Raw genomic sequence first — 67,653 nt, 5'->3', positions numbered from 1 at the left:
TTGTTGTATAGTTTAGACAGATAATAGGTTCTACTGTTGTATAGTTTAGGCCCAAAATACCATCGGTCTAGAGAGCAATCGTATTTCAGAGCGACGTCTAAGCTTTCACTGATATTTAAGGAGGATCCCTTTTTATCGACTCCGACCACACGACAAGTGTATGTACCTGCATATCTTGTACTTGAACGTTACAGACAAGTTCAAACAGTTCTGGTGTTTCCAGTAGGTCACGTCAAGGTCAGAATTCGTGAATGTCTGAACGAATGACATATCGGTGACATCTGGATGTTTCAAAGTGGCGACATCTTTCAAATCCTAGGTTCGTCATTTTCGTTATCTATGTACGATTTTGAAAGATTGTGATACAGCCCAATAACATCTCAAAGAAAAATCGGTTCTTTCATTTAAATTTTTAAAAAAACTCGGTGTAGCCTGGAATCGTAATTCTCCATCTGCAAAGAAAAAGTTTTATGCATAAAAAATAGCACCAGTGATAATACTTGCTCGTTACCTATATAATTACGTAAACATAAAATTAGTTTCTTTGATAACAATAGTCTAAAATCTATCTGTCAATAGCTATAGTTTTTACATGACTAATAATGGTTGCCCTGTCCCTTCTTCCAATCATTAGCGAACAAAAAAAAAATATATAACAAAATCACTGCTATAAATTTCGCAAGTATTAATTTATTCTTAAAATATCAAAGTAAGCCAATTTTTTTTACCTTGATTATTTGAAAGGACGTAATCCTGAGTAATGAGGCGCGGTGGCTGACCGGTAAAGCGCTTGGTTTCCAAACCGGGACCGGGGGTTCGAATCCTGGTGAAGACTGGGATTTTTAATTTCGGGATCTTTGGGCGCCTCTGAGTCAACCCAGCTCTAATTTGGGGAAAAGTAAAGGCGGTTGTTCGTTGTGCTGGCCACACGGCACCCTCTTTAACCGTAGGCCATGTAAACAGCTTAACTTTGCACCGTGTACCCTGGAGACCACAAGGTCTGAAAGGGGAACTTTACTTTTTTTTTTACTTCTAATTTCGAGTAAAGCCTTTATGCATAAATTCTGAGCACGTTGATATTTGTGACAGTACATTACAACATATGAGATTTTTTTAAGGACTGTTGTTCCAATTTTCAGCTCGTCCACCGAAATGAAAAACTAAGTTAAATAGAAATTGGAGGACAAATAGAGAAAAGATACACATTTTGATCTCACATAATCATGCCTCAATAGAGGAGCTATAGAGAAGTTAAAACACATTTACAGTGAAAAAAAAAGCCCAGACTTGATGGAACAATTAATAGCAGTAACAAGAACCAGGTTTGATGAAAAAACTAAGACTAGTAAAAACAGCAAGGTTTGGTGAAAAAACTTAGAGAAGTAAAAACAGCAAGGCTTGGTGAAAAAAACAAAACAACAACTTTGTCCTTAATATAAACCCAAAGGCCAAAGCACTGAGTAACAACACGTACCATGTGAGGAGAGTGGACATGTAAAATACAGTCGCATTAAGAGATTTAAACAAATCAAGATAATTTGATTTAAGATAGTCTAAAGCTAACATTTAATTAAAGAAATAATAGAGGCGAATAAAATAACAAAGTAGCAAAATAATACAATAGTTCGTATTAGCTCATGTATGCAAAATGTGTAGTGTCATTTTACTGATAAAATTCGTCCTTAGTTTGATTCCCCTCACCAACTGATGCGGCCCCGCACAAACCGCGCATTGGTAGCTACACCTCTGCCTCTCAGCTACACATCCCATGAGTTAAAACTTGTGTAGGCTACATTTGATTTCATAAACCACAGACGTTTGAGGCTGAAGACGGGCGCCCCCCTTATCTTAATCATTATTTTTTTTATTTTAACTTACAAGTCAAGAACCTCTTAGCTCTAGGAATGATAAAGTTTAGATCTTAATTCCATGTTACCACCTTAACTCTTAACTCCACATCCAGCGTCAACATTAGAAAAGCCTCTTAAATAGCATGGGGGGGCATCATGAGGCCTTGACCTTTCCCTCATCGCTTGCGTCTTTGTGGCCTTGACCTTTTCCTCATAGCTTTGCGTCTTAGTGGCCTTGACCTTTTCCTCATCTCTTGCGTCTTAGTGGCCTTGACCTTTTCCTCATCGCTTGCGTCTTAGTGGCCTTGACCTTTTCCTCATCGCTTGCGTCTTAGTGGGTATAAACCTGGACGTCATGGCAAACTCACTTTTGGATTTAAAACGCAAACTTAAACTTTTAGACCACATCATAAGGTCATCAGGGCTCGCAAAGACCTTCCTTCAGGGAATAGAACCAGGAAAAAGAAGAAGAGGCTGAGAAAGCGATGGGAAGACAGGATAAAAGAATGGACAGGCCTGTCTTACAAGGAAATTATATCCAAGGCAGACAGGAATGAAGAGTGATGGTGGAAAATTTGTTTGACGGTAGCCTTACAAGACAGAGTCTTGACACTCTAGAGCGACCTTTCTTAATGGTAGCCTTACAAGACAGAGTCTTGACACTCTAGAGCGACCTTTCTTAATGGTAGCCTTACAAGACACACAGTTTAGAATTTTAGAGCGACCTTGTTTAAAATTAACCCAAGAAGAGACAAAGTCTAGAGCTTCTGGCCAGTATTGCCAAAAATATCTATTAAAGAATTATTTTAATCTATTCTTTTTATCTTTTAAACACCTTATATCTAAAATTAGCTCTTGGGTGTATTTGAGCAGTTTCAAAATAAGACTGACATTGTATCAAAAGATTGCTTATATTATTACAATACTAGCTTTAGGCTTTAGTTCTAATAACTATATCTTACCTGTATGTAGTATAGGCCTACAGATGATGTTTAAAAGTAGACTTGTTACAAATGTTCTGTGCATTGAGAAATAAAATGATGGCTTCTGGTTAAATAAAGCAAGAAGGTCTTTAGGAGTTATCTGTTTCAAAATGTAACAGAAGTGTTTTTTGTTTTAATTTTCATTTAACCATATTCATTACAATTTATGTTATTTTAAAATACCTAAAAAAAACCAACTTTTCCGACTTTATAAAGCTTGAGATAGTGTCCCATTTAATATGACATTCATAAAACCGTAAATTAAAAATAATGAACGAAAGCAGAAAATGACACATACAGTGACGCTAGACATTCCGTACAGCATGGTAGGATGTGGCCTGTTGAGCTATATGCTTTTAGTTGACTACTTCTCAAAGTTTATTGATGTCAAAGAACTGTCAAATGAAACTACATCAGATATCATGGATAGAATGAATAGTATATTCACAGACCATGAAATACCTAGAAGATTAAGGTCACAGTTCACTTCAAAAGAATTCTTGAATTTCTGTAAATCATATAGAACAGAGCATGAGATGTCCGAGTCCGCTCAAAAGGCGAGGCTGAAAGAGCTATGCAGTGGAAGAAAAGCGAAGACAGATTTCTGTCGCTATTAGACTATTGAACTACTCTACTGAGTATTATTTATTTGTCGCCAGCACAATTACTCTAGGGACGCCGACCCAGAAATTTGTTTCCATCGAGCAAGAAAATACTCACACCTAAGACACCTGATCTCAAGATGGTGAAGAAAATCTTGGAATCAGAGAAACAGTATCAGAAACATTATTATGACAAGAGGAAAGGAGTTAAGAGTCATAATCCACTAAAATTACAGTCAGAATGCAACTTATTTCTAAGAGGAAACCAGGAACAGCATTTTCGAAACATTCTAAGCCAAGGTCGTATAATATCAAATGAAGGTCAAAAGAAGAATCAGGAAACACATCACAAGGTCTTCTGAGAAAGCAAACAGATTTGGCAATACTTACAGCTTTTTAGATGACATCTCAGAACAGCCAGAACCACAAGAGTCCAAGATTACATACTACACTAGATGTAGAACCACCACTATACTACTTCTTAAAACACCTCAAGACCACATTTACCTTACGTAACACGCTCAGGCAGAATAGTTAACAAACCCAAGAGATTTGATTAGTGATGAACTTAATTGACTTTTTAGTTGACTAGTTTGTTAGTTATTCTGGTAAATAGATTTTCTGAATTTAAGAAGAGAGATGTAACATATTGGTATTATATGTACGTAGCGCGTCTGTGCAACACCGCTTGTGTTTACGTAATACGTGGCGTGCCTAATGTCTTCCTTCATAAACACTTTGTTCTGTTTATTGTTCTACACAATGGACCTCATTCACCAATCGTAAACAAACAACATTTAGCCATTTGATAACATTGATAAAGCAATGGAAAAAAAACTGTCACGCGACATCATGTGTGTATTACGTAATTTGTATAGAAGAAATTAAAATCAAGTGGCTAAATGTTATTTGTTTATGATCTTATCTTATCTTATATAATACAGACGTTACTTCATAAAAGAAGATGATTACGTCCTACGCGTCATGCATTCAGTCATGCATGTTAACCAATGACCTAAATTTCTGCCAAGTCACTGGTTTTCCTGGCTAGCTCAGGCAACCCATTTCATGCTTTAATAGCACTAGGGAAGAAGGAACATTTGTACAAATTTGTCCTAGCATATGGAACGAGGAATGTGCCTTTATCTTTGTGTCTTTCAGAGTATTTTATTAAATTTTGTTTTTGTATTTGAAGATTATGGTTCAGTGTTTTATGTATAATGGCTACTTTACTTTTGAGTCTTCTGTCCTGAAGGCTTTCTAAATTTAGTGATTTTACTAAAGGTGTTACTCTAGTCAAATGTGAATATTCGTTTGTTATGAATCTCAATGCTCTTTTTTTGTGTCTGTTCCAGCTTCTTAATGTTTTCTTGAGTTGAGGGGTCCCAAACACAGGATGCATATTCTATTATTGGCCTAACCAAGGTTAAATAACATTTTAGTTTTATGTTCTTATTTGATTTTTAGAAATTTCTTTTAATAAACCCTAATGCTTTGTTTGATTTTTTTTATAGCTTTATCAATATGGGGATTCCATGACAGATTTTCATTTATTATAACACCTAGGTATTTTGCGTTTTTTGTCTGTGTTACGATTGGTGAATGAGGTCCATTATCTTACAAGTTATTGTCTTCGTCGTTGCAATGTGAAATGTTTGTTAAATGTTGTAAATGTTTCGGATGTTCCTTCAAAGTTGAAGATAGTTTACTTCCTAGTCCAAACCTCCCGCAGGATGACGGGGGATGGCAGCGAGAAGGGTATGAGCCCGCGAACGATTATCGAGAAGTCCGAACGTTAGTCCGGCGGGCATACGGCACGACCAGGCCACCTTCCAAGATTAACTCTTTACCTCCGTAATTATTTTTCCACGTTCAGACAATTCGAATTGTTCATTTTTGCACATTTGTACATTCTACCCTGTTATGATTAAAATTCAACAACATTTTTGTTTGTAATCAGAAAACGTTATGTTTGTTATAAATTTATAATTTAATTTAATTTAATTTACTGAGGTCAAATCAATGGTGATATCGTTAATTAGAAGAGAAAGAGTTAAAAACAACGCCAGATGAGTCTTTGAAATAAATCACAACAGCACACAATTTCACACAAGATTTGGTTATTGTTAACTGTTAGTCAATTCTAGCTCAGAATACTCTGCATATGATCAATAAACATTAAATTAACTGTCCAGGTATTTCCCTTGTGTAATGCTTTTTCCACTGTCGACTGTTGATAATTTTGCCCAGAACAGTTTATTTCAAAATAAGGGCACAGTCTTCGTCGTATCTATACTACAAGCCGGTCTCCTTTGTGCTAGTTTGTCCGTTCATTGTTTCTTATCTATTTCCGTTCTAAGTTATAAATGTACTGTCGCGCCACTAAGGAAATACCCAATTAAACCCAGCTTCTACGCGTCTTGCCATTGTGTCATTACCACTAGCCAAAAGGGAGTCCGTTATTTTGTCTTCCTCTTTGATTTATTTCCTTTCTTGCTACAACGCACCGGATCACTCTGGGATGTCTGATACAGCGGTTCTCAACCTGTTAAGCTCGGCGACCCCTTTTTACAATCCCCCACTCTGCCGCGACCCTCACCCACCCTCACACATACAGCAATAGAAGACTAGACAATAACTTTCCACCATTTTGATGGTCTTAGGCGACCCCTGGTAAATCGTCAATCTACCTCCCCTGAGAGCGGTTCTCAACCTTTTAAGCGCGGCGACCCCTTTTTACAATCCCCCACTCTGCCGCGACCCCCACCCACCCTCACACATACAGCAATAGAAGACTAGACAATAACTTTCCACCATTTTGATGGTCTTAGGCGACCCCTGGTAAATGGTCACTCTACCCCCATAGGGGCCGCGACCCACAGGTTGGTTGAGAACCCCCGAGAGCGGTTCTCAACCTTTTAACCTCGGCGACCCCTTTTTACAATCCCCCACTCTGCCGCGACCCCCACCCACCCTCACACATACAGCAATAGAAGACTAGACAATAACTTTCCACCATTTTGATGGTCTTAGGCGACCCCTGGTAAATCGTCAATCGACCCCCAAAGGGGCCGCGATCCGCAGGTTGAGAACCCCTGGGCCTGATACAACGCAAACACTGCAAAGACAATCAGGCTACTGCATAGAAATTCTATTTTTTTGTTAAAGTGCCATGTCTAGTGCAAGGACACGATTCTCATTAAAGAATACGTAGACTACTTTCAAGTGTTTAAGATGTGATAAGGAAGTTGTACACCAGTGCTTGTCAAACTGAAGGGCACGCCCCACGTGCTGACAACTGGAGGCTGGGGAAGCACGCGACAGCCGCCCTTTCTTTTTAAAGAAAAAGAAAATTATTTGTTAACAGGAAGAGTAGTGTAAACGTGATCTTTGAGTAAAAGCAACATTATCATCAATGTTTGATGACGTCATTTCATCCTCGAAGTAAGTATTAACGGTAGTTTATTTGAGTCCAACAACCCTTCAATATTCAGAGATTGGGCTAAATTTGTTGGGTTTTGTTCCTTAGATAATTGTGCATGTTATTTTTTCCTCGCCCATTCTTTGATCCATTTGAAACTATTTGAAATTATTTTTTTTTACCTAACAAAAGATGAATCAGTCTAAAAATTAACAGATTAGTTAATCAATTATTGGTAATAAATTATTTTATTTCATATCAAAAAAATGTCAATAACTTCTACATTATTGAGAAAAATAATTGTCATAACGGAGTGTTTCCCCGTTTTGTTTTTGTATGTTAATGCCTAAGACAAAAAAAATACATTTTTGAAAAATACATTTTTTAAAAGACAAGGCACCAGTTATACAAACTAAAGTAAAATAAAATGTATATATCATAAAAAGAAATTATAAATTAAAAAACATATAAATATTACGTCGGCTAACCAACTCGTATTTTGGCACTGCTAGACTAAGGGATAGGTCAAGGTATTTGGAGCTAACTCTGAGTTTCTGTGTGGACACGTACTCTCTTTGTAATTTTGCATTTTGTTTTTCCCCGGTGATCTTTCAACAATGAAGACATTGTTTAGAATCGAAAATATATCGTGAAATTTCGCAATGTATTTTTTTGTGTCACTTACAAAAGTCCAGCCTTAAAGAAATACAGACAACGTCCTCGATTACGAAGATTAAAGATGGGTGCAGTGAATCACGTGACTACGCCAACCCTGTAGCGACCTGCATATCTTTCTGCGTTTTCTTCCAGGCACAGCCGTTGTCATAGGCGGTCTATTGACTTCCGTCATCTGCACCTGTCCTCAATTAGGGATTTCCTTTATTATTATTTTTTATAGCTTTTATATAGCGCTACTTTCATGCTTATAGCATCTCAGAGCGCCCAGTAAACACAACTCTGCCCGAGTCGGGTGTCGAACCTCGAGCCCCCTTCTAGGTAGCCAAGTTCAAGTTCAAGCGCACTTAGCCTCTCGACCACGCTTCCCTTTACATCTCACAGCCTTTGTGAGAGCTCTCCAACTGACAGCTACTTTCCTCTATGTCAGTGAGGGCTAAATGGCACTTGAGTTGAGGTTTATAGCACTTACGGGGGGAACACCTCTGTTAGGCCGCTCTCCTTTAAGTTCGCCAAAAAAGTTCGCCTTTTGGCATGCGGTCGTGTCCCATGAAGTCCTATGCATATTTCCCTTATTTCATATCAAGCAAAATACCCATGACTCAATTGCCAATAATTAATTGACTTATAGGTTGATTTTTTAATTGATTCGTGTATCGGTTAGGTACAATAAATAATTGCTTACACGTTAAGTTTAAACCTGATCTGAGAATGGGTGTGGGAGAAATAACGTTTAAATGTTTCTAAGGAGAATGAAAAATAAAAATTAAATATTTAGCGTGAGAACATTTGTTAATACTGAATGATTAATGTCCTTTGTTGGTATCAAGCAAAAATTAAAATTACCAGTAATTTATTGACTAAATGGTTATTTTTAGTATTGATTCATGTGTTGTCTACGCCAATAAATAATTATGTAAAGATTACAACTTGATCCAAGAATGAGTGTGGAAGAAATAGCGTATCCAAATTTATTTTACCAGACAGACAGTAAAAGTAATTTGATATAAGCTTTGGTAAAATATATAGACAAAATAGAAATAATAATCATTGTAGCAAATATATTCATATTTCCGATACCTTTTTGTGTCTTAAAAACTTTTTAGCATGATATTTAAATAAAAAAAGAACATTGCAGCCACATACGGTATTATATGAAAATTTATATCATATTTGGCATATTTTAATGTCTAAACATATACAAATTGGCTAATACACATGATCGGTTCATTACACAGCTTCTTGAACTCACAGTGGGATTCTATTTAGCATAATTTCCTACCCCCCCCCCCACACTAAAAAAAAAAGATATATTTTCCATTAAATTGCGGTGCAAATTTTTTAATTATTCTTTTTTTACAGCTTTAGTAATTTCTTTTTAATTAATTCGATGTCGTTAATTGTAAAATGTTTGTTTGTTTGTAAAATGTTTGACATGTTTCGGATGTTCCTTCAGAGTTGAAGATAGTTACTTCCTAGTCCAAATAAAGTAATTAAAAGAAGTAGGTTTTTTTTTCAACCCTAACCTATGTAACATATAATTTAATTTTTAGATCTAGATCTAGTAATTGAACATCAAAAATAAGAGTACTCTCCTCTCATAATTATTATTTTGCACTTTTTAGATACATAATCTAGAAAGATCTAGGTAATCAATCTATTTAAATGTACATAAGATGCTTTAAATCAACATGAATTATCTCGATCTAGGATTTTTTAAACAATATCTCAATGGAAACAAACAGGAAATGGCTTTGTTTCAAATATTTGCGTCAATATCCGAGAAATGATTTTTTATTATTTCTAAACTTTGAAAACCAAAGATCATGACTTTACTAAAACAGAAAAGATTGATTGGGGCGACTTCCCTTAGAGCTTAAAAAAGAGTTTACGTACATAAAAATCTATATATATATTTATTTATTTCCGGTTTCCAGTCTAGTATACTAAATAAGTCTATGGTGTAGACTCTATCTCACAAAAGAATGCATTATCGAATGAACATTGAATGTCATTATTATCTTTTTCGTTCTCTTTAAATCCTATCTCCAGACAATGTTCCATGTCCAGATTGTCAGGTTGGCCTAACCTCCACTTTAGAAACGTCATGGCCTGTCCAGTTCGAGGATAGATCCATTTGTTTTCAACTTTGGCGTGCCACCCAGCAATGAAAGCCCTTTCTACTTTAGTATTCGCTGCTAGATCATTCGCAATTCTGAACTCTGATGTATCATCCACTTCCATCAAGTAGCCACCTAGAGACACACAGCTAGAAATAGCATCGTCAATGTCAAGGGCAGCAAACTTAGACAAGTAATACTTTCGGTTGTTGTAAGTCTTCGGTCCAAAATACCATTGGTCTACAGAGCAGTCCTCTTTTGATGTGACATTTAAACTTGCATTGACATTGAATGAAGATCCTATTGCATCAGCCTCCACTGCAAGACAGGTATATTTCCCAGCATCCCTTAAACTTGGTTTTGTGAACAGCACAGACAAAGTAAAACAGTTTTGGTGTCTCCAGTATGTTACTTCGATGTCATATTTGGGATGTGTCTGAACTGATGTCATATTGGTGTCATCTGGATGTTTTAAAGTAGCGATCTCCTCAAAACCTTGCTCCGTCTCTTTCATTATCTGTATGCTCTTCACTTGTACAAGCCCCAATGATTCCTTGCCCTTCCAAGTACATTTCAACGATAATTCATTTGCTGCATTCATTAAAAAGACATTTGGAGCTGCCTTAAATTGCAGATGTTCATCTGTTTAAGAAAAGAACGTAACAAGCTGATTAACACATGAACACCAATGGTTCGACACATTAATAAACAGCATGTTTTAAATGACTATCCATACCTTTAATAATACTCATTTACGGAGGTTTGCGATGTTTTATAGGCCGCTTTGGCGCGGCCGTATTTGGTGCAGCCGTTTTGGCGCTGTCTTTTTGGAGCAGACGTTTTTGAGTGATAGGTTTTGACGAAAAAATTTTTAAAATCTTTTTATAATAGACATTTTTTGTTGACTATACTATACTATAGTATGAATAATATACATTCGCCCCTCCCTAATTTTCTAAATAATATTGACTTTTCATGAACGCATATTGGGTGTCTACGTATGGCTGTCAGGTATTCTGGTATGAGCTCAGGACATGTCGTTTCAATGATCTCGTGTTCGAATCCTGCTGGCTGAAATCCATCGCCACAAATACATTATAAAGTATTGTTATTTGTTAAGTTTAAAAGTTCCCCTTTTAGACCTTTGCGATCTATAGGGCACGTGATGTCAAGTTCATAATTTCTGCGGCCAACGGTTAACTTAGAGGTGCCCAAACATCCTCGAAATTAAGAATCCCAGTGTTCACCAGGATTCGAACCCTGGACACCCAGTTGGAAGCCAAGCGCTTTACCGCAAAGCCACCGCGCCTCCTTCCTGCCCTCTTGCCAATACCAAAATATTAAAATATGTTGCTTTTTCAGCGAAACCCCCCCCCCCAGGTTAACTTCGCTACAGCGTCCTAGGCGACTGTCCCATCCCCGACCCTCCATTCGATAAGTCACTACCAACCTGCTGTTCATTTTTTTTTTACACACACGTAGCTTACGATGCCAATACATTAGGATGCATTTATTAGAACGATACTCCAGAGACGCGCAGGCGGATTGGTTCAGTGCTTGGATTCCGAGCCTAACACTGAGTTGTTGATTACATTTAGATTTGCGGGAAAGCTCATTGATAGATTATCTAAGCTTAGCTTATATTTCTACGTAAATTTAATATAGATTACATCTAAATTATAGATCTAGAAGAAGATCTAGATCTAAACTAGATCTTAACAGTTCTAAATCAGAAGTCTAGATCTAGTTTTAGTTTTAATGGGTAGCAACGTTCGTACATTTTTTAACTTTTTTGTTAAAGAATTTTTTTTATTTAATTTTATAATGGTTGGGGGGGGGGATTGTCTTTTTAAAACTACATATTTTTAAAATGGTTTTCTTGTTTTAGATATAGGCCTAAATATTGTTATTAGTTACTATATTTTTCATTAAATCTTTGATGAAGTGTAGGGGCCTACACAGAAATAACTGCACAGAGGGCCTCCACTTACATAAATCCGGCCCTGCAAATACATAACAGATCTAGCAGCATAGCTCCCATTGAAGGAGATATCATATTTACGTTTTCTGAAAAATAAAATCCGCAAAATCTTGGCCAGGCAAAGACGACGTCATGGAGATGGAGGAAGAGTAAAGAAACGTGAGTCTTTAATTTTTTTTTTGACGTCGTAACTGGAGGATTCCTATAATTTCAGTCGTTGCCAACTTTAATTCTAGCTGTTATGTCAAGACAAAACTTTCTTACCTGCATATGTCGTGGAGATTAGGTAAAGTAGCAGACACGTCAAATGTATTCTTTGCATTGTAATATGAGATGATGATTTCAAGCCAAATTTAGAAGGTCACTGCTGAAATAATTGTATATATTATAACATTTATGAACACAATGATGTTTCATATTATAAAACGTTAATATAGTATTTTGTTTTTAATTTAATTAAATTCGACATATGTAGAATATTTACAATATTAGTAAATTAATTTTTGTTTACATTTTCGAAACAAGAAAATCGACTTGAGGTTCAATTGTGATATTATATCATAAGAAACGTAGGTTTCGTGCTGGAAGACTTCAGTTCGTCAATCTAAGGCTTAGAATAATCCTTCATTTCAGAATAAAGAGGAAAATATTTGTATTTTCTTGGAAAGGATTGTTATCATTATAAAAATGATTTCTAGGGTTATTTCTCTTGCCTTAAGTAACTCGGACGTCAATGGACTTCAGTTTAAAAACCTTTGTTTTAGGGTTTTATCCGTTTAGGCAACTATATCTTTTTTTTTTTTTTTACAGAAAAGCAATCTTTCTTTTCAATTCCACACATTACTTAATTATTTAATTCTAAAGTTCATCCTAGGTAAATGAAACTTATATAAAAATTCTAGCAATAAATTAAAATCTATAACAATTCCGTGAACTGCCAAGTTATAGTTATTGAACGCCTTGGGCAGAACGCTCAAGAAGTCCCCAATCTTCTTCAATATAATTGCACTTGTTAATATTAATTAATCTTAATTCTATCTCTGCGTAACTATTTTCTTCGTTTCGATAGTATTATTTGTTTTTACTCATTTGTATTTATCTATCCTGTTATGATTAAACCTTAATGTGTTGTTTTTTTTGGTTTGTTTGTAGGAGAATGCATGCTCTTTTTACAACATAAATAAAAGTTTATAAATCCAAAAATTCATTTAGTTCAAATCAACGTTGGCATCGTCAATTAGGACAGAAAGAGTTAAAGCCTGTCACAAGTCTGAGAATTTTTAAAACTGAACATTTTATTTTCTTATTTTTAATATGCATATTTTGTTATTCAATATAGTAAAGTTAAAAAGTAAGGTTCCCCTTTCAGACCTTGCGATCTATAGGTCAGATGTTAAGGTCATCTGTTTCTTTGGCCTGTGGTTAACAAGCACGATGTCATGTGGCCAGCACAACGACCAATCGCATTAAATTTCCCCAACTAAATTTAAGTACCCATTAAAGTTGGGTGGACTTAGGGGCACCCTGAAAATCCCGAAAATAAAAAATCCCAGTGTTCACTGAGATTTGAACTCTGGACAAGCCGAGCGCTTAACCACTCAGCCACAGCATTCCCATTAAAACTAGATACCTCCCTTTAAGTCTTGCACGACCGTAAATCATTTCCCTCACTGTAGCATAGCTTAGGCTTTTATAAAAAGCAAAAAAAGAAGAAGATACCTACAAAAATTATGGTCCTATTTTTTCTGTATTGAATTGAAATTTTTAAGTTTTCTTCGTTTGTATAAATTATCACTGGCTCAAAAATATTTTGATATTAAAAATAAATTTCACAGCAAAAGCAATAATTACTTACATTCTTTTAAAAAAATTTGTCAAAACAGAAAACTAAAATATTCACTTGAACTGAGCAAGATTCTTCAGCTATTTAACAACTCAAGTGTGACACTCTTAATAATTCCCCATGTCTGTGTAAGTTTTATTTATATATATATATATATATATATCTGACCTATTCATTAAATGGCCTGGTGTACTTCTGATGTAGTGGTTTCATCCAGGGTACAGGATATTGCTCTGAAGCCACCGCAACAACAATATACTGGTTTTTTTTTTTTCTCTACTGTACTACGGTCCAATTAAAGGGGTAATATTACAATAGCTGTCCCTGTTTACTCTCAGTCCCAATATCTTTTACACCCGCCCCATCTATCTGCTAATTGTCGCTTTTATGCTGTACAATTAATTAGAAATATTTATCAAAAACTATTTGTTTAAATATTTCTAATTACACAGATTTTTTATGTCTAGGTCGATCATAACTATAATTTCATGACTGATCCAAACTAATTGATACAACTACACTTAGTAAAGGCTGTTTTTTTTTTAAGTTTTTTTTTTTTCTAATTTATTTCGCAACAGTGATTTTGTAATACAGCGTACATTGTTTAGAAAAAAAAAATTCTTGTGTACTCTTTTTGTAGAGGGGGGTTTGAGGGCTGAACCGTAAAGCGCTTGGCTTCCGCACCGAGGGTCCGTGGTTCCAATCCTGGTGAAGACTAGGATTTCTTAATTTCAGGATCTTTGGGCACCTGAGTCCAGCCAGCCCTGTTGGGTACCTGACATTAGTTGGGGAAAAGTAAAGACGATTGGTCGTTGTGTTGGCCACATGACCCCCTCGAAAACAGTAGACCACAGAAACAGATGAACTTAACATCATCAGCCCTATAGACCAAAAGGTCTGAAAGGGCAACTTTTTGTTTTCTTTTCTTGTCAGTCTATCATTTAGCCTAAAAGAAATGATAATGAGGGGAAAATGTGTAATGGAAATAACTCCACACTTACTTCTATATTTATCGGTAAAGATTATCAATAATTAAGTGACTAATACGTTATTTTTTTATCAGCCCCCGAAAGGGGAATAGACGCTATTAGTTTTGTGTGGTCTATCCGTCCGTCCCGTTTACATCTCTTAAACTAGAATGGCTCCTCCTTCGTGTTTAAAGATAAGCACATGTCTCATATCCTGTAAACTTGAAGATGACTGTAAAGTCCAATCCTTGCTTTAAAAAGTCGGCCGCATACGTGGCATTGGTGGGTTAGGTCAGTTGCAGATAGGCTTGCTTCTTCTCTCAGCTTACTGTTGGTTCGGCGCTCTTTCAACCTGGCCACTCTTCTTGCTTCAAATCTCGACACTCCGAGACTCACAGCAACACGCCATGAGAAGCGATCAAGAGAAAGTGCTTTCCAGCTGTGAATGTCAATATCGCATTCCTTGAAGGAGCTCTTGAAAATGTCTTTGTAACGCTTGCATCGATCTCCTCGGGAGCCCTTTCCTGCACACAACTCCCCGTACAGAAGTCGTTTGGGAAGACGATTGTCCTGCATGCGGACTACATGTCTGTCCTGTATTAAATCGCTCTGTCTGTCTGGTTAAAATATTGTACACGTTATTTCTCCCACACCCAATCTCGGAAAACCCGACATTTATGCCAGTGTGGGCGTCGCTTGTCGTCTCAGAAATATATATATATATATATATATTACAGTCTTCAGTGTCATCGTCAGAGTGTCGATCATCGACGGCGTTGAGTGTCAGAGCAGTTACACATCAGTTGGTATCAGCTGAGATCTAACTTTCTTATTGCCGAGGTTGGAAGTTTTTGTGACGCCAGTCGGTCAGCGTCTAGTGGACTATGAAACCAGTGTGACAAGTTGATAGCAGTAGCAAGGTGTTTATGTCTTTTTATATATGTTACATATATATATATATATATATATATATATATATATATATATATATATATATATATATATATATATATATATATGTTATATATATTATCTTATTCATCATTCTATCATCCTCATTGTACATATACATCTATCAGTATCATACAATTAAATAATTTTTTTTGTTATTAAAACTATCCACATAGTTGGTTACTCTATGTACGACTGTGTGTGAATGATGTTCTTGTCAGGTGGAACCTCGGGACCTCAATTGTGTAAAACTATTTAACAACACAAATAATTCCTAAACCTGACAATGATATTTTAGAGTATTCAAAGTTCTGATACAACGACTGAAAACGAAAAATTTAATTTTTAAAATCATAAAAATACAGCATTTTTACAACTATTCACAATTAATAGTAACAAACACGGGAGGCTATTTAGTAAGGGAGATGACTATTTACCATATTTTCAACACATATATGCTAAAGGTTTTAGATTTTTTGTCAGAATATTTTTTTCTTTACAGTTGTATTGCTAAATTAAGTAAATTCGGTAATACAATCTACTACAATTACAAAAAAAAAAAAATATTTACTTTTGATAAAGATAAAAAATCTATTTAGCATACATATAAGTGAAATAATTTAAAACAACAATTGGAAAGTATTTTCTTTATATCATTATTTTAACCGCAGTGACATGCGTACTAAGCTAGACAACTGTAGTCAAAGCTAAAAAGCTGAGGTTTCCTAAAAAAAAAAAAAAAAAAAAAAAAGTCATCATTTCTATTAATTATTAATTTAGAATGATGTTTTTGTGTTTTTTCTTTGAAAAAAAAAAAAAAAAACCAATAAAGAGGCCTATAGCCCAAAAAAAGAGGCAACGCCCAAAAAAGAGGCAAAAGCCCAAGGATTCCTAGGATGTACTAAGCTAGACAACTGAAGTCAAAAGCTAAAAAGCTGAGGTTTCCTAAAAAAAAAAAAAGTCATCATTTCTTAATTCTTTTCGTCATTTGCATTTGATTGGATTTTCATTCTGATGTTCTTTCTGAAAACATTGAAGCCTGCCTTTTTACCTGCCTTGGTGAACCACTTCGAGGGGCCGATTTTGAGTTTGTAATTTCACACAAACTGTCTTTGTAATTTTGTTATTGTTTCATTTTTTTGTTAGGTATAATAAATAATTATTTAAAGTTTCAAATTAATCTGAGAAAAGGTGTGATTTGTACAATTATCTAAGGGGACATAATCCTACATATTTGGCCATATCTGTGAATATCATGGGAGGATACCTTTGTTAGTATCAAACAAAACAATTAACTAGTTAACTAAAAGTAACTATATTATAGTTGTCTACTAGGTTAATTTATTGATTTCCAATTGATTCATGTCTTTTCTACACCAATTATTTGTGCCAAATTTCAGCTTGATCCGAGATTAGGTGTGGGAGAAATAACGTGTACAAACATTTTACCAGAAAGACAGACAGACAGAGTGAGTTTATATAGGCTATGCCTTGTAAAAATATAAAAATAGTAATTGTTATCATTATAAAAAAACATATTTATGTTTTAGTTACATTTTACAATGTAAAATTTGTTTTGCTCATAATTTAAAAATTTAAAAAAATGTTGATACAACAATTATTATATATAATGAATATATTAAATTTTTAAAATATTATAACGATCAAATGCATGCTAACTAGCTAGTTGCATAATACAAATTTCTTTTAATGAAAATTTATTCTATTTAGCTTAAATTTGTCAAAAACAAATATATATATATTAAATTGCAGTAGAATTTTTTAAAGTATATATTTAAAGCTTTGGACATTTTTTTTCTCTTTGGAATTTAATTTGATGTCGTTAAATGGAACGAGTGAACTCTATCTCACAGAAGAATGCATTATTAAAGGAACATAAAATGTCATTAATATATTGGCTCTCTTTAAACCCTATTTCAAGACAATCTTCATTATCCAGATTATCAGGTTGGCCTGACCTCCATTTCAAAAACGTCATGGGCTGTCCTGTTCGAGGATAGATCCAATGGTTTTCAACTTTAGCGTCTGATCCAGCAATGAAAGCTCTGTATACTTTAGTATTCGCTGCCAGATCATTCGCAATATTGAACTCTGATTTGTCATCCACTTCCATCAAGTAGCCACCTAGAGACACACACCTAGAAATAGCATCGCCAATGTCAAGGGCAGCAAACTTAGACAAGTAATACTTTCGGTTGTTGTAAGTCTTCGGTCCAAAATACCATTGGTCTACAGAGCAATCCTCTTTTAATGTGACATTTAAACTTGCATTGACATTGAATGAAGATCCTATTGCATCAGCCTCCACTGCAAGACAGGTATATTTCCCAGCATCCCTTAAACTTGGTTTTGTGAACAGCACAGACAAAGTAAAACAGTTTTGGTGTTTCCAATATGTTACTTCAATGTCATATTTGGGATGTGTCTGAACTGATGTCATATTGGTGTCATCTGGATGTTTTAAAGTAGCGATCTCCTCAAAACCTTGCTCCGTCTCTTTCATGATCTGTATGCTCTTCACTTTTTCAAGACTCAGTGATTCCCTGCCCCTCCAAGTACATTTTAAGGATAATTCATTTGCTGCATTCATTAAAAAGACATTTGGAGCTGCCTTAAATTGTAGATGTTCATCTGTTAAAAAAAAAAAGCAACAAGCTGATTAGCACATGATCACTAATGGTTTAAGACATTTATTAACCGCATGTTTTTTAATAATTACCCATACTTTGAAAAATTCCCATTTACAGGGTGTGCCAAAAGAATACGCGTTATTTTATCAGCCGCCTCGGCTGAGTGGTTAAGCGCTTGGCTTCCAAACCTGGGGTCCTGGGTTTGGATCTCGGTGAAAACTGGAATTCTGAATTTCTGATTTTTATGGTGCCCCTGAGTCCACCCAACTCTAATGGGTACCTGACTTTAGTTGGGGGAAAGTAAAGGCGATTGGTTGTTGTGCTGGCCACATAACACCCTCGTAAACCGTTGGCCAAAGAAACAGATGGCCTTAATATTAACTGTCCTATAGACTCCATGGTCTAAAAGGGAACATTTTTTTTGGCGCGATAGGTTTTGATAAAAATGTTTAAGTCAAAATTCTTTTTATAATATATATATATATATATATATATATATATATTTTTCTCAACCTATTGTATATATATATTATTCATTCACCACTCCCTACATTTTTTAAAACTTTTGACTATTTCTTAAAAGTTTAAGGCATAATACACGTCTACATATTGGTGCCCTTGTCGTATTGTATGAGACAATTAACTAAATATTACTGCAAATACTGATTATATCATCAAAATATAAGAGGCAGCAAAGATTACTATCACTAAGAAAACTGTCCTCATTTAAAGCTAGTGCAAAGTCTTTGGCTATGTTTTATCACGCTCACATCTGCAGTATTTTAATTTTTAATATCACTGCCTGGTATGGCAATCTAAACATTAAAAATAAAAATAAACTTTATAGAATCCTAAATGCTGCTGGTAATGTCATTGGCAAAAAAGCAAACCCCCTTTGGGCAGCTGTTTGAGAGAAACGTCCATAAAAAAGCTAAAAAGATTCTAGAAATAAAAAATCACCCTTTGGGTCAGGATTTTGTGATTTTACCATCGCAAAAGAGCTACAAGACACTGAGAGCAAAGAAATCCTTAAATAGAAACAATCTGAAATAAACTTTTCACATGTAAATTATGAGTGAGTCTGGTGTGAATGTACATTTTTTTTTTAATAGCTTTAATGATTTGTTTGGTGTAATGCACAAATTGTAAGTCAAATTTCCTTATGAACAATAAAGATTATTATTATTGTTATGTTATTATTATCTGCGTCAGTATCTTTATATTTATTTTTATTATATTTGTTAATAGTGAGTGTTTGTCTGGATGACTCCAATTGACCTCTATTGTGAATGACTCCTCAATGTTTGGATTTGCCAGTATGACCAGTGTGTAATGTGTATAGAGAAGAGACGTAGCCCTGTAACGCGTAAGATGAGTTAATGTTATTGACTTCAGAATTGTTTGTTCTGATGTTGTTGTTGTTAAAAAAATGTATATATCCATTTTTAGTTGGACCAGTGTAAGTGTAACTTGAATCCCTGTATGTAAACTATGACTGTATCGTCAAGAAGATAGAGGGAGATGGTATGATTCAAAAATGATTGTAAATGTTTGACATGTTTCGGATGTTCCTTCAGAGTTGTGGATAATTTACTTCCTAGTCCAAACCTCTCACAGAACGACGGGGGATGGGAGCGTGCAGCAATTGAACCCAGAACAATAGACGAGTCCGAACGCAAGCCGAACGACCAAGCAGCCATCCGACTCAAGACGTGAGGAACTAGAGGTTGTAGTGTGAGAAGCATTTGATGAGTTGATACAATCGGAACATGTCATCTAGATGGTCCAGTGTTCGAAACTTGTGGGCCGAAATTCCCCGCCACAAATTACAAAATATTATTCTAACATAATTACAAAACAAACTTCCATCCCAATTCAAATGGACACACAAAAAATGTGTTGTTTTTTTTAATTCTAAAAAATTATGTTTAAACACAGATACGAAATATAGATATGTAACATTCTCTTTAAGGACATAATATAATGAACATATTTAAAGTGTCATTGACCATTTTTTCACCAAAAGGTTATGCACATGGGTTATGCACATAGGTTATGCACATACGTTATGCACATAGGTTATGCACATACGTTATGCACATAGGTTATGCACATACATTATGCACATAGGTTATGCACATAGGTTATGCACATAGGTTATGCACATAGGTTATGCACATACATTATGCACATAGGTTATGATGCCAATAGATAAGGATACATTTTTATAAGACGGTGCTCTAGGGAAGGCGGTGGCTGAGTGATTAAGAGCTTGGTTTGTTAAAATGTTTTACATGTTTCGGATGTTCCTTCAGAGTTGAAGATAGTTTACTTCCTAGTCCAAACCTCCCGCAGGACGACGGGGGATGGGAGCGGGCAGGGTTTGAACCCTCGACCGTCGATAAATCTGAACGACAGCCATGCAACGTCTGAAATAGAAACTTTAACTACTCTGTCAATCACTTCTTCCTCATTCTCATTTATATGTTGGAGCATTCAGATGACTAGACCAATATATAAGATGAACTGCGCAGCGGTTTCCGAATCAGGGAGCTCTCCATACAGTTTTCTTTCTATTGGGGTGTTTTAGGGGCCAGTGTCTTGTACGTATCTCTTGGTAAAGAATGCAGTTTTGTTGGACATGTCATTCACTAACAAAAAAAAAATTCTAATGACACTTCCTTAAATGTTGCGCACACATTACTGACGCTAAATAAACAAACCTAGTCAGGTGTTACGACTTAAGACAAGGAAAAAAAGATTTTAGGAGAGGTCCGCAAACCACACGTTGAGAATTCCAACTCATAAAAGTTTTCTATATCATTAACTTGAAGACAGCGCCCTATTAAATAGATGACTAAACTTTACCAAAGAATTATTTTAGAATGAATGGAGCTTTGAAAACATTGAAATTCGTAATGGGGGTGTAATTCTTTTAAAAATTCAGTGTAACATTGGAGCTATAAAAGAGATAAATTATTTAAATGCTTTTTGTATCACAACAAAGTGCTAAATCTTATGACTGAGTTGAACTTGAATATTAGAACTATTGGAACTACTACTAGTCTTACTTCAACTCTGTAACACTTACCGATTCTTTCCATGCAAGTACCACCATTCATACATGGTCTATTCAAACTCTCATCAATTGTGTCCCTTTCACAGTGGACACCAACAGAGCCTCTTGGACACAAGCAGGAGTAACCACTGGCAGTCACTGTGCAGGTTCCTTGGTTGCGGCAAGGGTTAGGATCACAAGCAGACATCTGGACTTGACAGAACTGACCAGTATAGCCCTGGAGAATTTAATAGCAATCACAAAGAGAGCAAAAAATTTACAAAATAATTCTTTTACTCAGATAAACAGGATTAACAAGGGTATAAGAGAGAAATGAAAAGAAATCAATTTTGAAGTTATTTAAATGTTTATATAGATATCTTTATGTTTTTACAATCATAGACTTTTAAAAAATATATATTTAATGAAGGCTTTGATGAATACATAAAAAATGTGAATGCTGTCTTACACTTGCACAGGTACAAGTCGCTCCATTCTTGGTGTCTTTGCAGGTACCACCATGTTCACAAGGACTCTGGGCACAGGTAACCCACATGTTACAAATTTTACCTATAGATAAAGAACATAGATGAGCATTTAGACTGATCTCAGCACAAGAACATCTCCAAGCACAAGAAGCTTATTCAATTAAGAGTCAACATTGTTTCAACAAAAATAAGTCTTTCCGCACCTGTCCATCCTGGCTTACAGTCACATCGGTAGTTGTTAATGAGCTGGACACAGTCCCGAGTACCATGTGGGTCACATGGATTGGACAAGCACTCATTGACATCTCCCTCACATCTCTTTCCTACAAATCCAAGAGGACAGTTGCATTCAAAACCATTCACCTGTAAGAAAATGTCACTTTGTTAATCAAGCCACTGAAGAATTCTTCATTCCCTGACATATTAAGAATATTTTAAAAAAAAACACATTCAGAATAACCTGCTAGTTTTTTAGATGTGGATTTATTCAAAAGTAACAACTTATTTAAAACATGCCAGCTTGCAGTTATTTTAATTATCAGATAGTCCATGACTGTTTTACACGTAAAAATGAGGCGCAGTGGCGGAGTGATAAAGCGATTGGTTTCCTAACCGGGGATCCCAGGTTCAAATATTGGTTAAGACTGGGATTTTCAATTTTAGGATCTTTGGGCGCCTCTGAGTCCACTAATGGGTACCTGGCATTGGTTGGGGAAAAGTAAAGGCCATTGCTTGTTATCCTAGCCACATGACACCATGCTCGTTAACCGTTGACCAAAGAAACAGATGAAGTTAACATCATCTGCCCTATAGATAGCAAAGTCTGAAAGGGGAACTACTTACTTACAAGTAAAATATTTTAAATCTTATAACCATATAGACAGGACAAACCTTATCAACGCAGGTGCCCCCATTGTGGCAAGTGTTGAGTAGACATTCATTTACTTTCACTTCACAAAGTAGCCCGGCAGTGCCCGGTGGACAGGAGCAGTGGAAGTCATCTATCAGGTCATGGCAGATGCCTCCGTTGGCACAAGGATGGTTGGCACAATCATCTATATTCATCTCACAGCTTACGCCCTGAGAGATAAACAAAATATGTCATCAAAATTACACATTTCCACAAACTCTATAATAAAAAATGTCCCCAATTACTCTAGATTCTAAATTCTGGAAACAAATGCTAGCATTGGCAACAGAATTTTGGTATGAATTTCAGCTAAAAATTAAATTATTTTTTTTTTCTTAGTTTGATGAGACCAAAGGTGGATTTAGAGAGCATGTTAGAAAACTTGTTGATAAAAATCTTTCTTTGGTCATTATTTTGTCAGGTGTCTAACAATTGGTAGAGTAGATAAATGCCTAGTCATAAGGTATGCACTTAACATTGCAATCACAATGTCTATTTCCATTTCCTGTCATCCAGCAGATGATGTAAAAAAAAAAGTAAAAGTTTCCCCTTTCAAACCTTGCTATCTATTGGGCAGATGATGTTAAGTTTATCTGTTTCTTTGGCCAACGGTTCACGAGCAGGGTGTCATGTGGCCAGCACAACGACCGACTGCCTTTACTTTCCCCAACTTAAGTCAGGTACCCGTTAGAGTTGGGTAGACTCAGGAGCGCCCTGAAAATACAGAAATTCAAAATCCCAGTTTTCACAGAGATTCGAACCCAGGACCCGAGGTTCTGAAGCCAATGCTTAACCACTCAGCCACCGCTTCCTCAGCAGATGATGTGGGAAATAATAATCCTAAATGTTGACATTTTATTTACAAAAAAAACAAAACAATGAAATTAGTTGAACAAGTTTAACCATTAGAAACTGCGCTATCTATAAAATTATACTTGTAACAAACATGTCTTTTCCCCTGAAATAAAAAGTCACCAGAAATCCTTTGGCACACTGACAAGAATATCTGCCAACTAAATCTGTACAAGTGGCACCATTCATACATGCTGCTGAGAGGCATTCATTGATCTTTGACTCGCAGTAGGAACCTTGGAAACCTTTAGCACAATGACACTCATGGGATTTATTCTTGTTTTTACAAGTTCCACCATTTTTACACAATTTCTTCACTGAAACACCTGTACAATAAAAAACATTCAAATCATGCAATATAGTTATCAATAATTCTAAAGATGTAGATAAACTGTATACAGCCCAAAGCTAAAATTGTATATTTAACACATCTATAGTGTTATGTTACAGTTATTTATCTTCAAACAATATACTTTTAAGTCATATTTGTAAAACAAATAGTTTTAAGCAACTAAGGGGAAACTACTGTTACCGGAGAATGAACATGCTACCAAAAGTATAAATGTTGGCTTTTTAACTCTTTCTCTACGAAATAATTTTCCACATTCGATGGAATTTATTTTCTCATTAGTATTTTATCCTGTTATAGCTTTTTTAAATAACTTTTACGTTGGTTACCACAAAGAGTTTTTTATTTGGTTTAAGGTTAAAGGGGAATGCTTTCTCTTTCTAAATAACACAGAGTAAAGTTTATAAAAATCAAACATTAATTTAATGAGGTCAAATCAACAATAGTATCGTCAAATAAAAGAGGACGAGTTAAACTAATTTTTTTTTTTTCAGATGGTCTAATTTGTATTTACCTTTAAGTGCTGCAGCTCTGTGGCAGAATACTGAGCGGACATCACACAACCTGCCTGTCCAGCCATCAGGACATGAACATTTGAAGTTGTTGGCTATCTGTTTACAGGTGGCCTGATTCTGGCATGGCTTCTGGGTACACCAGTCAACAAAGCTCTGGAAATATTTGTTTTAGTTTCCAAGGAATGGTAACATAATTAGCTCAGAAAATCTTAATATTTCATTGAGACTTGCACTCCGCAGTTTGACAGAAATGTTTCTACTTTTAAGTTCTTTAAGACAGGTGAGGCATCCCCCAGTAAGCTTGTCGTAATTTGTTTTAAATATTTATACATAAAAAATGTTAAGGACAGATCCTTTGTTTTTCACTTTAAAAATGAAGACCACTTCTTCATGATCCAACTTATGGCATGCATTCCATTCAGACCTCAAGGGGCATAACTCAACAAAATACAATTCATAATAAAACAAAACTTTTTTTTTTCAGCATGCTATGGCTTAGCTTCACTGACACCAAAATAGATCATACAAATGTTTAGGTTGCATTGAAAAGAATTTCTTATTCCAAGTGAAAAAATGTTACAATGTTACAACAGACTGTCATTTTAAATAGCGAATACTAAAAGCAATTACCTCACATCTGGGGCCAGTGTATCCATAGGGACAATTGCAGACATAGGTGCTACCTTGGTTGTAACAGAAGCTACCATTCATGCAGGGGTTGGAGTCGCAAGGGTTGATCCTCTGCTGACAGTGTTTACCTGTGTAGCCCTTGGCACACTTACAGGTGAAACCATTCACTTGGTCTATGCACTTGCCTTTGTTTAGGCACAAACTGCGAAGAAGAGAAAGAGAATGTCTGAATAGTAAGTAAGTAATGTGAAGTCCCCCTTTCAGACCTTGCGATCTATGGGGCCAGATGATGTTAAGGTCATCTGTTTCTTTTGGCAGGGTGTCATGTGGCCAGCACAACGACTAACCGTCTTTGTTTTCCCTAACTAAAGTAAGGTACCCATTAGAGCTGGGTGGACTCAGGGGTACCCTAAAAATCCAGAATTTCAAAATCCCAGTCTTCAACAAGATTCGAACTAAGGACCCCAGGTTCAGAAGCCAAGTGATTAACCACTCAGCCACCGTGCCTCCTAATGTCTAAATAGATGTGCAATCAAATTAGCGGTGGACTCATATTATTTATTTTCTAGACTGGCACCTTAAAGCACTGATTTTCAAACTTTCAAGACTTTTAAAAATGTGCATGATCACAAAACTCCTATATTGTGACATTTAAAACTTAAATGCATATATCTTCAACCACAGAAGCCAACATCTAGATTATTAATTGTAGGTTTTATGGAAAATTGGGTGGATAACCACAATATTATTCTGTCTTCCATAGAGGGAACATTAGTACTCTTTGTGATGTGTTTAGAAAACATTATGTTTTAAACAAAAATATGTAAAATAAAATAAATAGATGATAGCTTTTGTGTAGCGCTACTTTCACGCTGATAGCATGTTCAGAGCGCTCTGGTCCAATCTCATTTTTGGACCAGTGGGGGAGGGGTATCTGGGAGAAGGTTTTCCGTGCTGCCTTTAAGCGCTCAGTAAATAGAACTGTGCTTGAGTCGAACCTCGAGCCTTTTCATAGATAGGTAGCCAAACCAAGACAAATTTTAAGCGTACTTAGCCTTTCGACCATGCTAAAAAGCATTGAATGAGATATACCTCTGGGAGCAGTCGTTATCGTTGATGTAACAGAAAGTGCCGCTGAAGCCAGGCTTACAAGTGCAGGTGAAAGAGTCCACGTAATCAGTGCAAGTTCCGTTGTTGATACAAGGATTGGACGCGCATTCATCTATGTCATTCTCACAGTGATTGCCACCAAATCCACTAACACAGCTGCAAGTGTAGTTGGCTATGCCATCCACACAGGTGCCACCATTCAAACAAGGACCTGTAGTAGTGTAAGCATACCAAATTACCAAACACAGGAAATGTACAAAGTAAACAAATATTGCTTTTTTAAAAATTTATCTTCATTACAATTTAAGTTTAAATAAAAAATAAAAAAATTGCTATGTCTAGTAAAAATCTTCATTTAATACAAATTGTGACAATCTTAGTTTCTAGAATGTGAGAGTTCCTCCGATCTGTAATGATAAGTGCTTTGTAGCTTACTTGATTCACAGTCATCATGGTTACGCTCACATTGTCTCCCCTCATAACCACTGACACAGCTACAAATGTAGGAGCCTATCCTATAGTGTTGCTGCATGTGCCGCCATTTCTACAAAGATTGGTGCCAGCACATTCGTTAATGTCTTGTTCACATAGGGGGCCTGTAGAAATGAGCATGGAAAATGAATAGTCTCTAGTTAAAAAAACAAAACGCACCAAATATACACCCCAAAAAATTCATTTTAAGCTTAGAATTTGTATATGATGTAAATATCACGACATAATAACTGATGCATTAAATATGATTAAACTGCAATGCTAAATCCTGGTGTGTGTGTGTCTGTTGAATGTATATGCATTAATTATTTTGTAGGATATTTGTAGTAAATATTGTGGGTGTGTCTTGGACTAGCGTAGTCATGACGATGTTTTTTTTTACATCGTAAAAAAAGTAAAAATAAATGTCTAAAGCCAAAACTGGCAAAAGCTTCTAATTTCTATGTAAATAAATGATGAAGAACTCTTTTATAAAGTAAAAATAGTTCCACTGTTGCTAGTTAAAAAGTTTAATTTAAAAATGCAACGAAACAAAACGTCTATTGGATAGACGTTCCGTGCGTTTAGGGCAGACAGACCGTCTATGGGATAGACGCTCCGCACTCAATGAGTTAAGGCACTAGGTGCAGTGGTGTCACAAGACAAGTGCGGTCCTCATCGGGTGACACCCACCCTAGTGACACCACTGACTGGCTGAATATTTGGCTGTTACCTTTTCTGTTGTATTCAAATTTATTTGAGAGAAAAAAACATTGAGATCATTCTGGTTTGATAGTGTCAAAAAGATTCTATTTGTAAATTTTACATTTATCAAAAAACAAAAAGAAGACTTGTGACAAGCATTAATTTATTTCAATAACATTTCTTATCAGTTAAAAAAAAAGGCTATATCCTGGTCTTAGTAATACGTATCTTAATTATCTTATATAATACAGACGTTACTTCATAAAAGAAGATGATTACGTCCTACGCGTCATGCATTTAGCCATGCATATTAACCAATGACTTAAATTCTGCCAAGTCACTGGTTTCCCTGGCTAGCTCAGGCAACCCATTCCATGCTCTAATAGCACTAGGGAAGAAGGAGTATTTGTACAAATTTATCCTAGCATATGGGACGAGGAAAGTGCCTTTATCTTTGTGTCTTTCAGAGTATTTTATTAAATTTTGTATTTGAAGATTATGGTTCAGTGTTTTATGTATAATTCTACTTTACTTTTGAGCCTTCTGTCCTGAAGGCTTTCTAAATTTAGTGATTTTACTAAAGGTGTTACTCTAGTCAAATGTGACTTTTCGTTTGTTATGAATCTCACTGCTCTATTTTGTGTCTGTTCCAGTTTCTTAATGTTTTCTTGAGTTGAGGGGTCCCAAACGGAGGATGCATATTCTATTATTGGCCTAACCAAGGTTAAATAACATTTTAGTTTTATGTTCTTATTTGATTTATAGAAATTTCTTTTAATAAATCCTAATGCTTTGTTTGATTTTTTTTGTAGTTTCATCAATATGTGGATTCCATGACAGTTTTTCATTTATTATAACACCTAGGTATTTTGCGTTTTTAGTCTGTGTTACTGGTTTGCCATGAATAAGATAAGATACTTGGTAGTTTTAACAGTGTTGTCACTGCAACAAAGTTTTTGAGGACATACCTGTGTAACCCAACGGACAGGAACACCTGAAGAGCAGCTGAGATCTGGCCTGGGGCTCACATTGGGCATTAGTTTGGCATGGGTTGGGGTTGCAGGGATTCATGAGGACATCACAGTTCTTGCCAGTGTACGCCCCTTCACAGTGGCACTGGTAGTCGTCAGCCAAGTCGCTACAGTTGCCATGCTGACAAGGATTGCTGGCGCATTTATTGATATCTGTCTCACAATTTTTACCTGAGTTGCAGAGTGAAAGGTCAAAATGAATCGCACCAAGAAAAGTATTAAAAAATATATATTGTGCGACCTGTCAGCAGGAACAGGTGTAATAATTCAGGTAATCTCGGCAGAATCATAAACGTTTGCAGGGTCATTCTCTTTGGTCTTAGAGTGGTCAGCCAAATTTCGTATGGCACGCTTTTCTTCCAGAGCCGAGGCCACGTTTTAAACAGTCCACAGCTTTCTTGGTCACCATCTCTCTCCACGCAGTGCGGTCTAGGGCTATGTCTTCCTGATTGGGAGTGTCTAAATTCATCGCTTTGTGGTCCCGCTTGATAACATCCACGTAACAGAGATGGGAACCACCAGGATTTACCTTCTGTTAAAATCAAAGAAAATGTTTACCTGTGAACCCTGTCTTACAGGTGCATGTATATTGATTGATGCCATCTGTGCAAGTGGCTCCATTTCTACAAGGATTGATAATACAGTCATCAAAGTTTTTCTCACAGTTGATACCTACAAAAATAAAGTAATAAACATGAATGCATCATAACATTTGGCCAACAAAAATGTGTATGTTATGTTTATTGAACAATGGTTTTAAGATGTGTACATTTTGTCTTTGTTGAATGTTGGGGAATTCTGTTCAGTGATCCTAGTTCTAACATAGTTTGAGAGAAATGTACATAAGAGAAATGTACATAATAATAATAAGGCTTGTCTTGAAGTCCAAGATTAGTGAGGAACGCAGTATTTCCCGTGGCAGCGCAGCCCCAGCTGTGACCTACATATTTTGCCACGTCCAGGGCAAGCATAAACATTGTCCGCAGGTGGCCGATTAAGATTTTCTTTTCGTCGTCTGCGTCTTCCTCGGCAGCGGGTTTTCTTTTGGTCTCAAATGTGTATCCCGCGGCCTTTGTGAGTGACCTCCAGCTGTCTCGTTCCGATGCCACATGCAAACAGGTGCTCTCTTCTATGTCAGCTAAGGCAAGTTGGCCCCTAAGCTGGTCTTTGAATCGTTTCCTTGGGGCGCCTCTGTTACGTCGATCAACTTTTATCTCACCAAAAAATAAAAGACTGCCTTTTGGCATACGTTCGTCTCCCATACGAGATACGTTCGGTGCCCAGCGTAACTGTCGGATCATAAGAATTCCCTCTATACTGTCCATACCAGCGTTCGCAAGGACATCGCTGTTTGTTCTCACATAATTTGGGAGAAAATGCACATAGCGGAAGAGATATCTTGAAATGGTCAATTTATCACTTTAAAAAAGCATTTCATATTTTGCTTATCCCGTTCTTTTTTCTTGTCTACATTCTACATGGAGGATTTCTCACCTGTTGTTCCGATTGGGCATTTGCATTCATAGCTGTTCTCCAGGTCCTGGCAAGTGCCGCCATACATGCAAGGGTTAGAGACACATTCATTCACAGGTGCGTCGCAAAACTTTCCGGTGTAGCCAGCCTGGCAGCTGCACTGATAAGAGTCCAGGCCATCGATGCAGTAGCCATGTTTGCAGTCGATTCCTTCGCAGTCGTTCTTGTTGATCTCACAGTTGGCACCACTGAAACCTATATAAGATAAGATAAGATAACTTTTATTGATCCAATCAAATGGAAATTCGGTTTGACTACAATACAATTGACAACCTCAGTGTAACTACTGTACAATAACAATATAGATGCACAATATATATATGTACATACGAACGACATTCACACACGAAAAACACATACACTCTCATGACCAGCGTTTTATAAATAGACTTCTATGTACTTATCGATGACGACAGAATGTTAATTTTTAATGTTAGACATGCAAGGTCTATTATTACTGAATGTTTTAATTTTCTTCTTTGGTACAATCATGTTTTCACAGAACTGGATGTACGAATTAACAGTTGTGGTAGGTTCATCTGTCTGGGCAGTTGTTTACAAACATGTCCCAATCTGTTTGCTCCAGACAACTTTGTAGCTGTGAAATAGCGTCGTCAGACCATGACTGGATGGACTGTACTTCGGGTTTTGTTGTTTTTAAAACCGGTTTGCATGTGGGTGTAAGATGGATCATTGTGTGGTCCGACTCTCCGATGGGGAAATAACGATTGAGATGTGTAGGCCATTTTTATGTTGCTGAGAATATGTAGGTGAAAACCAAATTGTGTAGGCACGGAGTAGTTTAACTCTTTCTCTCCCAACTGACGATACCAGCGTTGATTCCTCCAGAATATGGTAAATAATTACGGAGAGAAAGAGTTAAAATGCAATCCACATGACTATTTTTATAGGAAGAACAAACTAATAAACAAACCTATTGTATACCTTAGGCCATTACCTTATAAATTCAGTTGGCTAGTAGATCTATGTGACTAGCACAATGACAATTACTTCCCACTTGGTGCTTAGAGTCTATCATAAACAGAATATTTTAGTGAATATATTGTTATCTGGTGGCTGAGTGGTAAAGCCCTTCATTTGAGTCTGGAAGACGGGTATTTTTAATTTCTTTTTTTTTAGGATATCCCTGAGTCCACCCAACTCTAATAGGTACCGTTTGATGAGTTGAGTCAAAGCTCTTCGAGCTCTAGGCGTGTAAGCCTGATTGAACAAACCGTTCTGTCTGGAAGAGGTTGTAGTAACCTAATAAAACACAACAAGAAGACATGGTATGATCCTAGACTGTATTGAACAAGAATGACAAAACAGTTCAGGATAACACAGTACACACACAAGCTGACCTGGACACCAAGACATTTTGAACACAAGAACAGATCAGTTCACAACACACAACAAGAACATAAATACACAACAGAGGTCCAAGTCATTTCCTATATAAGACATTGCTATCTCCCTGCGCATGGACTAGAATACATGGCCGAAGGTCGAGCGCACTGGGAACCCCCGCCATTTTCCTATGTTGTACCAAGCTAACCGTGCAGGACTCGCCATGATTGTAACCTTTCCTATGAGGAACGGCGCATGGATTATCGACAGGGACGTGGAAGCTCTCTTTCAATCCGCACCGTGCGATGGGAAAGCTCCTCACATTCCCTTGGACACTAAATTGAGAAAGCCTTCAGGACAGAAGACTTAAAAGTAAAGTAGCAATTATACATAAAACACTGAACCATAATCTTCAAATACAAAATTTAATAAAATACTCAGAGAGACACAAAAATAAAGGCACATTCCTCGTCCCATATGCTAGGACAAATTTGTACAAATACTCCTTCTTCCCTAGCGCTATTAGAGCATGGAATGGGTTGCCTGAGCTAGCCAGGAAAACCAGTGACTTGGCAGAATTTAAGTCATTGGTTAATATCCATGACTGAATGCATGACGCGTAGGACGTAATCATCGTCTTTTTTGAAATAACGTCTGTATTATATAAGATAAGATAACAACTTCCTCTAGTGATCGTTTCCACCCGAGTGCCACGTTGAGGCAGAATAGCGTACTCGGGCTACTAGGTACCTGACATTAGTATAGGGTGTTGGTCATCGTGATGAACAGAAACAGGTGGCTTTACATCATCAATCCTATACTTTACTTTTTTAGCGGCTCCCGAAAGGGGAAAAGACGCTATTAGTTTTGTGTGAGATGTCTGTCCGTCCATCCGTCCATCCATCCGTCCGTCTCTTTTAGATCTCGTAAACTAGAAAAGATAGTGAAAATCCGACATCATGATATTTTAGACCATTCAAAGTTCTGATGCAACGGCTAATTTTTTTCTTTTCTGAAAGCGAAAAACTATTTTTTTTTAAATCATGCAAGCAGTTTTTCATAAAAGTACACCAATTTTACAACTATTTGCTATTAATAGTAACAAACACGGAGGCTTTTTAGTAGAGGAGATAGATAGATAGATACGTACCATATTCTCAACACATTTATGCAAATGGCTTTAGATTTTTGTCAAAATTGTTTTTTACATTAGTATTGCTAAGTTAAACAAGTTCTATCATACTATTTACTACAATTACACAAAAAAAGTTTACTTTTTTAAAAGAGAATAAATCTATTTAGTATACATATAAGTTGGAAATAATTTCAAACAAAATTTATAAGTAGTTTTTCATATTATCGCATGAACTGAAGCGCTGCACTATACCTATAGAACACTTAACTACAGGAAATATTTGTAATTCTTTTTTACGGAAATGTTTTTTTTCTTGAATATTGGAATAAGAGATTAACCCTTTACAAAACAATTAGATCAATTAGATATTCATTATAAGACAACATTTAGGCCAGGTTCACATTTAGGCCAGGTTCACATTTAACTTCACATTCACTTTTACGTATTCCTTGGTCTGCTGGGGCACCACACACGATCTGTCAACCTTCTTTCTCCATTCTTCTCTATCATTTGTCTTTGATAGAATTTTATTCCGATATTCTTTCTGAAAATATTGAAACCTGCCTTTTTACCTGCCTGGGTGGACCACTTCGGGGGCCGAGGCTTGAGTTTGTATTTCCACACAAACTGTCTTTGTAACCTTGTTTAATTTTTGTATCATCGTGAAGCCTATGACTGCTATCAGAGACTTTAACAATACTTCACAGCTTTTTCTTTATATTGAGTGATACCTATAGAGAGTGCTAAAGGGAAAAAAGAGGTTACCTTTTTCACATTGACATGTGTACTTGTTGATGCTGTCAATACATTTGGCAGCGTTTTTGCAGGGAGAGCTTTCACATTCGTTGATGTCAATTTGGCAGGTTGTACCTTCAAAACCTAATTTGAAACAAATAAAATCTTGTTAAATTATCCAACGCAAAGCTGTTTAAGTAGGGGTCGGGAACTGCTCACCCACAATATCTGAGCACCAATTTCCTTCATATATCAATATTAATTTTTGCATGGCTGAAAAGTAACCAATAAGGGATAGAACCGACACTGACCTTCAAATTTAATATAGTCAGCCAGCAACCAAGTGCCGAAGCGATGGTGGGGATTGGGGGAAGATGTTGAAAATCCCTCCGGGACCCCATTTGAGGAGGGCCTCCATTAGATTTTTTGACATTTTTTTTTTGCATTAAATATTACGCCCTTATCTTGTGACATGATGTCTAATGTCAAAATGCTGAGGCCCATAAAAAGGTCAATCCCCCCCCGGGCTCCCAAATGATGGCATATTCCTAGCTACGCCACTGCAGCAACAAACCCACCCTTCAAGAAAGTTATACCAAAGAGTCATGTTTTCTAAACTGATTTTCTTTTTGGAAAATTATGGAAATTCCCGTTTTCAATCAACCTGCAACTCAAATGATGTAGCAATAAGCCCTTACCAGCAGGACATGAACAACTGAATCTGTTGATGTGGTCTTGACAAACTCCTCCATTGAAACAAGGACTTCTCCCAGTGGAGGTAATACACTCATCAATTTCACTTTCACAGTTAGTTCCCGTGTAACCTGGGAAACAAAAGCTCTTGATAATATCCCATAGAAAAGAAAATTTAAACCGCTCGTACGTGTAACCTAAAAACACCGTGAGTAGCAAGAGTCCATGAGACACAGTAACTATTCGAGTGTATTTTCAAAAATGTAAATACAGAGGGAACTGTCAGACATATACAGGACCTATGCAAAGTGAATGTCGATACCAACAGCATCGAGACAAACTGCAGATGTGCCTATTTGTGAGACACTAGTAACCTATCCATGGCCAGTGGTGATTGAGATGATTAATACCCACAAGAATGGTTATTTTACGCTCCTCTCTTTCACACACACATTCACACACGCACACAAGCAAACCCACCCATGTAGATTTTAAAAAAAAACTCAATTACATATAACAAAGTAATCATCTTACTAACTTATTCGCATCTCACAGAAAATAATAATGCAAAAAAAGTAATGTTCCCCCTTCAGGCCTAGGGGTCTATACGGCAGATGATGTAAAGGTCATCTGTTTCTGTGGCCTACGGTTAACGAGGGTGTCATGTGGCCAGCACAACGACCAACTACCTTTACTTTTCCTCAACTAATCTCAGGTGCCCACTAGAGTTGGGTGGACTAAGAGGTGGACTAAGAGGTGCCGAAGGATCCCGAAATTGAAAATCCCAGTCTTCACCAGGATTCGAACCCGGGACCCCCGGTTCAGAAATATAGCGCTTTACCGCTGAGCCACCGCGCCTCCACATATAAATGGCACTCACTAATCCTCAGTGATTACAGTTGTCCCCTCATTTCTGCTGCCCCCCCCTTATTTTGTTCCTGCTTCCTCCCTGAGCTCCTGGTTAACGTTACCCTCCACAGTTACCTCACACAAGATTCCCGACATAGCCACACATAGCAAAAAGTTCAGGTATTTGGGGGGGGGGGGACACTGTTTTAGCATCTGACGTCAAAGATAGTCTGAGACCAACAATTGCATTAACAAATGCATTCTGCTGATTAAAAAATGTGTATTTGCGGATTGACCATTATCGGTGAAAGTTGTATAGCCTATATACGTAATACGAATGTAACAAGATCGTAGGACAAAAAGTCTATAGAATATAAGCAGTGATTCCCAAACATTTTCCAGTAGTTCGTGGAACATCTATTCATGCCTCGTGTCCTCGTGGAACACAAGAGTTCAACGGAACACAGTTTGGGAAACACCGTTCTACCTGAAGGGAACACGTGAAATACTCTCCATGATGGTAAAAGGGGCAAAACTCGCACAAAAAGAAAAAAAGGGCATTGAAATACTGAAGCAAAAAGGGACAATACCCTCATTATGAAGTAATAGGGACATCCTCTCAAGAGTTATAATCTTGAGGGAAGTTCGTTCAAAGGGGCAATACTCTAGCAGAGAAGGTAGAGGGCACTGTTCTGCTGAGTGGAATGGGGCAGATAATTCCCACAAATGAGGAATGAAGCTCTTACCAGGCATACAGAGGCAGCTGTACTTCCCAGTCTCGTCCAGGCAAGTGCCGTCGTTCTGGCATGGGTCACTGTTGCACTCGTTAATGTTCTTCTCGCAGAAGTTGCCCGAGAATCCGACGGGACACTGGCAGAAGAAGGAGCCATTAGTGTTGACGCAAGTTCCTTCATGCTCGCAAGGACTGTCCTCAGCTAAATGGTGATCAGTGAAACACATCTTATAGCATCAACAACAAACAGGCGGACAACACGCAGACAATAATAAGTCACCAGTTGAAACTTGTACTAAAGAGCATGCAGTGGTGATCATGTTTAAAGGGAAACTCCGATGGTTTTGCCAATTTTTGATATAACATGTGTTTTGATTTACAGATAATGAATATATTATTATTTTGTTTTTATTTGCAATAATAACTTAGTAATTGGTATTTTTCTGACGTAATTTTCATGCGCATCCAAAACGGTCAGACTTTCACCGGGTTTTTTTATATGACGTCACACATTCCTATTCATTTAATCTATTCACTTACTGTATAACGGAAAACCATACAGTTACGTTTACATTCTCGTCAAAGAAATATATCTTCCTCAAAGCAGTTAGATCTAGATCTTGTAAGCAAATAAAAAAAATGCGTGTTAAAGGAGATTTACATGCTTGACTAACCACAGCAGTCTGTATCTTCTCGCCTGACCACTCAACACACAACAATCACTATCGCTTGGTTGTCTTGTCATGACCGACTACACGTAGTCTCGACTAGCCTTACACTGACCAGTTTGTTCGAATCAGTCAGACCTGCGATCTATTTACTTCTTGGGACAGGGAGGGGCTTAGATGAAAATGTACTTTTCTTGAGTTGGTTGTCCTAATGCTTTTAAATATATCTATCTATATATAACTGTACCAAAACTCTGGACTAGGCCGTCACTAAGCCTAACAGCATAACAGTTACTGTAAGAATGAAGCGATACGATTGGTCAAATCTAGTTTCCCTTTCAGTATTGTTGACGGAAGTGACGTATGCCTAACCTAAAAACAAAATCTCAAAGAACCCCGTTTTTTTTTTGGAGATGTCAAGAATTTACTGACTAATTTATTAAATATAAATGTTTCTAAGCATTTAAATACAAAATGGTAAAATGTTTACTATTACAACTTTTTACGCAGAATTTAAATATATGTCAATAACTCAAATTTGAAAAACCATCGGAGTTTCCCTTTAAGGAACCTACGTTCTTTGCACTCGTCCACATCCAGGGAACAATCTCGCCCTTGCCATCCTGTCTTGCAGTCGCAGATCGGCTCGCCATCTATCGGAGAGGTCTCACAGCTAGCCCCGGCGAAACAAGGGTTGCTCAGACACGCGTCCTCCAGATGGCATCTCAAACCTATATGTCATAACATTGAGATGTTAATTTGACATTCATTAACCCCCAAATTCTTTTTTTTTTTGTGTAAGTAAGTCCCATGTATATAATAGTAAAAATTATAATTATAATAATCTTTATTATCCATATGAAAATTTGACTTACAAATTGTGCATTACACCAAAACAAACATGGTAACTATAGAAAACCAGAATATACATTCACACCACTAGACTCACTCAGAATTTACTTATGAAAAGTTTATATTCGATAGTTTAGTTTTATTTGACGAATTGATTGCCAGGGAAATAAAAGAGTTTCTATATTAGTCTTTGCTATCGGTGTCTTGTATCTCTGTTGTCATGCCAAATTCACAAAATCCTGACATAAAGGGTGATTTTTTATTTCTAGAATCTTTCTAGCTTTTTTATGAATGTTTTTCTTAAACGGTTTCCAAATATGTTTATTATTTTATTTTTTGTTCCAATGACTTAACCCGCAGCATTTAGGATTCTATTGAGTGGAGTTCATGTTTATTTTTAATGTTCAGATCACAATACCAGGCAGTGCTATTAAAACTTAAAATATTGCAGATGTGAGCCTGATAAAACATCGCCAAGACCTATTCTCTAACACTGAATGTGTACATTTTTCTATGAAATCGTAATCTTTATTGCCCGTTTTGAATAATAAAATTTGAATTTGCAGTACAATTTAATTTATTGTCTAAGATAGTACCAAGGCATTTAAAGGTTTGCACTATTTCAATAGTCTCTCCAGCTACAGAAACAATTTCATTTTCTTTCTTTTGTCTACGAAAATACGTTATCATTTCTTGGTTGTTGTTGTTGTTGTTTTACATTTTTAATAAAAAAATTATCTTTACAATATTTTTCAATGGGTTCTATTTCTCTAAAATACTCATTTAGGTCTGATGTCTCTGGGTTAAAAATTCATTAGCTCATGATATTATATATGAACTAATCTTAAACGCCTTGATTTTTTCAGTAAGTTGTATGGCATTAAAAGCTGATGAGAAATCAACAATGAACAATTTTACATAAGTGCTATGTAAGTCCAGATGTTTGTAGACACAATTTAAAATATTTAGGATGGCATCGTCTAGACCTTTACCCTTTTGGAAAGCAAATGTAAAGGGTCCAACTTATTACAAAGATCATTCAGCAGAAACATTTTAACCAATTTTTCTAAGCATTTAGACACAATGGAAACCTTTGGCACAGGTACAATTATAGACGACTTACACACATGTGGTATTGTTCTGCTACCCGTTCATTCATCCTGCTACCCGTTTATCTCGTTATGCTGCCCGTTCATTCGTTATGCTGCCCGTTTATCTCGTTCTGCTACCCGTTCATTCATCCTGCTACCCGTTTATCTCGTTCTGCTGCCCGTTCATTCGTTATGCTGCCCGTTTATCTCGTTCTGCTGCCCGTTCGTTTTTTCTGCTGCCAATTCATCTCGTTCTGCTGCCCATTCATCTCGTTCTGCTGCCCGTTTATCTCGTTCTGCTGTCTATTTATCTCGTTCTGCTGCCCCTTCATCTCGTTCTGCTGCCCATTTATCTCGTTCTGCTGTCTATTTATCTCGTTCTGCTGCCCATTTATCTCGTTCTGTTGCCCATTTATCTCGTTTTGTTGCCTATTTATCTCGTTCTGCTGTCTATTTATCTCGTTATGCTGCCCATTTATCTCGTTCTTCTGTCTGTTTATCTCGCCCTGCTGCCCATTTATCTCGTTCTGCTGCCCGTTTATCTCGTTTTGTTGCCCGTTTATCTCGTTCTGTTGCCCATTTATCTCGTTCTACTGTCCATTTATCTCGTTCTGCTGCCTGTTTATTTTGTTCTGCTGCCTATTTCTCTCGTTTTGCTGCATATTTATCTTGTTTTGCTGCCCATTCATCTCGTTCTGCTGCCCGTTGATCTCGTTCTGCTGCCCGTTTATCTCGTTCTGCTGCCTGTTCATCTCAACTGCTCTTGAATAAGTATGATACCAGATATTAGAAGCGTCTCTTTTCACCCACACAGATGTATCGGGGCTTTCTATTTTCACCCACACAGATTTATCAGGGCTCTCTCTGCAAATGGTGATGTTGAATTCCTGTATCTTAAGATGTAAATAAAAATAGAGAGAGAGGCGTTGACCTGGATGTACAAGCAGTAGATATTAAGTCCAAGTTAGCAGATGAGAGACTAGGTTCTTTATAAAGTGCGGTAATTGTAGAAATATTCAGGTTTTAGAATGATGTCTGCAATACACCTATACAGTTGGCTTTAAACGTTGAGTTAATATAAAAATATATGATAGTAGAAAGGTTCTCTTGCTTCTGAATATTGATTTACTGTAATAATATTAGAATTTCTGTGTGTGACAGAGTTGCGCTTTGTTTAAGTGACAGTACAATTGACTCTAATTGAGGTCAACCAATAAGATAATTGAAAACTCCAGCTCAGCTGTGACATCATGCGGCTAGTTTAATGACCTCTCGTTGAATCCTTGTAGACGGGCTTTACTTATTATTATCATCAATATAATGCCGTGTCGACTGACTGTTATTAAGGTTTAAACTAGTGGATCTAGATCTAGTAATCAAGCTGGAATATCAAAATAGTCACCTGTCATTGCTTGTACTGGGGAAAAAAATTTATATACTTCACGATCTTAATAACGCTCTGACTGGCTTCCGTTTTAAAGAAAAAATAGTTCCTTCATGTATTCATGCGAGTCATCAATTGTATCGTAGACACACTATTACTGGCCACCAAATGTAAATGGTTGAGGTCTGCTTCTTGCTATTGTTTTCGTGTGTCTAAGATTCGACTATTAAGTTGCACTACACACTTAGTACGTAACAACCATAACTATTATACACAGACTTGAGTCCTATTTCAGCAGACAAAATAACGTTTATTTATAATTATATAAGAGAAAAAAACCGTGTCTTTAAGCATCTATCTAGAAATCACTGGTTAGATATGAAATGGCATGATATCCTTCTGAGACGCGGTGAAGCGCTTAGCTTCCGAACCGGGGGTCCCGTTTTCGAATCCTGGTGAAGACTGGGATTCTGAATCTAACCAGCTCTAATGGGTATCTGACATAAGTTGGGAAAAAGTAAAGGCGGTTGGTTGTTGTGCTGGCCACATGGCACCCTCGATAACCGTAGGCCACAGCAACATATGACCTTTAAATCTGCCCTATCGACTACAAGGTCTGAAAGGAGAACTTTTTATGATATTATATGAACAAAATCCAACATAACAAAATTAAGTTACATCCGCGTCACAGCGTCCAGGAAATAACAAGTCCTTTAGAATAAGTGTATCTGACACTAAGTATCAGTACAGTATTAGATCACGTCCACATCATGGCGGTTAACAAAGGCAACTCTAGTATATGTAGACTACTCCAAGTACAGAACACTTCTGCATTCAACTGAGTTTAGTAATTCTCACTTTCTCTTTCTACCCAGAGGTTTTCTCGTCCTTGCGCCTACTTGACCCAAGGTGAACTAATAACACTCAATGTCAAATGAGGCTGTGGCATGCGTTAGTTTCTCCTTTCTGTAGCATGCGTTAGTTTCTCCTTTCTGTGGCATGCGTTAGTTTCTCCTTTCTGTAGCATGCGTTAGTTTCTCCTTTCTGTGGCATGCGTTAGTTTCTCCTTTCTGTGGCATGCGTTAGTTTCTCCTTTCTGTAGCATGCGTTAGTTTCTCCTTTCTGTGGCATGCGTTAGTCTCTTCTTTCTGTAGCATGCGTTAGTTTCTCCTTTCTGTGGCATGCGTTAGTTTCTCCTTTCTGTGGCATGCGTTAGTTTCTCCTTTCTGTAGCATGCGTTAGTTTCTCCTTTCTTCCTCAAGAGCGACGCTGAGATTTCGTTGTGCTCTTTTCCTTTCCTGTCTGTCGCCACTCATATATGCTCTTCTCTTTTTGATGATTTCCCGTTTTATTTTTGCATTGACCCAGGGCTTATTGTTGAGGTAGATTTTGATACTATTAGTACGGATACATATTTTTTTTTTTAATTTAATGTAATTTTTTACTGCTTCGACCCGTCTTCCAGATTTGAAATAGTCTCTTGAAATAAATTTCAGTCGGTGCAGTCTAGACGACTCTGTAGTTTGAGGATGTTGAGTCTATTGTTCTATGGGTTTTTTTCTTTATGACTTTCCCCCTTTAAGTTTCGTGCGGTAATTAGACAGCAGATGAACTGTTTTGTGATCCAATATGGGTGTATAAGCTAAGTGACAATTGTTGATTCAAAAGAACCGTTTTCCTCATGTTGTCTTCAACATTAAAAAAAACTATTTTGATCAGTTAGTCAGTTCGTAATGCTATTTTACTCAGTAAGGATATTAGCACAAAAAAAAAGGGGGATGGAGACGCAAGTTAATTTAGGAGGCTCGGTGGCTGAGCGGTAAAGCGCTAGCCTTCCGAACCGGGGTTTTAATTTCGGGATTTTCGGGCGGCTCTGAGTCCACCCAGCTCTAATGGGCACCTGACATTAGTTAGGGAAAAGTAAAGGCGGTTGGTCGTTGTGCTGGCCACATGGCACCCTCGTTAACCATAAGCCACACAAACAGATGACCTTATGCCCTATAGACCACAAGGTCTGTAAGGGGAACTTTACTTTTTTCAATGTTTTGTCTTTCAATTGGCTTCACCTCTGGGTCATGGTGTTGCAGTAGCTATTGAAGGACATGCACGTTCAATGAACTCATCATCATCATCACTCCTTTGAGTTCCTCGTGGAACATAGGGCCTCGACAAAAACACGTCACTCTCCACGGTCTCTTGGAAGCTTTTTGATGATGTCCCAGCTCTTCCCGGTCTTCTCTGCTTCTTCAAGTACACTGCGTCGCCATGTTCTTTTTGGTCTTCCTCTGCGTCTGGTTCCCTGGGGGTTCCACTCTAAGGCCTGTCTAGCTCTGTTGCTGGTATCTTTTCTAAGGATGTGACCAATCCATCTCCACTTCCTCTCTAAGATCTGTACTTCTATATTTTTCTGTCCACTCATCTCCCACAGTTTGGTGTTTTCTACTTTGTCATACCAGGGTATTTTTAGGATATTTCTCAGGCATCTGTTGATGAAGGTCTGTATTTTTTTTTGTTGTGGCTTCAGTTGTTCTCCATGTTTCAGAACCATGTAGTAGGACAGCCTTGACATTAGAGTTAAAGATTCTTAGTTTAGTCTTGTTTGAGATGTAAGGAGATTTCCAGGTTGGTTTTAGCTGTGTAAATGTCTGACGCGCTAGATTTATACGGCGTTTAATGTCTTCATCTGTTCCACCTGATATACTGACTACACTCCCAAGGTATATACAATTTTCTACTTAGTCTATTATCTGAGAATCCAGTACTATGTCTCCAATGAACTAATACGAGAAAACGAAGTCACAAAACCAGCAAAAGAATAAAGAATACTCAAAAACAACGACAACAACAAAGCTTATCTAAGGGAAAGAACCACTCATTACTCCAATTTTTCAGAAAATGGATTGGTTTAGCTCCCTTTCTGCGATATAAAACAAAATTAATTAATTAGTACTGATTAGTTAACTGGTCGGTTTTGGATTGATTCGTGTATTGTTGTCAAGGCCTACTTCCACTAATATCTGTATGTGTCATGCTAAATGTACCAAAGTCCTGGATAATACCATAATGACACGTACAATGACAAAATAAGATTCAGAATGCCACTTTACCGACATATAACATGTTTAATTACATTATTTTCACTATAATACAGAAAAATAGTTAAAGTCTACACTTAGACTATATATATCCAAAAAGTCCAACTGTCCTGGACTAGGAACAAAAACACACTGCCTTATCATGAGTTACATTGTTCAACAAAACATCTCACCAAACAAAAACAACCCAAAACAATAACAGTTTTGAAATCAACCACCTGAATTGCCCCCCTTCTCCTCTACAGTAAACAGGAGACCCAGGCTGACCAGAACTCAGTCCTGACATTTCTCCCCCCTTTAATTTTTGTCTGTTTCTGGGTTCATTTAAAACAGACAAACTTCCAATAAAGAGATTTTCCAAACGTACATATATCAACTTGCAAACAAAAGTAATCTTGGTACTAAAACATAGCCTACAGTTTGTAAAAAAAAAAAAACACAAAAAAAACTATGTATCCACATGAAATGTCAATACTATACATATTGCTAGGCAATAATAATTATATGTATAAATATATATATACATATATATCAACATGTAAACAAAAAAAATAGTCAGTGAACAAGCATATTTTCCGAAATGTAAATGTTATATACAACATACTAAGCAATTATAATTATATATATATATCAACATGTAAACAAAAAATAGTGTGCAAACATATATTCTACCTTTTGTAAAAGGCGGTTAATTACATATCCCCAATCCTAGCACACAAATAACTTTGAAATGAATAACTATTAAATGTCAGTTATCTGTAATCAATGTCATGTTGGTCTATTCTGTTAGTCTAGATAGAAAGTCAGCAATTACATTTAGTTTGCCCTTTAGATGTTCTACATTAAAGTTAAATGATTGTAATAATAGAGCCCAACGACAAATTCTATTATTCCCATATGTTGCGCTCTTCAAAAAGGCCAGTGGTCTATGGTCACACTGAATTGTGAATTTAGCGCCATATAAATATCTGGACAAGCGTTGCACCCCCCAAACAATGGCAAGGCATTCTCTCTCTATTACAGAATACCGTTGTTCTCTGGGCAACAGTTTTCTGCTCAAGAACTTAACAGGATGGAATATTCCTTTTACTTCCTGCAAAAGGCAACATGATATGGCTATGTCCGACGCGTCTGTTTGCACAATAAATGGTCTATTAACGTCTGGTAATTTCAGTATAGGATCTCGTGTCATGCACATTTGAATTTTTCTTAATGCCCGGTCACATTCTGGAGTCCAATTGACCCTCGTCGGTGTCCCTTTTTTTAACAATCCAGTAATTGGAAATACTATTTCCGCGAACGCTGGAATAAATCTGCTATAAAAATTAGCAATACCTAGCAAACATCGAACCTCTTTTTTCGTTTTTGGTGCTTTTATATTTAATACCTTGTCTCTGTTATTGGGTTCTGGGTATATGTTTCCTTCACCTACAATATTACCCAAGAAAGTTATTTTAGGATACGCGATTTCGAGTTTGCTTGGCTTGATAGTAAACCCATATTCTTTTAGCCTGGACAACACTTTCTCTAGTGCTATTAAGTGTGATGACCAGTCATGCCCGAATACACAAATGTCATCAAAATAAAACACAACATTTTCCAGTCCTTTAAGAATGGTCCTAACAGTCCGATTAAAAAAACTAGGAGAATTAAGCAGACTAAACGGTAGATATTTAAATTGAAAGTGACCACTTGGTACCCTGAATGCAGTGTACTTCCTACTATTCTCTTCTATTGGTATTTGCCAGAAGCCTTTTGTTAGATCTATCTTTGTAAAAAATTTGGCACTATTAAGTTGTAAGAAAAGATCTTCTTGGTCTGGAATAGCCTCCGCGTCAAATTTGGTAACCGCGTTTAATTTCCGAAAATCTATGCAAGTACGTACTGTTGAATCTTTTTTCTTAACCAAAACGACAGGAAAGGCATAGGGCGATTGAGACTCTTCAATAATGTCCATTTCAATCATGTTCTCTATCTCCTTGTCTAAGACATCTCTCATATGAATAGGAACTGCGTATGGCCTCAGTGTAATAGGCTTTTCTGTTGTGAGCTCAATGTTGAATGATTTAACCTTCGCTTTACCCGGTATATCAGTAATTATATCTTTATACTTCTCAACTAGCGTCTGAATCTGTTCTCTTTGGGATTCGGTTAATTCAGTATTGATACTAATATGTTCCCTGGAATTTGTACTCTCAAGAGTAGGTAACTCAGTAACTTCATCCTCTTGGTTATCATCTTCCTGGTCGGTTACAAGGGACGCTATGCACGCATGTAATAATTCTTCCCCTTGACCCCCATACAATACATGAGACGCACTTCCCGAGAGTTGTAGATCACTATTTTCCTTACCCGTACATTCCGTGTTGTTTTTTTCGTGATATTTTACTAATCTGTTAACATGAAGAATTTTTACTCGATTGCCTTTCTTTATTTTTACATTAAACTTGTTAATTCTTTTTTCTACTTTATAAGGCCCCTCCCAGTGCAAGGCTAACTTATTCTGTCTCTGTGGTTTCAGTAAAAGGACAGAATCACCTGTTTGAATATCTTTTTCTTTGCTATTTCTATCATAATACCTTTTATAATTTTCCTTACGTTTTGAGCTATTATTCTGAGCTATTTGACAAGCCACAGCCAGCCTACTTTTTAGGTCTAATAAATAGTCAAACACATTCTTTATTTCTGGTTCTACCTGTTGATTAGTAAAAAGATCCTTTAGAATTGACATAGGCCCCCTGACTTTCCTTCCATACAACATTTCATAAGGGGAAATGTTAGTAGACTCATTTGGTACCTCTCTGTACGCAAACAGAAGTGCATTTATAACTCTATCCCAATTCTTAGGTTCTGCTTCGGCCGTCTTTCTCAGCATGCACTTCAAAGTCCCGTTAAAGCGTTCTACGCCCCCATTTGACATGGCGTGAAATGGTGTTGATTTAACAATCTTTATTTTAAAAAACTGACATATTTCTTTGTATAATTCGGATCTGAATTGAGATCCATTATCAGAGAGTATCTGTTCCGGGAATCCTATTCTAGTAAAAATAGCACTTAGAGCTTCTATTACTACTGGTGTTGTTGTATTAGGTAGTGGTACAGCTTCCGGCCATCTTGTTGCCAAATCAACCAACGTTAAAATGAATCTATTCTTCCGATCTGTCATTTGGAGTGGTCCTATGATATCAATAGCAACTTTAGCAAATGGAGTGGAAATAATATTCATGCGCCCTAGTTCTACCTTTCCAGCTTTTCCTGGGTGTCTACCTCTTTGACAAAGGTCACAACATTTAATGTATGTTTTTATATCTTTATCTACCCCAGGCCAAAAGAAATGCGAATATACCCGATACCTGGTTCTATTTATAGACATATGTCCCGCTAAAGGTGTAGAGTGTGCTATTTCTAATATTAGTTCACGTCTATTCGTAGGGATTACAAGTTGTCGTTCTATTACCCCAGGGGTATCTTTTCTCTCAAATTCTTTGTAAAGTAGACCTTCTTCCACTATAAATGATACCAATCCCTTTTTCTTATCTTCGACCGTTCCTGCTTTCGCTTTTTCCCATAATCTAACTAACGAACTATCATTTCTTTGATCCTCTCTAAAATCACTGTCCAATTCCATCCATTTACTTAAACCAATCCTGTCATTATCTTCCGATTTGACCCTATTGTCTTCTGCTTTCGCCATTGCCCTAGTAACAGCATTCCCATATAAAAATGCTTTAGCCTGATCAACATTTCCAATAATAATATCTGCTATTGGGTCATTGAACATGGCCGCTACAAAGACTCCTTTTAAAAATGGAGTATCAATGTCTATCCAAGCAAGTGGATACTGAAAAGTTTGTCCATCTATTAATTTTAAAGTGAAAAACCCATCTATCTTCTGACTTTCTTCTATCAAACTTTCTCGGACCCCAATTATGCTCGCCCCCGTATCTCGTAGGACAGATACCCTTCGATCTCCTAAAAATCCCTCCACTATTTTCAATCCACCAACTGATTTATCTTTATAATCCAAAAAATTAAATGTATCAGTGTGACATGCAAACAATCCCACTTGTTGCCCCCTTTCTGGTAATACTCTTAGTCATTGCTGTGTTGGACCTCTATTCTCATTTATCTTTACCCGACACCATCGAGCAATGTGTCCGCCCTTTCCACATCTATAGCATATCACTTGTGTACCCTCTGTGTTTATATTATTCGGGCGACGATTGACCAGTGGCACCAAAAGCTACATATGGGATATCGTTGCTAGTTACTTTGTTACTTCCCTTTACAATATGTGTGGAGCCTTTAGTGGCATCTCTAAATTGATCAATACAGTCTAAGACCTCTTGGGCTGAAGTAGGCTTTCGTAGCAAAATATCTTTCAGGGCCTCAGAAGATAGCACACTGTAAAGTCTGTCTCTCATTATAAGGTCAATTATACCGTCTACTGTCATTGGGGTTTGTGATGTTTTAAGCCAGTTGTCAAATGTCCTTTTCAAATGGAAATAAAAATCTTTCATGTCGTCCGTCTTTGGGGAAAGTTCATGCCACAGTGTTCGGCAGGCTTCTTCTGTGAGTTGGGCTTGTTTTAGGAGCTCCCCCTTAACAAAATCATAGTCAGTGTTATGTATCAGTTTTGTTTGTATCATAAACAATTTTAGTTTTTCATTTAACTTGTGAGTGAGGACAAGTGGCCATCTTGTCTTGGGTATGTCGTTAGCAGTAGCAGTCGTTTCAAACAGTTCTAAGTAGAATAACAAGTCCTCGTTGTCTTTCATGCATTTTAGGTTTTTGTCTAACTGTTTACTCTGTTGGGGGTTGTCGTTAACTGTCATGTCTTTCTTATCCATTTCATGTTGTCTTGCTAGTTGTTTGTCCTCCATCTCTCTTATATGTCTTTTCTCCTCCGCTTCCCTTGTCAGTCTATCTAAGTCAATTTTCTGTTGGGCCTCTATAAATTTCTTTAACGTTTTGCCCTTAAACCCCAACATCTGAGCCTGGGCTACTATCTCCTCAAATGGACGAGGTATAAACTCTGACATTTTCCTACAGCAGTGTCCTTTATTACAATATTACCTCACAAAATGATATACATACAAAAACAATTAAAGCAAAATTAAAATAATACTAATACCTCTGCTCATACTTATGTTGTTCAACTGGTACTCCAACAGGTTAAAGACAATAGTCCAAGGTTATCCAATAATGTGATTTCTCTTAGTCTATTTCAGGTAGATAATCCAACAGGTAATCCCAACATGGCTTTATACCTACGCGCGGTACCGGTACTTGGAATGTATCACATAAGTTAAATTCATATAAGTATTATATCCAGCAGTAGCTTCTTCAGTATAATCCTAATAGAATGTACCACAAAAGTTAAATTCATATAAGTAGATAATCCAACAGGTAATCCCAACATGGCTTTATACCTACGCGCGGTACCGTACTTGGAATGTATCACAAAAGTTAAATTCATATAAGTATTATATCCAGCAGTAGCTTCTTCAGTATAATCCAAATAGAATGTACCACAAAAGTTAAATTCATATAAGTATGAGATCCAGCAGCAGCTTCTTCAGTATAATCCAAGGAATGAGCGTATTGGTAATCCAATTATGAGGAACGAAATTGGCCATGCATATACACTTATGTTTAGACGTACGAGGGGGTGCTACTATTACTTGCTAATAGTGAACACATTCGGCATGTTAAATCATTATTATTAGATAGTAACAGCCTAAAATACTGACGACGAGTTTCCGCTCCTTATGGACTTGAACTCTTTCATTAGTACACACTTGGAGATATGCGCTGTCTGGGTGCAGCAGATACTTCAGGTTACTGTACTCAGAGATATGCGTTGTCTGGGTGCAGCAGATACTTCAGGTTACTGTACTCAGCGATATGCGTTGCCTGGGTGCAGTAGATACTTCAGGTTGCAGTACTGAGAGATATATGCTGTCTGGATACAGCAGATACTTCACTGGAGATTGATGCAGCCATCACATGTAGTTGTTTTGGACGGGCCCCCAAAATGTCAAGGCCTACTTCCACTAATATCTGTATGTGTCATGCTAAATGTACCCAAGTCCTGGATAATACCATAATGACACGTACAATGACAAAATAAAATTCAGAATGCCACTTTACCGACATATAACATGTTTAATTACATTATTTTCACTATAATACAGAAAAATAGTTAGAGTCTACACTTAGACTATATATATCCAAAAAGTCCAACTGTCCTGGACTAGGAACAAAAACACACTGCCTTATCATGAGTTACATTGTTCAACAAAACATCTCACCAAACAAAAACAACCCAAAACAATAACAGTTTTGAAATCAACCACCTGAATTGCCCCCCTTCTCCTCTACAGTAAACAGGAGACCTAGGCTGACCAGAACTCAGTCCTGACAATTGTCATGGACAATAAATAATTATGCGAAATATCAACTTGATCCGAGAATGGGAAGTGAGAGAAAAAGAAACGTGACAAATCGTAGTAAGGGGATTAAATCGATATACACTTCTCATTTATTACCAATTATTCCCCTGATTTTGATATCAAAGAAAATAATGTATCACCAATAATTAATTATCTAAATGTTTTTTTTTAATTATCTCATATCTTGTCAGGTACAAGGTATAATTTTGCAAAGTTTAAAATGGATCCAAGAAGGAGATGAGGTTGAACAAAAATGTTCAAACTTTTTACCAGACAGACAGACGGACTGACACAGTGAGTTGATATTAGCTTTATAAAAAGGAACACATACCAGTTTTGCCCATTGGACATTCACATTCGAAATAGCCGACCCTGTCGTAACAGATTCCCCCATTGTAGCAGGGCATCTGCTGGCAGTCGTCCTCGTTGTGGGCGCAGTAGGTGCCGTCCCAACCGTTGACACAAACACAGGAGAAAGATCCTGGGGTGTTCATGCAGATGCCCCCGTTCAGGCACATGTTGGGGTTCAGGGCGCACTCGTCAACATCCTCGTCGAAGTAGCGGCCTAGACGAGAGCAGAATGAACACAAGTTCCATTAGAAAGTTTTGTTTGCAAGGGCTTGAGTAAAGAAAAGGGAATTAAATTTAATGAGCTCTCCCCACTTACAAACATGCCTCCCACTCATTCTAAACCTTGTCCAAAACACGGACTTCGTACAAAATTTGTAGTTAGATAATGGACCTAGGGGAAGGCGCGGTGGCTGAGTGGTAAAACGCTTGGCTTCCTAAATCGTGTGTCCGGGCTCGAATCCTGGTGAAGACTGGAATTATAAAGTAGCGCCTATGAGTCCACCCAGCTCTATTGGGTACCTACAAATTAGTTGGAAAGGGGAAAAGTAAAGAATGTTGGTCGTAGTGCTGGCCACGTGACACCCTCGTTTACTGTGGGCCACAGTAACAGATGACCTAAACAGACTAAACTATAACTGCTTGTGTGTGTTATCTTACCGACGAAGTAAAAAATAAATGCTGGGCATTTCGTAACCATTTTAGGCAATGTAGGAAAGGAAGTAGATGTTTCTTACTTTGCCTGAAAACGCTAGCGAACATTGACGATATTGGTAATTATAAGAGATAATGGTCGTATAATATAATAAACAAATACTGAGGATATCGCCTTGCGGTTTCATTCACAGAACAAACAAAATTGTTGCCTACTGTCAACAACAACATTTTCTACATCGTATATTTCTAGATTATCTTATCTTCTTATCTTATATAATACAGACCTTACTTCAAAAAAAAAAGATGATTACGTCCTACGCGTCATACATTTAGTCATGCATATTAACCAATGGCTTAAATTCTGCCAAGTCACTGGTTTTCCTGGCTAGCTCAGGCAACCCATTCCATGCTCTAATAGCACTAGGGAAGAAGGAGCATTTGTGCAAATTTTTCCTAGCGTATGGAACGAGGAATGTGCTTTTTTTCTGTGTGTCTTTCAGAGTATTTTATTAAATTTTGTTTTTGTATTTGAAGATTATGGCTAAACGTGTATATTTACGTAAATCTTATATAGATTACATATAAATTCTAGATCTAGATGTAGATCTATAGATCTTAAAAGTTCTAAATCAGAAGCCTGGATCTAGATGTCCATATAATGAAAGGGACAATACATATTTGCACAATTATGCATTAACCGCAGGCCAAACAAATCAATTTCTAAAGAAAGAAATTTCTATAAATAAAAAAAGAGCATAAAACTAAAATGTTATTTAACCTTGGTTAGGCCAATAATAGAATATGCTTCCTCTGTTTGGGACCACTCAACTCAAGAAACTGGAAGAGACACAAAATAGAGCAGAGATATTCATAACAAACGAATATTCACATTTGACTAGAGTAACACGTTTAGTAAAATCACTAAATTTAGAAAGTTTTCAGGACAGAAGACTTAAAAATAAAGTAGCAATTATACATAAAACACTGAACCATAATCTTCAAATACAATAACAAAATCTAATAAAATACTCTGAAAGACACAAAGATAAAGGTACGTTCCTCATCCCATATGCTAGGACAATTTTGTAAAATGCTCCTTCTTCCCTATCGCTATTAGAGCATGGAATGGGTTGCCTGAACCAGCCTGGAAAACCATTGATTTCTCAAAATTTAAGTCAATGGTTAACATGCATGACTATATGCATATCGCGTAGGACGTAATCATCTTCTTTTTGAAGTAACGTCTGTATTTAATAAGATAAGATGGGTAACATTTATTGTACATTTTTTCAATTAATTTTTTAAAGATTATTTCTATTTAAAATTGTTTTATGGAAGGTATTGTCTTATAAAAAAAAATTTTTTAATGATTTTTTTTGTTTTAGCTTTAGATAGGCCTAAGTTATGATAATTGTTTTTTTTTTTTACTGTAGCTTCGAAGAAATGTTGGGGCCTCCACAACATCCGACCCTGCACATACTTAGCAGATCTAGCCGCCTATTTACTATTTAAGGAGATTTATATAAAATCAAATCAAAAGAAGGAAAATGAGCAGGCCAATATGACGGAATGGAGAAGAGGTCAAGAAAACAGAGTCCTTACATCTTTTGTAAACTTGCTAACTGGATGATTCCTATAATTTTAGACATTGCCAACTTTAAGTCTAACTGTTGTGTCAAGACAATACTTTCTTACCTGCACAGGTCACGGAGAAGAAGTAAAGTAGCAGACATGTCAAATGTATCCTTTGCATTGTGTATTGAGATGACGATTTCAAGCCAAATTAAGAAATTCACTGCCGAAATAATTGTGCATAAATTTATATGAACAGAAAATGATGTTTTATATTATAAAAAGTTTGTATATTATTTTCTAAAGTATAATCAAATACATGTAAAAAATATTTACAATAACATTAGATTTTTTTTTTTTATTTTCAAACGAAGAAAATCGACTAGAAGTTTAATTTTGTTATTTTTATGAAACGAAGGTTTCGTGGTGAAAGACTTCGATTTGTCAATATCAGGCCAGAATAATTTACTGCAATGCCTCATTTCAGAATATTAATTAATAATAATTTGTTTTCGGAAAGGATTATTATTTACCATTATGAAAATGATTTTAGGGTTATTTCTCTTGCCTTAAGTAAGCTTGGATTTCAATGGACTTGATTAAATATATTTGTTGTACGATTCATTCCTGTAGGCTGCTTTGGTATCTAATGTTTTCTGTTACTATGGAACTTATTCCTTTTCAATTTGACACACTATTTTATAATTTCATTCTGAACGTGATTCTAGGTAGATGAATCGTTCTGTAAGAATTCAAGAAACAGATTTTATTCTATAACCATTCCGTGAACTGATGAGTAATATTTATTGAACGCCCTGGGCAGGATTTTATTGACATTCTCTTCCCTTATAATAAAATTGCACTTGATAATATTTGTTTAAAAAAAAAAAAAAAAAGTAAAGTTCCCCTTTCAGACCTTGTGGTCTATAGGTCAGATGATGTAAAGGTCATCTGATTCTGTGGCCAACGATTAACTAGGGTGTCATGTGGCCAGCACAACGACCAACCGCCTTCACTTTTCCCCAACAAATGTCAGGTACCACGTAGAGCTAGGTGGACTCAGAGGCGCCCAAAGATCCCAAAATTAAAAATCCCAGTCTACACCAGGATTAGAACCCCAGACCCCGGTTCGGAAGTCAAGAGTTTTTACTTTAACCGCTCAGCCACAGCGCTTCCTACTCGATAATATTAAATAATCTTAAAGCCTGTCACATGTCTGAGTCATTTTTATTTTCTTATATCAAATGTGTATATATGTTGTTATTAAATCTAGTAAAGTAGAAAAAAAGTAAAGTATTCCTTTCAGATCTTGTGGGTCATCTGTATCTTTGTTGGCAAGGTGTCCTTTGGTCAGCACAAAGACCAACCGCTTTTACTTTCCTCAACTATAGTCAGGTACCCAATAGAGTTGGGTGGACTTAGAAGCGCCTTAAAAATCTCGAAATAACAAAATCCTAGTCTTCACTGAGATTTGATCCCGAGACCAGGCACGGTCCTAACAATTGCGGGGCCCTATGCGAAACGGATCGCGCGGGACCTAGCCTGGGTGGGAATAAGGATAATAAGTGAAAATTAAGATTTTGTAGTAAGAAAAAAAAAATTCGACTTTGAATTTTATTCATTCTTTGCTAAGTACAAATTTGCGATCAAATTAACTTTACTTTTAACCTATGGCATATTTATATGCCAGTGACTATAAAAGAAAATAAAGTATATGAACTTCCGATTAAGGTGAAAATTCGCTCGATTATTACATGAAAGCTGACAATGCCTTTTTTTCTTTTATCGCGCGTAGGATTTGCGTTTTCCGCAATGAACGACACCCACTAATGACAATTTTGAGTTTTCAGGAGATTTTAATAAATTAAGATTTCCAGGAATTTTTCGTATAGCCTATATTTTGCAATTTAATAATTACACCTAGAATTAGCACGGGGCCTATGAAAACGCGGGGCCCACTGCGACCGCATAGGTTGCAATGGCCTAGGACCGGCCCTGCCCAAGACCACAGGTTCGGAAGTCAAGAATCTCTTAATCACTCAGCCACTGCGCCCCAATTAAATATAGTCCCCCCTTAAGTCTTGCATGACCGTAAATCATGTCCCGCACTGTGGTATAGCATAAACTTTAATAAGAAGAACAAAAAAAAAACTAAAACAATGCTATTGTCCTATTTTCTGCGTTTCATTTACATTTTTAAGAGTTTCCTTCGTTTGTAAATAACATTAAGGGCTCAACAAAAATAAAATACAAAGCAAAAGCAACAATTACTTACACAGTATTAAAACATGTCAGCTACTGCACAACTGAAGTGTGACACTCCATGCCTGTCTATGTCATGTATTTATATATTGCTGACCTATGGATTAAATAAACTGTTGTACTTCAAATGTAGTGGTTTCATGCAGGGAACAGGACATGGATCTGAAGCCAACGTTTAAAAAAAAACGCCATAAATTGTGTATGCTTGAAAATAGAAAGATTAACACAATCTTTTCTTTTTTTTTACAGAGGTGACGTGGCTGATTAGGTAAAGATCTTGGCATCTGAACCTAGGTCAAAAAATGTAAAGGTCATTTGTTTCTGACGGTTGACAAGGGTGTCATGTTGCCAGCACAATGACCAATTGCTTTCAATTTTCCTCAACAAACGTCAGGTACGCGTTACAGTTGGATGGTCACAGAAGCGAGCTAAAGCTCCCTAAATTCAAAATTCCATCTCTTCGTCGAGATTTGAGACCGAGAATTCAGGGCCGGTCCTAACAATTGCGGGCCCTATGTGAAACTGATTGCGCGGGGCCTACTCTTGGTGGGAATACGGATAATAAGTGAAAGTTACGATTTTCGACTATGAATTTTATTCATTCTTTACTAAGTACAAAATTGGGATCAAATTAACTTTACTTTAAAAACCTTTGCAACATAAGGCATATTTATATGTCTATGACTATAAACGTAAATAAAGTATTGGAACTTCCGATTAAGGTGAAAATTCGCCCGATTATTACATTTTTTACATGAAAGCTGACAATGCCTTTTTTTTCTTTTATCGCGCGTAGAATTGGCGTTTTCCGCAATGAATGACAACCACTAATTTTACGCAAAAACTGATCAGAGTCTCATCTTGAAGTTCCACAGATCTAAATATGCAATCGGTCATGCACCAGTCTCTCTGCGTGTTCTCCTAGAGCTGACAAGAAAAGTGTAAGCACTTTATTTGTAGCGTAACGAAGTGAAGTGTCTGCCAAACTCATAGTGTAAAGTGTAGTAGAAATTATTAATTGCATTGCAGTACCTAATCACGAATCAGAAGATGAACTTGCAGTGGATATTCAATATGTATGAGCTTCTTAAATAGGTCTGTTTGTTTGTTTTACATGTTTCGGATGTTCCTTCAGAGTTGAATATAGTTTACATACTAATCCAAACCTCCCACAGGACGACGGTGTATGGGAGCGGGCAGGATTTGAACCCTCGACCATCGATAAATTCGAACGACAGTCCAGCGCGCAAAGCCATCCTAAAAAGTAATGAAACCATTGCAGGTTGGTTCTCAACCGGGTCAAAAAATAAGAAATAAATAAAATTTAAAAAATAAGGCAGTGACACTGATCAAATTATAAAGGGGACAATACTCTTGGAGTAATATGGACTCTCTCCTCACATTGAGTTATGTCCCATTTACAAGACAACACATATGTTCAGAATTACATTGGGATTGTAGCAGCTTTAATTTCTGACATCCCTTTAAAAAGCAATTTTTAGCGGTCCCCGAAAGGGGAAAAGACGCTATTAGTTTTGTGTGGCCTGTCTGTCCGTCTGTCCGTCCGTCCCGTTTAGATCTCAGAAACAAGAAGAGAAAATGAAAATCGGACATCATGATATTTTAGATCATTCAAAGTTCTGACGCAATGGCTACTTTTTTCTTTTCCGAAAGTGAACCATCTAATTTTTAAAATTATATATGCAAGAAAATTTTTCAAAAAAATTACACCACTTTTCAATAAAAAACTTCAGGGGTGGTAACTTTTTTAAAAGGTCATGGACTTCTTCATTAATAACTCAAGCTACATTCATAGATTCGCGCATTGGTACAAAAATTGGCATCTAACTGATACGAATTTCGTTTTAGGTATTAGTTTCAAAAATAACATACTACTTTTATAGCGCGCAGTTTTGACATATCCTCATTATAGGGGCCTACACATGATAGTCTAAAAAAGACTAAATAGAGCCCAGATCTAGATATATCTATAATTTATGTTCTTTAAATGTATGAATAATTTGAACACAATTGTACTTATTAAGGCAATAAATTATCTTCTGACAGCTTGGAGGTGCAGATTTATTTATTATATAAACAATAGTATCACATTAAGAAATGAATCGGATACGAACAGCATAGTAGCCTACATCATTACCCGGTAACAGAAGGCCCACTATTCATGATCATAACATTGGCCTAGGTCTAGTAATTGTAAGATTGAACGAGTAAACTCATACGAGTTCTAGTCTAGATATAGTAGATTCTATATCAAGATTCTATATTTAGCTCTAGATCTAGATATAGACTTATATCTAGACTTAGATCTAGATGTAGACTAGATCTAACTCTAGATCTAGATTTACATCTATGTAATTCAATTTCTAGATCTAGACTTAGATGTAGTTCTAGACCTAGACTTAGATCTTGAATCTAGATTTATATCTAAAACTAGGTCTAGATCTAGCTAGATCTATGTCTAGTTTGTATGACAAATGACAATGGAGATAGTAATTTTTATTCCCAAAGGGAAAGTCTTGTTGTTATTTCTATACAATTGTAGCTGAAAATAGGTCAAGAATATTTTTTTTTCGTGTTTCAAATACATATGGTTTCGTTAGAAGAATAAATCGTTTGTTAGTGTCTCTTTATTACAATGTAACATGTTATTAATTTTGAATGTATGGATAAGGTTAATAATTATTATTTTAAAATGTGTCTATGTAACCTTGTTTAAACATTGTGAATGACTCTACTCTAGACCAAAGAAACAAGCAAAATATATAATAAAAACAAAAACAAAACAAAGTTTATCAAAGAAGAAAAACTCCACACTTACAACTATTTCTCTCAATAACCTTGAAGTTATTTCCCTTATTCGATGTCAAACAAAATAAGTGGTTACTAAGACTAAGACTGCTTTATTGATCCTTACGGAAATTTGTTGTGATTACAAGGACTCATGTCTCATATAAAGACAACACAACAGAAAAATACACATAAATACAACAGACAACATAAAGAGTTCATTCAGCGAGTACACACAGGTATCTTGGTGCATTTCATGTTCCCTGATCAATGAGTGGCGTTGATAGAGTCTGACCGAGTGAGGTACGAACGAGTTTTTGTACCGCTCCGTTCTTGTACCAATCATTAATTTACTATTGGGTTAATTTTTTAATTGATTAGTTGTTTTAAGTTTCCATAAACAATTGGTCAAAGGTTCGACTTGATCCGAGAATGAGTTTGGGAGAAATAACATTATCAATTATCTAAGGGGGGGGGGGAAGAAACCTTACATATTTAAAACAAAAATCCGTGAATACTGGATGATAAATTTCCCTTGTTGGTATCAAACAAAAAATAATTAATTACGAGTAATTATCTTACAATTTGGTTAATTTTTCTTTTTGATTCAAGTCTTGTCTATGCCAATGAATAATTGTGCAAAGTTTCAACTTGATCCGAGAATGGGTGTGGGAGAAATAACGTGTTATAACTTTTTACCATACAGAGTGAGTTGATATAAGCTTTGTAAAAATATGCTGGTAACAACGCGTCGTGTCATATCTTTCTTAGTTGTGACTTTGGGTCATGACATGTGTCACTTCATGCTCTTAAAACTAAGTGAACCTTGAGTCATACTTCAGACCACAACAGAGACTAAAACACATTGGTCAACTTCAGAGTCAGCAGATAACCAATTTACTTCTTGAAATAACCTGCTTGATGTTCTATTCTGGTTGCTAATAGGAATACATTGTACACAATTAAGCTTAGCTTTAAGAATAATGCTCCATTTCCTTAGTCCTCACTGTCATAATTAGAAAATTAAACGTTGTCTCTGATTTTAAATGTATTAAATTAATATTCAAACATGGGATGTTAGCTAGAAGGTAATTACAGCAGATGTCCTAAGCGTAATGCTTTGAGAAAAAAAAAATTGAATGCCTTTATGCTCGCTTTAAAAATACGTCACCTCCCCCCTCCACTCACTAACAAAAAGACACACACACACACAGGGTACAGTGAAACGCTGATAAGATGATAGAAAATCCACAACTACTCGTCTGTAAACCCGATACATCCCCAATATACATCCCCAATATACATCCCATTACCTTTACCTTTACCTAACCTTTAGTCTGTTGGACCGGTGGGACACCATGCAAGATCCGTCGACCGTCTTTCTCCATTCCTTTCTGTCTTTTGCCTTACATAGATAGAACCAGTAGCGTAGCTAAGGTATATGATGGCCAGTGCGGTAACTCGTTGATGATGCCCCCCCCCCCCAAAAAAAAAAAAATAAAACGAAACAAAGCATAGAAAAGTCGTGTTTTTTTCCGACCTAATGTGCAGTCAGTCCAGGTATTGCTAGGTCGACAATGAAATATCATATCAATTTAACAAAAAAGATTCTACAAATAAATCGTACGTGCTTTCTTGGTTGCAAAACTATCAATAATTTTATGGAAATCTATTTTGTTACAACAATTTCCAAATTAGTGAGTCTCGAATGTTTTATCGATGATTTCAATACATTCGACCTGAGGATTCAATAGTTGGGATGGCGACGAAAAATCATGCTTACTTACCGCATCATGATATTGCTCATATCGGGTGATTTCTCGAATTATCACGTCCAAGGAAGAATAAATTTCCCTCTGTAGCTCTTTTTTGCCTGTTACTACAGAGTCTTCACCTTTTTCTCCTGTCATCCTTTTTCTTGTGTCCAATACGGTGGCTGAGCGGTAAAGCGTTTGGCTTCCTAACCGGGGGTCCCGGTTTCGAATCCTGGTCAAGACTGGGATTGTTAATTTAAGGCGCCTCTAAGACCACCCAACTCTAATAGATACCTGACGTTAGTTGGGGAAAAGTAAAGGCGGTTAGTCGTTGTACTGGCCACATGACACCCTCGTTAACCGTAGGCCACAATGTCTGAATGGGGAACCTTTTTTTATATTAATATTCCTTTGAGGTTTGCTAATTCCCAGATCTGTGCACGCGCTTTCAGCAAAGGTAACACGGCTACAACGATGTCGTCCTGAATATTAATTACGAATGGTTTTAATGTTTTCCGTTTAAGTGCGAAATCTCGAAAAGATAATCCATGTTTTTGAAGGTAGACTTGCGTGTCCATTATTTTAGTGAATACAGCGACATAAACCCCAGAAAATAAATGTAGTCTGCATAGTAACTAAAAAACTGCCTGCTTCAGAACTTGTAAAAGATTTTTTCATCTTTATTAGTCAATGTCTCTAGAATTTCTAAAATTTAAAAATAAAATTAACTATAACCACCTTGACGGCTTATCCTCAGGCGCTCCAGTGAGTTTTAACCAAGTCCAGCGGAACTGTTCTCACTAACAAGATAAGGGGCAAAGACGAGTAACAGGCGCCTTAACCAGTAAGCTTCGGGCCGGAGGGGCTCGTTAGCCATGGCTGGCTACCCACTTAGAAGAAGGAAAACTCTGAATTCAAACCTCTGTTGCTTTGCAGGTATACCCAATCATAGGAAAGCCTTCGGGAGTCAATCCTGAGGGAAAATCAGGAGCGTGGAGAGGGGAGGGGGAACTGATGTGTGGGTGATAATGCCCAGGCATTCATCTCATCTCCATGTGATGATCCATAGTCACTTCGCGTCTGAAGGAGGCCAGACATGAATGTGCTTTGTATACAGCCGCCTCTAGTACCGCTTGAGAGATACCCGTTTGATTTTAGATAGGTTTCAAATTTATAATTATTTTGTACCAAAGAGCTTATTAAATTTTATTCTGCAGTGCAGTAAGTTACATAAGACATTGTCACATTGAAGATGTTTAAGATACACTAAACATTGTCACATTGAGATTTTAAGTTACATAAGACATTGTCACATTGAAGATGTTTAAGTTACATAAGACATTGTCACATTGAAGATGTTTAAGTTACATAAGACATTGTCACATTAAAGATGTTTAAGTTACACAAAACATTGTCACATTGGAGATGTTTAAGTTACACAAAACATTGTCACATTGGAGATGTTTAAGTTACACAAAACATTGTCACATTGTAGATGTTTAAGTTACACAAAACATTGTCACATTGAAGATGTTTAAGTTACACGAAACATTGTCACATTGAAGATGTTTAAGATATACTAAACAATGTCACATTGGAGATGTTTAATATACACAAAACATTGTCACATTTAAGATGTTTAAGTTACACAAAACATTGTCACATTGGAGATGTTTAAATTACACAAAACATTGTCACATTGGAGATGTTTAAGATACACTAAACAATGTCACATTGGAGATGTTTAAATTACACTAAACATTGTCACATTGAAGATGTTTAAGTTACACAAAACATTGTCACATTGGAGATGTTTAAGTTACACAAAACATTGTAACATTGGAGATGTTTAAGTTACACAAAACATTGTCACATTGAAGATGTTTAAGTTACACAAAACATTGTCACATTGGAGATGTTTAAGTTACACAAAACATTGTAACATTGGAGATGTTTAAGTTACACAAAACATTGTCACATTGAAGATGTTTAAGTTACACAAAACATTGTCAGATTGGAGATGTTTAAGATACACTAAACAATGTCACATTGGAGATTTTTAAATTACACAAAACATTGTCACATTGGAGATGTTTAAGATACACTAAACAATGTCACATTGGAGATGTTTAAATTACACAAAACATTGTCACATTGGAGATGTTTAAGTTACACAAAACATTGTCACATTGGAGATGTTTAAATTACACAAAACATTGTCACATTGGAGATGTTTAAGTTACACAAAACATTGTCACATTGGAGATGTTTAAGAAACACTTAACAATGTCAAGGACACTTGAAAATTGATACCGAATTAAAAGACACAAGCAGAAAAGCTTTCTTTTCCCTTTCCTTTTCCTATCCCTTAGTCTGTTGGACCGTCTGGGCACAAAGCAAAACTCGTCGACCGTCTTTCTTCATTCCTCCCTGTCTTTTCTCTTGTTTAGAACCTCTTTCAATGACAGGCCCGTCCATTCTTTTATGTTGTTCTCCCATCGCTTTCTCTGTCCGCCTCTTCTTCTTTTTCCTGGTACTGTTCCCTGAAGGAAGATCTTTGCGAGCCCCGAAGATCTTGTAATATGGCCATAGATTGCATATATTTATTTATATTTAGCAGGTCATCATGGGGTCCGATCGCTGCAGTCTCTAATATCTTGGTTTGCGATGCGGTCTTTGAATGTGATACCTTGGATCCTTATGTAGCATTTCAATTTCATTGGATCCTCCTCTCTAGCTCTGTAGTCAGCGTTCGAAACTCGCAAGCATATAAAAGACACAAACTGCTTAGCGAAGAAGAGAATTATATATATAGATGGCCCATTCTATTTAAAATTGCAAAATGATATTGAATTATTTCTAAACTTTGAAAACTAAAGATCTTTTCTTTTTAAGACAGAAAAGATCGATTGTCCGAGCTTCGTAGCGAATTCACCTGAAAAATAAAATGTTAATTAAAAACATTGTTTATGAACACTTCCATTAATTTGTATACCAGATATACCAAGAAGCTTGCTATTTACACTTTATTCGCCATGTATGAAAATGTTTTCTCCGTTTACTGACTGTTTTACAATTCTTTACTGATTTGACATAAAAAATTATTCTTGAAGGTACATGATATATCATTGGTGCCGTACTTTCCTTCTTCGAAACTTATTTCCAAGCAATGTTCATTGTTGTTATTATCAGGTTGTTTATTCGCCCAGTTTACATAGATCACGTTTAAACCAGTACGTAGATAAATCCAGTTGTTTTCTGAATGGGCGTCTGTTCCTGCGATGAACGCCCTTTTGACTTGAGCCTTCTCTAAAAGATCTCTAGCTATGTTAAACTCGTTTAGGTCATGAACCTCCATTAAATAGCCGCCTATAGTTTTGCAATTGGAATCAGCATCGCTGGCGTTTAGTACAAGCAGCCTCGAGACATAGTACATGGTATCATTGCGAGTCTCGGGGCCAAAATAAAATTGATCTCTAGTGCAATCACATCCTGCTTTGAAATCAAAGCGATTAATTGTTAACTTTTCACTCAAACTAACAGCAGATCCTGATTGGTCTCTTCCAGTCACGTGACACGTATAAATCCCCACGTCTTGTAAACTCGGCTTTACTAAAGACACTGTCAACGTAAAACCTTTCTTGTGTTTCAAATATGTCACTTCAATATCCTTGTCGTGGGCTGTGAAACAGGTCGTTTGCCCAACATCATCGGGTTTAGTTAGGGTAGCGAAGTTCTGGAAGGTTTCTTTCGTGTGTTTCACAATAGAAACAGCATCCACTTTTCTGGTGTCAGAAGTGTTCCAAAAGCATTTCATCGAGATTGAATTTGTAGTGTCTAGAGCCAACACACGAGGTGTAGTCTGGAATAGAAGAACTCCGTCTGTAAAATAAAACGTATTATTAATGATAATTCTTATATATTTTAACGAGATTATATCAAGTCAGTCTGTCTGTCAGGTAAGAATTTTGTACCCTTTTATTTTTCCAACTATTTTCCGATCAAGTTGAAACTTTGCAAAAATTATTCACTGTTGATGACACCAAAATTAAGCCTATTAGTCGTAATTATTTCTGTTTTATTTAGAAAAATAGAGATTAAATCCATAACGGGAGACATGAGACAATAATCACACACAGTGGCACCATCATGGAGGCTCAAGTTCGAATACAGACTCGAGCGACCTTTATTAAATTGCTTTAGAAAAGGCAGCACGGAAGTCTTCTTCCTGATAACACCCCCCCCCTTCCTTTCCAGTCTTGTCCACAAAAGTGATTGGACCGTAACGCACTGACCATGATCTAAAAAAATGTATAAGCATGCTATATGGAAAATGTGCTAAATCGGCGGCGTTGACCCGTGACAAAAATTCATGCACAGTCGCACCCCGACAAACAAGAATAGAGCTCTCGGATCGCACTCAGAAAGGTTAAGGTCCAATCTGGTCCAATGATAAACCAGTCTATAAAACCTCTATCCTTTTTCGTCCTCTTTTTGTATGGCTATGTCCTCTTTTGTCCTCTTTTTTTTTTTTTTTTTTTTTGTAAAGCTTTTTCCTCCTGTTAAAGATTTGTTTTTTTGTCCTCCCTTGTAAAGCTATGTCCTCTTTTTTGTCCTCTTTTGTAGACCTATGTCCTCTTTTTTGTCCTCTTTTGTAGACATATGTCCTCTTTTTGTCCTCCTTGGTAGAGTTCCCTTTCTTTTCCCTTTGTAGGGTCTGGTCCTCTTATTTGTCCTCCTATGTAAGATTTGTCTTCTTTTTTGTCATACTCTGTTTTTTTACATTAAAGACTATTTATATTTTTGTCACCAGATAGTATGTCTTTACCCAGATTGCTTTTGTTATTTTTATTTTATTATGTTACTTTAGGTCAATTCGTAAATGCACTGCGAATTATAATGTTATTAAAGAAGACACCTATAACCTCTACTGTAGTTACCTTTCCTACTTACTATTTTATAACTTTGAATGTAAAAGATGCATTTCTTACCTGTGTTGGTTATCCATACCATATAAAGGAAGACCTCAGGGAATGTTGTTGGCTGCATTGTGTATTGATTACCTCTGACAAAGGGCTATAACTCTAGCCTGCTGTTTATAGAAAAAATGTTTCACGATTTATCTTATGATAATTGACAAGAGTGGATTTCAATCTGATCTATTGTAAGTATCATTCTTTCACAACAGCATTCAAAATACATACGAGAAGAATGTTAGTTTATATAATAAGACAACATATGTTCGGAAGCTAAAAGCCGGGATTAGTGAAACCTGCCTTTGTGGAGCATCACCAGAGAAAGCTGACCATGTCCTTCAAAGTTGCACACAATATCAAGAGGTCTGAACTAGACTCTTGCCCCAAAACGCTTCAATAGAAGAAAAACTATACGCAGAACTGTCTGATCTGGAAACCACTGCGCGGTTAATCTCAGATATAGGATTACTGACCTGAACCCGCCACATGCAAAATGAGAACGAAAAAGATGAATCTTGTCTTATAAATTACGGACCTTTCTTCAAATGAGAAGATAATTACGTTTCTCATTGGGTCGTGCAAGTTAGAGATTTGAACACAAAATCATTCGTTTTCCTCACTGATTCAAGGCAACACCATACAGGCTCTATTGGCACTAGGGAAGAAAGAACACTTTTTTACCTTTGTTCTAGCATCTCGAATAAGAAATGTGCCCTTTATCATTGTGTTTTTCTGTGTATTTTATTGGATTTTGTTTTTCAATTTATAAATTAGGATCAGGGGCGTAGCTAGTAATTTTTCATAGTATAGGGGCCCTGGGGGCTTGACCTCTCTGGGCGCCCTCGCATTTTGCGTAATATTAAATATTTAATGTAAAAAAAAACACTCATTTTGGGGGGGGGGGCTCCATCAAGTGGGGGGGGGGGCGGAAGTATTTTCTAATTCCCCCCCCCCTTCCCCACCCTAACTACTCCACTGATTATGATTCAATGATTTATGTATAATTGCTAATTTACTTTGTATTCTTCTGCCCTGAAGTGTCTATAGGTTTAGTGGTTTTACTAATGGTGTTACTCTGATCAAATTTGGTTATTTATTTGTTATAAATCTGACTGCTCTATTTTGTGTCTGTTCCATTTGTCTATGGCTCCTTGAGTTGAGGGGGGTCCCTAACAAAGGGAGCATACTCTTACAACGTTAAATATCATTATAGTTTCATGCTCTTGTGGGATTTTTAATTATTGTTTTTTATAAACCATAGTGCTTTGTTTGATTTTTCAAAATGATTTCGTCAAATGGGAATTTTATATTTTTTCATTTATTCTAAAACTAAGTATTTTGAATCTTTACTTTGCGTCAATCGTTTACCATGAATAAGATTTGTAGTTTATTGAAAAACAAGATAAATCAGCAATTCACTTTTAACACCACAGTACCACAATCTAGTAGCTTTAACAAGAAATACATTAAAAGTTGTTGTTTTTAATACTATGACACTAGTGAAAATAGAGCAAATGTTTCTCACTTGATAGCTAATCAATATAAGATTTTAAAAAAAACAACAAAGGAACAATTGTTTACCCCTGTCCCTACCCCCCCCCCAACACGAGAAAGAATCCTGGTCCAAGTAACCAGGTTGCAGGTTCCAGGTTCCATGAAGTTCTGACTTGAATAGAGGCATTGTCATAGAAACGAAAATAAGAAACAGGGACAAATATGAAAACGTATTATTAATCGCAAAGTTTTATATGAATGTTTACTAACATAACAACATACTATATTGTGAAATCTGCCTAAAGGTTCATAATAAGTTTTAATAACTAACCTTTTTCAGACATGTAAACAAATTAGGAAGAGTCTTGATTCTAGTTACCTGTCAGAGGGCGATACTTCTGCATACCTGTTGAAACACAAGATAATTGCTCCGTTTACACGGTGCTATGAATTTTGTTTCGATCCTGGCAGCGCAAGAAAATAATTGTTCTTTTTTTTTCACTATAAATAGTAAATACGAATAATTGTAATAATAAGACTATTTTTGAAAACTCAAGTCAGTTGTAATAAGGAAATGGTTAAGATTTCTCACATCCCAACAAGGGAAATAAAAAGTCTGGGAACTACTAGAGAACTCGAAGAGAACACTTAGAATTGTTTCAAGTAGTGGCAAACTTGATTAGTTCAAAATTAAAAGTGGTTTGTTCTCAAAGAAAGTTACAGTGTCTTTGAAACTGCAGGGGCGTTCCTTGAAATGTTACACGCTGCAGGGGCGTTCCTTGAAATGTAACACACTGCAGGGGCGTTCCTTCAAATGCTACACGCTGAAGGGGCGTTCCTTCAAATGTTACACGCTGCAGGGGCGTTCCTTGAAATGCTACACGCTGCAGGGGCGTTCCTTCAAATGCTACACGCTGAAGGGGCGTTCCTTCAAATGTTACACGCTGCAGGCCCGTTCCTTCAAATGCTACACGCTGCAGGCCCGTTCCTTCAAATGCTACACGCTGCAGGGGCGTTTCTTGAAGTGCTACACCCTGCAGGGTGTGTGTATATATATACGGACGACGCAGTGTTAGTGGCACACTCACTCACTCACTCAGCTTCAGTCACTAATGTCCTGCTTCTCTAAGGCTTGCAAAGAGTATGGCCTAACCGTTAGCACAAAGAAAACTAATAACTAATGTTATGGGTCCACCTGCTACAGCACCACCATCCATCCTCATTGACGATAACAAGCTAGATACCGTAAACGAATTCTGCTACCTTGGATCTACAATTCAAGATGACCTGTCACTAGAAGAGGGAAAAAAAACGCATAGGGAAGGCCGCATCAACCTTCGCTAGACTCCGACCAAGAGTTTGGAAAACCAGAAGCTCACCACAGCGACCAAAATGAAGGTCTACAAGGCATGCGTACTTAGAACGCTACTGTACAGCAGCGAGTTGTGGACAACCTACACCAAACAAGACAGAAAACTAAACTCATTCAAACTAAGCTGCCTTCGGAGGATCTTAAAAATAACATGGAAAGAAAGAGTGTGTAATACTGAGATCCTCGCAAGAACAGGCCTTCCCAGCATCTTTACGGTCCTCGGACAACGCCGCCTGCGCTGGCTCGGACTTGTTTGCCGGATGGAGGACAATCGCATCTCGAAAATCATTCTGTCCGTCTGGCTCAAGAAAAACTGGTCGCCCCAACTCCGTTATGTGGATGTGATAAAAAGGGATTTAAAATAAGTAAACATTGATACTGACCATTGGGAAGAAATAGCCTTCGACCGCAATAGTTGGAGAGAGACGGTGACCAAGAAAGCTATAGACAGCGAGAAAACATGGGCCACCACTCTTGAAGAAAAGCGTGCCACACCGAAAATGGCCAGCTCCTCTACCACCAAAGCGAAAGCTACCTTGACATGCAATATATGCGGACTGGAGTGTCTCTCCAAACTAGGCTTCCACAGCCATACGAAGAAGTGTTCGAGATGATATATATATTTCTAAAAAGTAAAGTGGCCCTTTCAGACCTTGCGATCTAGAGGGCAGATAATGTAAAGGTCATCTTTTTTCTGTGGCCACTGGTTAACGAGGGTCTCATGTGGCCAAAAGCAACGACAAAACCACCTTTATTTTTCACTAACTATTGTTAGGTACTTAGAGTGGGTGGACTTTAGTGCGCCATAAAGTCATCGTAATTCTAAATCCTTGTCTTCACAGGAATTTGAATACCAGACCGGTCGGTTTGGAAGCCAAGTGCTTTACTAATCAGGCACAAAGCCACATATTTATTTCTGTATCTCGTTGATTGGGAGCTTTCCTTCCTGGTTTATTAAATGGTGTGTTATAATAACATTTTACGATGTCCTGATGTTATCGTGACCGCTGGTTAATTTTTTCCACATTATACTTTGAAACTCTATCTAGCTTTCTTCTATTCCATTAAAACTTGTATCATATATAAGGATCCAGGGAAACACATTTTAAATCAAAAGGTGCAGACATCGAAAAAAGGATTGCAGACCCCGGTGAACAGTGGTTTCGTTTTTGCAACATAAATGACTAAACAGGAGGGTTTCCACTGGGTCTAAGTAGTACTTTTAAAAACTGCACTCATTCTTAATCTTGGAAATTATTATTATTATAGCTTTTATATAGCGCTACTTTCATGCTTATAGCATGCTCAGAGCGCTTTGGTCCAATCTCATTTGTGGACCAGTGGGGGTGAGGGGGTATCTAGGAGTTGGTTTTCCGTGCTGCCCTTTGGCGCTCAGTAAACGCAACTCTGCCCGAGTCGGGTGTCGAACCTCGAGCCCCCTTCTAGGTAGCCTAGACAAGCCAAGTTCAAGCGCAATTAGCCTCTCGACCACGCTTCAATCAAAGACAATGTTTCGTTATAGAGAAATAGTATTTCCATTATAAGCCTTTAGTGGTTTAAGCAATTAGACCTTAAGGCATTCTTACAAAATATTACGGAAATAGCCACTAAAAGACTATATGTACCAAGGTGTAGTAAGCATTTTTCAAAATGTTCACAAATGACATGTATAAACA

The 67,653-nt window shown here is 36.8% G+C and overlaps 1 protein-coding gene and 1 pseudogene across 4 annotated transcripts; both read right to left on the bottom strand.

Annotated features, from left to right (window-relative positions):
* Window positions 1-8,674: 8,674 nt before the first annotated feature.
* On the bottom strand, window positions 8,675-13,622 carry LOC129921689 (uncharacterized). Of its 4 annotated transcripts, none has more exons than XM_056004103.1 (3): window positions 13,488-13,622; window positions 11,897-11,996; window positions 8,675-10,293 (listed from the first exon to the last, which is right to left on the bottom strand). In XM_056004103.1, the coding sequence occupies exons 2-3, from the start codon at window positions 11,952-11,954 to the stop codon at window positions 9,488-9,490; spliced, it is 864 nt and encodes a 287-aa protein (XP_055860078.1). In that variant the 5' UTR covers window positions 11,955-11,996; window positions 13,488-13,622; the 3' UTR covers window positions 8,675-9,487. The 4 variants fall into 4 exon arrangements, with proteins under 4 accessions (XP_055860078.1, XP_055860077.1, XP_055860079.1 ...); XM_056004102.1 differs by having other exon boundaries at window positions 11,897-11,999; window positions 13,488-13,612; XM_056004104.1 differs by lacking the exon at window positions 13,488-13,622 and adding an exon at window positions 13,356-13,393.
* A 2,583-nt stretch (window positions 13,623-16,205) lies between these two features.
* Window positions 16,206-51,567, bottom strand: LOC106058016 (neurogenic locus Notch protein-like; annotated as a pseudogene).
* Between the last annotated feature and the right edge of the window lie 16,086 nt (window positions 51,568-67,653).

Source organism: Biomphalaria glabrata, chromosome 11 (assembly GCF_947242115.1).
Source record: "Biomphalaria glabrata chromosome 11, xgBioGlab47.1, whole genome shotgun sequence".
In the NCBI taxonomy this organism is placed as follows: domain Eukaryota; kingdom Metazoa; phylum Mollusca; class Gastropoda; family Planorbidae; genus Biomphalaria; species Biomphalaria glabrata.
This window is presented reverse-complemented; position numbering and strand designations above follow the sequence as displayed.

Coding starts and splice junctions, on each gene's coding strand:
- LOC129921689 (XM_056004103.1), bottom strand. CDS start 11,954: ATGCAAAGAATACATTTGACGTGTCTGCTACTTTACCTAATCTCCACG. Junction 10,294..11,896: donor AATCTCCACGACATATGCAG/GTAAGAAAGTTT, acceptor TTTCTTAAACAG/ATGAACATCTGCAATTTAAG.